The following is a 72089-nucleotide window of genomic DNA, read 5'->3' as shown; positions in this document are numbered from 1 at the left end:
ATGCAGTGGAGGAGCTCTCACAGAAAACTCAAGAAATCCAAAGCCAAATTTCCTACATATCTTTACAAACAAGCCACAACAAGACACATGAAGTAGTAAGGTATCCTTATTAAACCTAAGCATCCTAATTCTAAGAAATAATAACTATTTGGCTGCTGGAATGATGACATTGAAGATTGTACAGAAAAGTCATATTCAAAATAGAATTAAATTCTCTGAACTGAGCTGAATGTGATAGAGGCCATAAATAACATAATTATCTGACATAGTAGATAATTACTTTTGATGATACCTACATAGCTTTAAAAAAGAAAAAAGATCACAATATAGTGTAAGAAACCCCTTCAAGAATATTGTAAAGAAATGTAGCAGTGTTTACATAGGTTCATCTGTTTCTGCAGAGGGTTGAAATATCTCCTCAGGGAACAGTGATTCGGAGGCAGAAATACCAGTGTGAAATGCTCAGTGGGACTGAAGCCAGGACAAAAAATCATGACTTTTTTTCTGGATATATCTGAAGTAATCTGTGAACAGTTCAGGAATCTATATGTCTTCCCAGAAAGAGATTAATGACTGCCTGTTTTCCAGTCATTTGTTTGTAAAAGCCAGGCTGTGTGGAACAACTCTTATGTGTTACATCCTGAAAAGTTTGCTATTTGCAAAACATTTTACCATTTTCCATTTCAGAAGCATCTAAATTTAGTAATGGTGCATAGCTCTGTCTCCCCAGGGACCTGCAGTTCAAAAGTCCATCTCTGTTTTGAATGTAAGTTTGGAGCAAACAGCACAGCACAACATAGTGGCTGAAGAACAACCTGTGTCTGTTTCTTGGTGCAAAATCTTTAACCACTCATCCTGAGGGTGCAGGAACCTAGGTGGGATACTTGGGGGTGTGACAATTGAAAGCATTTTCCCCACAGACACATGGCATGTTCTGTTCTCCCTCTGGACAGCTGTGGCCCTATGCCTACTTGCAGCTCCCACCTCTCCTTGTCTTGCTGAGAAGCAATCGGTCATTGGAACAACAGCCCTTATGGTCTCATCGCCCACTCTTCCCCTGCAAAATCCTTCTTGCTGGGCTAGTAATGTATGGAGTCATTCTGTCCCCTCTCCTGCTTACAGCTGTGCTGTTCACTGTCCCACTGCTTCTGAAGCCTTCATGTCCTTGGAAGGAAACAGAAAGCAGATCTCGCCCTTCTTGAATTGCAAAAGCAGAATCTATTAACCACTGCAGCAAACAGCAATACACTGGAGACATGGACTTTTGTAAAGGGGGAGATACTTGTACGTATTTGTGCAAAGTCAAAAGTATGAGTCTTTGACTCTTTCATTTATTATTATATTTCTTGACCCAGATCTTCAGAGAAACCATTTTGGAATTTATAAAGGATTTTGGATTGCTTCCAGCCACTTTTTGTTCCTAGTTAGTCCCATGCTGGGTCATATCATATTGAATGTCTGCCATCATACTAATTTCTCTTTCTGCTCCTTTCAGCTCCTTTTCCTCTTCCAGGTTACTGTACAGATTCCATGGAAAAATTCTCCCTGGTCTTCCCTTCTTCCTGTCTGCCTTTGACCCAGCATAATCTCATCCACCTACACAAAATCAGGTGACATCGCTGTGGGTATCTTGGACTTCCATCTCTTTGCCAGAGCTTTCTGTCCAAATCTTAGCACCTCATTCTGTAGCAATTCCCGGACAATGTCAGGTAAAACTGGGTATGCCAGCAGAGTGCAGTGCCTATTGCCAGCTAGGCTGTTCCAAGCTAGCTCAGTGCTTTAGTGTTTCCTCTGTTTCAGTTTGTATTAACATAGTACAGAATCCCAAATGCTTTAGAAAACTTTTCTTTCGGTCTTCTCAGCAGCATTAGTAACACCAATAGAACAATTCCCCTAGGAAAAAAATTAAAGTTATGAACTCTGGATTTAAACAAGGAGCGTTTATATTAAGTAGAAAAGAGAAAGCCTTTGTTTGAGCACAACAATCAGGCCTAAAGAAAATACAGATATATGCGTGGCCAAAATTTTCAGCTTAATTTTCTGTCAATACGCTAGTGGTAAAAGAATTTTTCTTGCTGAGCTTAAAGCTTCTGCTGTATTATTTTAGATATGCTCCATTACCTAATGGCACAAAGGATTTGTTTTTCTCAGTATACAATAAAATCTACGCTTCTGTTGTGAATTCCTTTGAACATTATGAGGAGTGGCACAGGGAACTGTCTCGTTTGGAAAGAAAGAATGGTGGAAAACAGGAAATGCTGATTATGAAACTCCATGAGAGTAAGTCTGTCTAGCCATACTGCAGCACAAATTCAGTTCAATACTTATAATACTTATCAAAAAGCAATATATCTTCACAGTCCCACTATGCAGCCAACTTTAGATTACTTTTTGATAACTTTTCTAATGGATTCGACTGTGCATGATGAAAAGCTTGCACCTGAAACCAGATTCAAGTACTTTCACTGTTAAAAGATATGCTACTGTTAGATTTAGTTATGGTGGTTTTTTTGTTTCTGTAAAGGCAGAAGTACATTTGTCTGATCTTCTGAAGGGGAATCATATCTGTCTTCACCTCAAGGTCAAACCTTCATTTGTCAATTCTTGAAATATTTCCTGAAATATCTTCTTCATGTATTAAAGCCAAGAACCTTAAGTAACAACATAGGGGAGAAAATGATGAGGATGTGAACCCCTCACCACAAAATACTGTAGATGAGTAAAATTACGTGGGTTCCAGGCAACTTAATGAAAGATGAATCCATTGATGACTATTAAATGCAAAATCACCATGCCTGTTTCAGGAGTCCTCTGAACCACGAATTGCTGTGTGCTCAGTAGATATTCTGGGAACAACATGATGTACTTGCTCTGTTCCTAATTTTTTTCTAGGCATTTACTGCTGCTAGAGCCTGGGCTGTGCTGATGTTGCTTGAATTGTTGTTCCTGTTTCTATGTTTTGAAGTATTTCTACGGATTATTTCACATTTCTTCACAGGAAAGGTGGGAAGAAAAGAGGAATCAAATGATAACTCAGACAGGAAGATGAATTGAGGTCGCAAAACAGTAAGAGATGAAAGTTGTAAATATTGTCATGCTTTTCAACTCTCTTTCTACAACATAGTTATGATGTGGGGAGAGGCTAAACCACTTTTGGATACATTGTGTGTAGCCTGATGAATCTTAGGAGAGTGAAGAGCTTGTTGCAAGATCTGATCCTCTTCCAGTCCAAGCAGCCTGCCTCAGAGACAAAAGAAAACAATGTGGTCAACCTCTCTCGCTCTCTTCACATTCCCTAGGGCTGCTAAACGGGTGATTTAAAAAGGCACATGCAATTCTAGTCAGTCATGCTTTAGTTAATTCATTTAGGAATAGAGTACCTGTCCCTTGCTTTCCAACTTTCAAATAACTTTATTTTCTTGATAATTTTTGTGGTATCCCTGTGTGGTCATAAAAACGGAATATTTTGGTCCCTGTTAACTCAGACCTGTTGTTTCCACTCTTTGTGTGCTAAACCATCATTTTTCAATTCTATTTCATGAGTTATGAGTTCCTCACCCTGCTGTTCCCTCAATTGGTCAAAGTAAGGACAGAAACTCTAGCCTTGTTTTCACAGAGTAGCGTGGACTAAGACCTAAAGTTTGGGAAACATTCGAGTTAGTTGGCAGCTATTGACTACTTACTGACATGCAGGATAAATCATATTATTATTACAGAGGCATTTTGGATCTGACCAGGCTCAGTACTTTGGTTAGTGTTAGCAGTTTGGTCAGTTAGAGAGCTGTATATCTAAAGTAATTTTGTCACTGAAGAAGCTCAGCCAATTTTGTATATTCTGTACACTGAACTACTCAATCCACCAGAATGAAGCTTGCTCTGAACAGAGGCAACTTGGGTGTCCAAGCACCCCATGGCCCAATGTGGCTTTGCACAAAGCCAGCTTCAGTTTAGCAAGTCTGGCACTAAGTTTGAGGTACTAAGTCCAGCTGGAGCTGAGCTAACTCCTGCAGAGCCCTGAGTACTGCACTGTGCTTCTCAGCCAGCTCTGAGCATCCCTGCAATGTGGAACGTGGACAAAAGGCCCCAACTGTGTGGTCCTGAAGGAATCAACATGCTCCAGAAGGGCACATTAGCACTAATGTGGCACCAGCCATCCTGGCTGACTTCACAGCAAACCATTCAAATGCCTTGGCACCAAGTTGCTCTGTACCATATTGCCTGCAATTTTCATTAGCTAGGTTATTTCAGGCCTTTAGTCCTGTTCTTCTCTCCCGCAGCTCTGGATACTGGCAAGTTGGCTAGAGCATGAAAGCAATGATTTTGCCATAACTGTATGTATTATCAAACCCTGTAACTTTTATGGCTATTTAATGCAGTCTTTCAATTTTTGTCCACCCTTTTGGGCTAGACAGACTGCATTTCGGGATCCTAGCCATGGAGCACAATAAAATTACTGGTTAACTCATCCCTGTAATAAGCTGTACTTAGTCCTGTGTGTGGAATATGTGGAAGGGATGGGCTAGAGAGCTGGAAATAGGACTTCACTGCATACAGAGAACCACAACAATGAGCACAATGTTGCTGTTTAGACAGTTAAACTCTGTAGCATGCACACAAAATGAAAAACAGCAGTCACCAGTTTTGATAAAGATGGTTCCCACCAAAACATGCAGTGAATTATCTGTGGGCATTTTTTCCTAAAAGGAATATCAAGGCTAAACATGTGTTTTCAGATAAAACATGTAATTGTAAAATAATACATTAAAAGTAAAATCAGTGAAATGAGTAAAGATTACTTTAAAAATTTGTCTTCCTTTATGTACACTCAATCAGATTTGAAAAGTGTCCAGCACTGTGTTCTTCCTTTTAGATGGTACACTACCTTGGCAGCATTTCCTGAAGGCTTTTCATGACCTCCTACCATAATTGCTTTGAAACCTACAGCAATCTCTGCAGAGTCTTCTTAAAAGAATATTAGAAAAGTTAGTAATGCAACTATTTTTTCATAGATTTAAAGATGGAAGGATCACATTTTCTGATGTTTATGAAAGTAAGGTATCTGCTTTTTAGATCTACCATAATTTTCCTCTTTTGTCTTTCTTTTTAAATTCTTTCTTAAAAACATAATAGGTACACCAACTTGCACAACTATATCAATATTTCAAAAGCTTCCAAATCTTGCACATGCAAAAAAGGAAGCTTAACAATCTTTGCTAATCTCTAATGCAAGATGCATCCATTATTTATGAAGGCAGCAGACAAAGGGGAACTGCTCTTGAATGGAATCTGAAACGCTACACAAGAGAAGCCCACAGCAAAAGATTCCCTGTTATAAAGCTACTGACCAGTCTCTCTGGAGATTAACTCTGAAAGTTAGTCTCCAGAAAATTTTATACTAATTGTGTGTGAACTGGACTGATGTTTGCAAATGATGGAAAGAATGAATCCTACTATCTAAGCATCCTTTTGTACCAACACTGACTGAGCTACAGCAGGTCAGCACTTTCTTCCTCTCATCTCAGATTATCTTTTTTTTCTCCCACACTATGGTGAAGGCTCTTCCATGGCAGTTAGGGGAATTTCTGGATCCAGCAGCACCTATAATTTTTTTTCCTCTGGGTGGGTATTCACTTAAACTGGTGTATCTGGTACTAGCCTTAATGCCTATTAATGCTTACAAATGGTGCAATGAGGCCAAATTGCAATTTCCTGAAAGCTGAGCTTAACAGATCTTTGAATACTATGTGATTCTGCAGCGGCTGATGATTTTCCATTTTGATATTCTGTATCAAGTTAGAGAGGAAGGGTTTGACAAGGGTGGGATCTTTGTCTCATCCATACAGAATCCATTTTGGGGTATTACACACGAGAAAAGGCAGAATTAATGGCAGATTTTCATGAGATGAGAGACAAGAATGATCAATGCTCAAGAAATAATGAGGGCACAGACTCTGAGGAAAGGCAGGTTCTTTTCTGTGGAGAAATGAAGAGGGAGGAGTGACATGATGTCAGCCTTCAAGTGTGGCTTTTTTTCAGACACATTGAGGCCTGTCAAGAAGAGGACAGGAAATTGTCTGACCTCTATGTACATGTTGGATAAGACCAGAAGAAATGTGCTAAGGGGGATAGTGCACATGCATCACACAGTTTGGACATTAGTGAAGGTTTTTAATGGTAAGGATAGTGCAGTATTAGAGTATATGTCCTGAGAAGCAGATCTCTAAGAGGAATCTGGAGAGGCATCTGTGGGAGGTGGCACAGGTATGGTCTATCCTGCTGTAGGCAACAGGATGGAATAGAGGACCTCCCAAGCTCCCTTCCTGCCTGCTGTTTGTGAGTCTATTGCTATATATAAACATTTCCAGGATATTTCAGATGGAAACATATTAAAAAAAACTCTGGGACATAACTGAAACTACTCTTCTTAGCTTTTTGTGCTGAACTTTCTTCCATAATTCACACAACAGGTACAAAACACCTACAAAGCCCTGAAACACCTGAATGGGGGCCCAGTGTGAGGACAGCAAGAAGTATGATGCCACACCACTGAAAATAGTTTGGAAACATTTCAAAACTTTTTGAGAGGAGACTGGTGTCAGCCAACTCAAGAGCTCAGTTATGGATCTGAATTAGTTCTTCATTTCCTTCTTGCTGTATTACATTCAGTAAAAATAATATAAAATAAAAAGTACCAGGAAGAAAAGCACAAATGTAATAGAAAATGCTTTCATCTCCCTAAGGTTTTGAAATGTTCAAACTTTTTAAGAACTGGGGAATAGTTCTCCTCAGGGAAACTGTTTTCACCATTTCCCTCTTGTCTCATTTACTAAAAGATTCAGTGCTTTGAACTTAAAAGGAATCACATAGAAATGATGGGTTCATGAACACAACAAGGAGAACAGTGTCCAATGTGTTTTTTCCCTTAGAAGTATGTTCCGGTTTTCTCTTTGTGAATTTAGACATGCTAAATTCTCCATTTTTTGTTTTAACCACATACTAAAAACACTGCCTTTATAGCTTATATCAACATTAAATATAGCCTGATCGTTGTGCTCATAGCAGAATAATTCTCTATGTCACAGCCTTACAAGGAGTTTAAATTCAAGGGAACAAGTTCTTATAGGAAAACTACAAAGTACAGAGAGCTTTTGTGCCATGTAGTGAGCTAAAGGGGAAAGGTGGGATGTACACTGTATTCTGAGGGGCACTTAAGAAGCCATGGGATAATTCTGTAAGTATATTTTTCTCCTTTCCTCACCTTCTGCTCTTTTCTCCTCCTTCCCCACTATGCTTTCTCCCCATTTTGTGACCTCCCACAGTTGCCCTGTGCAAATGCTTCGTGGTTGGACTGGGATTCACCTTCAAACAATTCTTGAAAGCGAGTTTCAAATGGCCTTGAGCACTTTGGCTTGAAATTTAAAATCTCTTTTGAAAAAATATGAGTATATTAGTTTTATTGCTAAACCAACTAATGTTTTCAAATGCATTGGACTTCCCTTCAGTGTTGTTTTTGTTGCTGTTTCTAATTTGCATATCTTTGTCCTTACCTTTAGATTAGAAGACCAAAAGTGGCACAAAGACTTGGAATCATAAAATAACTGAACATGCTGTCTTGTATCCTCCCTTTTTTTCCCTATTTTTTTTCACCTTAGGTTGATAGCACTACATCGACTTAGTGTCTTACTTATTATTGCGTGAAAAATTCAAATTAAGGAAATCAGACAGCTGTAAATTGCTGGCATATGTAGTAGTAAATTAAAGAGCAGTCATCAACATAAATAAAAGCCTGAAATGAATTTGAGTTCTGAGGATGCACTGAGAAACTGAAGAAAGACATCAAAGCCAGCAGGAAAAAAAATTTAACAACTTAGCAAGGAAAACTGGCTTTTAAGAAAAGACATTGGATTCAGCAAAGTGGTGCATGGCCCAGAGAGGATAAAAATAATGAAGAACAACAGCAGGGACTGCAATAAAAATGGTTGGAAATGAATACACCCTGGAAAGTAGTTTGTACAGTCTTTGCCAATAAAACTCATAGTAATTAAGCAATTATAAATGCTCAGGATTTGTCTGAAGATGAGATGATTTGCTATTTAATATTGTTATCATGTTGCTTACACGTCAGGGAACAACTGGCCTTTTAAGCCAGTCAGATCACAAGATTCATGAACTAGCTTCAGAGAGAAATCACAAGGAATCCCCCAGCAGTTTTTAATAGTTGTATGACGGCCTAGAGAGTCAGAATAAAAAGAGTGTAAGGCATTAGTAAAATTATGTCAGGGATTTATCTTGTAACCCTTCCTTGTGCTTTTAATCTTATTGCCATTATGGGTTGCACATATTAACTGTGTGTTTGAGAGACTCTCAGACATCCTATGTTAAAGCAAAACCTGTTTCCCAGGCTGTAGATAATTTTGTTGTATACTCTTCCACGTGGATTTGGGCTCCTCTTCAATTCTGAGAACTGTTATTGCCACTCTGATGGTGAAGAATTAGATGAGGGTTAACTCCAAAATACGTGTATCACCAGCAGCACCTATAACACCTTTGCACGAGTTTGTGAGCCTAATTCTGATCCCACTTAGCTTAGTTTTATGCCAGGAACTTCTACAGAGTGACTCCTAGTTTGCTGCCATATAAGGGAGATTGGACCCAATATGACTCAGCCCATCACTTGCCAGTCTATTCTAAGCAAGACTATAATAAGAATTTCCACAAAGGAAGCTCAGTTTGCTAATATGCAAAACAGAAAAAAGAGTAGCAAAAGAGTGCCTTTATAGACATTTGTTCCACATTTTTTTTGCTTTTGAACTGGATATGTCTACACAGACTATAAATATTTGCTCAAGGCAGATATGGCATACTTATGAACTACCTGTGTTAATTTTAATACACTTCATGCAGTGGTAAAGATATGACAGCACAGGCTGGCAACTGGAGTACAAGTATCCTGGGCACACATAGCAGTCGCTTGTCCATGCCACCACTTTTTGCTTCACTTGCTAACTATGTTAACACTAGTCTGGAAGTTGTAAAATCACTTTGCCTGAAGAGGAATGAGGCATGTAGAAAACCTCCTGAAGGTAATGTTTTGGTAGGAGGGGTGCAATTGTCACTGAAATCCAGTTGTTTCCTAATGGACCCTTAATCAGGACAAAGAATGAATTTGCGCTTGAGGAAAGCACTCCCGGTGCAGGGCTAACCTCACACTATGCCTCTGAGAAACATTACCTTGTTACCTCAAACGGAGGCAAAAGCGTTTGTAGTACCTTATTAATGGAAAAGCTTATTAACTCCGTTGGAAAGACAGGTTCTGAAACAACTTCCAGGATGGCTGCAGCTGTGGGGCTATACCCAGCAAATGCAGCTTTACCCACACGGGGCTGGTTTGCTCAGGTGACTGTTGATACTGCATGCGTTCCACAGCAGCAGCCCTGTCACCTCTACAAGGTCATGCTATTTGCCTTGAATGCTGCTTTTAACACAAAACCACTTTGAATGTTAGAAGATGCTCAGCTACTCACGTAAGAAGTCATTCTGAAAGCAGTATGTTATCCCATAGAATATAAATCAAGTTATGTGCATGTGTATTTTGCTCATCTGAGAAGATTATTGTAGCTATTGCCTTAAGGAGTCACTAAGGTCACTGTTCCCTTTGCTCAAATTCCTTGTTGAAATGTACATCTTTTAGAAGGCCAATAAGAACCCAGATTATGCGTCATAGGCAAGTAAAAGCGATTTGGAGAATGCATAGAAGACCAGCAATTTACATAAATCAGAAGCTTATACTTCTCTTTTTTTTTTTTTTTTCTTCCCTTTTTTGAGCTGCTGGACCATGTGTAAAACACTGGCTTCGGTGAATAAAGGATTTTTTAAAAAATTAAAAAATATGGGCAGTTTTTACTGGATCTTTTTGATCAGCCATAGGAAAAATCGCAAATGCACCATGATAATTCGTTAAAACTTAGAGAAGAAGCAAAAAAAACTTCTAGCCTCAGGTTTCTTATCTGAGCCATGGGGCAGAAAAAGGGTAGTTTTTTGCCTTTAGAAGCCTTATTTTGTCTGTGCTACTGTGGCTTTTTAACACGCTCTGTGGACAAGCAAAACATTTCAGAATTATTTCCTTCTCATTCAGCAATTGCAGTCTCTGCTCTGTTTTTTGGTTAAGTTCTTCTTTTGGGCCTCTTACCATAGCATCCCAGAGTCAGATTCCTGGGATGAAGGTGTAAAAGTTTACTTCATTTGTAATTTCTCCTCCAGGACTTTCAGGTTTGCTCCTAGAAAAAATGTAGGACCGAGAGATTTTCCCCATCTCCCTACAGCCAGGGAGAGCTGTAGGATCCTCTGTGCGTGCTGGTAGGTGCCCCTCAGAGCAGCACTGGCAATAACTGTCCTCCTGTTGCTGTGATGCTTCCAACGGGGATGTGATGGATGGGAGGATATGTAGAAAGCTACCAAAGTGTGAGGAATTTGTGAGGAAGCAGTGACTCTGGAGGCTGGCAGTGAGTCTTTACTTGAGGTCACCTGCCCACGCTGATGGTGAAGCTCTTGGTGACCTTGAATATGATATATGGCATGATTAGCCAAGTTCATTGTTTACCATGTGTCGAATGGAGTAAGTGATAGCTCACCAACAGACTGCCCTGGCTCCTAGCACACCTTAGGGGGAAAGGCATTGCATTAATCTCTGTCTATTTCTGAGCTAAATAAAAATAGATTTGTGTCATATAACATCCTGGTATTTATATTTCAGGAGGCAGAACCTAATTTCTTAATTAATCTGAGTAAATAATTAAAATTGTCCCAAACACTTCAAAAGAAAAAGCATTTAAAATATCTTAGTGTATATTACATTAAAAAAAAAGCAGCTACTCATGCATTGCCATTTGTTGTTGTTGCTGCCTTGTCTCCCTTGTTAAGTGAAAAGAATATTTTCCCTTCTTCTAAGCCCATCTTGTTTTATGTTTATTACATCTTGTCACCTTGTGACACATCCAGCTAGATTTGCTAGAATTGGATGTTGATATTAATAATTACTTGTCTGAACTAAATGAAAGTGCTAATTAAGTCAAGGCCCCTCTGGGGGTAAGGTCTGGGCTTCCAGTGCTATGAAGGTGTAGCTGGATTTTTATGAAGAAAGCTTACATTATCTCCCCAAAAACACTTCTCTCAAGTGATAATACACCATATAATCACCCTTAGCAAATAGTAACAAGTGCTACAGAGCAGAAAGAGATTTTTGAATGCTGAGGAGGAAAAACAAAATTGCCGCAAACAACCCAAAGGCTATGGAGCTTAACTCAGCATGTGGCTGAACTGTAGGCAGTGCTATTTTAAATAATTGATAGTGTTGTAAATGTACATGATGTGGTACAGGAAGAGGTCAGTGCCTAACATGTAGAAAGCCCTTGCCCTGAAGGGTTTGTAGCCTGATAGTGGAAGTGCAGGAGAGCCCTGGTACCTCATCAGAGGAAGGGGCACGGCCTCTGGAACACAGATGCTGAAGGAGCGTGGGGGTGCCAGTTCAGAGATGAGCCCAGCAGCTACAAACGAGCAAGAGGACCAGGCAGTAGCTAGATACAAGCAAGGGGTGCCAGCACAAAGTCAGATGCAGCTTGGAGGAGGTAATCAGACAATTCAGAGCTGTGCCATTTTAAGCAGGCTGACTAAGACACGTTGGTGATTCAGCAGCAATGCTGGCATGCCAGCAGAGCTTTGGGAGCTTGTGTGAAATGAGATCAGATACTCTGAACCCAAGGTCTGGTGTGATGGGTGCAGATGGAGAGTCCTGCAGCTGAGACCTCCTCAGCTCAGATGTAGGGGGGCCAAGGCAGTGGGTGGAGGGCTCTGAAGATGGCACTCCTTATCTGAACTATTAGGATGTAGATTACACCACAGGAGTGAGAAAATGCGTTGATACTTCTCACCACATTACCCCAGACAAGGTATGGTTTGACCTGTGCTACTTAGTCCAGACATCCAGAAAGCTTTTAGAAAATAGTCTCAACCTTTTGGAGCTGTGAAAATGTGCCCTCCCTAGATCTCTCTTCTGCTGGCTCTCACAGTGTGGGACACCTACTGACTGTATGGAAGCCTCAGGGGGCAGGGACAGGGCTGCCAGTGAGACAGCTGGTTGCCATTACATTATTTACTCCTTACCCTGGAACATAAAAATAATAATGAAATAAATGTTACTTGAAAGAGGGAGAAAACAGCAAGCAAACAAGATTTTTTCTGGATCTGACAGGTTCAGCTCTAACACATTTGCATCTTAAACATCTGTCTATGTGTAAAGAATTTTCAAGCATTTGGATGCACAGAATCAAATCCACTTCAGTGCCATACTCAACAGCTGCTATAAGCATTTTCAGATACAAATAACTCATAGTAGTTAACTAATTTACCAATATTTTAAGAAGAGGTGCTTTTGATAAAAAAGCCCTTCTTCTTTTCCCCATTTAGCAGAGATTTTTTGAGGACAGTTTTGAACACCAGTTTTTAAACAGAATTCCCCATTGCTCTCCATAGAATCCCAGTTCTGAAGAGTGGCGTGGTACCACCATATGTCAGTTTCTCAAAAACGTTGTATTTAACCAAGCAACAAGAAGTCAATTTTGTGATACAGAACAAATGTAAAGACATATGGTGAGTAGACCTGCTGGGGGAATACCAAACTTTCTGATATACAGAACAAAAATGTCTCAGTATTTTTACTGTCTACTGCCTAGTCTGCTTCCAAGAGAGCCTGTAGAATCAAAAAGACATATGGGGCAGAATATATCTCACTCAACTTGAGTCATCTACAATACAAAGATCTATGTCTGAACTAGGCACCTTGGGCTACCTTTACAATCAACAAATAGTCAGGCACTTTAAAAGGGCTTGATGTATCTCTGTTTTAGATGTCTGTGTTAAGATAAAAATTTTTTTAGAAGAAAGTTTTAAAAATAATTTTTTTCTTCTCCCATTGGGATTGGCTATGCAGAAATCTTAGGTCACTAATTCAGATGAAAACATCCCCAAATTAGACATGAATGTTCAGAAGAATCCCACCTATCCATGAGATTTTTTGACCTAGAGATGCTGAAAGTGTTCAAAAGTGCAGATGCATGGTGTGATTTCCACAGAATATGGAAGAATCATTCTTGTGGGAAAAAACATGCCCTGATCATTGAAAATATTTTCTGAAAATGTTGACTGAAATATTTTATTCAATTTTTGTTTTATCAATATTCTTTCTCTTAAAAAAACCCCAACAACCAAGAAATAGGTGAAGCTTTACAACATTTGGTAGAATTTGGTGCTCTGATGAAATACAGATCCTTGTGTGTTTCTCTAACACTGTACTTTGCAATGTGAAGCCTCACTGTTCCACAAACATTCATATTACTCCTTGAACTTTGCAAGATATCCAATTGATAAGATGAAATAAATGTAGCATGAGCTGACTTTGGGAAAGCTTGGAAAACACATTTGCAAAGAATGTCTTTGTCAGTATAACATTTTATGACATGAACTCTGTCACTAAATTGGAAGGCCTCTTTATTCTGTTAAAATAGAGTAACAATTTCTTTCTTTGAGCTTCATTCTTCAGAGCACTCCCAGGCATGCACATTGCTTTGCTGCTGTTGTGCTGCTTGTGATGGTGACGGAAATTTAGCATTCTTGGTAAAGAGGACTTGTCTGGAGCCAAAAATAACTAATGAGGAAGCAAGGAGGAGGTTGATAATACCTTCCCCATGCATGGAACTAGTACAGGCACTACTGTGGCTGAAGCTGATATCCTTTGCTTAACTCTACCAGCTCCCCTCAGGCTGTCTTCTTTAAGGCCCACCAACTTAGATTTTACTTTTTCCAAACAGTGAGGGAACATTAGGAACTCTGTGCCTCCCTCCCCATGAACAGTCATGTGTCCTGCATTTCTGAAATTGTATTTCAGCAGATCAGGGAGGAAGAGGCCACAATATTGATTTGGAAAACTGCATTACATTAATGGCAGCTATTCTCTTTTTGGTTTAATTATCAAAAGCAGTCATGAATACAGATCTGTTTTTGTATCTGTGGAAAACTGAAACTTCACTGAAAGCAAAATTAAAGCTCTGATTGCTTAGGCAGGCAATGGAATATCCATTTACAACTACATTTCTTGTAGCAAGAGTAAGGAATCCTATAAATAAATGAAAATACAAAACGTTACACTTTCAAATAGAGAATGGATCAACAAATATTAATACAAAAGTCCCAAGGAGGCAAAAGCCTCTGCAGCTGGGAAAACAGAGGGGATGTGGGGAAGGCACAAAGATAAGGCTCACACCTGCCTTCTTTGCACAGGAATTTCCTGCTGCCCTGGCACGATTTTGGCATGAGGACTGTGGCTGAGGTGTGTAGATTGTGTGTTCCCTGAACTGCACTTTCTTATAGGTAACTTTGTATAAACGGATTATGCACTTTGGTTTTCTGCCTTCATGGGATCCCTGAGAGCATCAATAAACTCCAACATCAAGAGTCCAATCATCTTACTTGGAATCAGAGGTGTGAAAGCCTGTACTGTTCAAAATCAGTAGAAGAGCCCATTTACAGTAACTTTAACATCCCCTTTTCAAATTCTAGATGAAACATCAGAGTTTTGAAGTCAGAAAACCAATCCACAGTCTATCTACACATTGCATATACTACCACACATAAACTAAACCAACATCAGGAAATGACAAAGCAGCAGCTCTTCAACACATGGGTAGAATGATTAGCTAGGAGGTTATTTTTAAATATAAACACCCTTTATCTGTCCTTAAAGTTCCCAGTTGTTTAGAGGAACATTTTCTGATGCTGCTGACTTTCTTCTGAAGCTGTCTGTGCACACTTCTGGACCATTCATGTGACATTCAGAAATGTATACTCTTGCCTAATTAAGTTGTCTGCTGACTATTTCTGACACACACAATTCTTCAACATAGCAAATTCAGCAATAAAAATTTATCAAAGCACATATAAAAATCACAGAATGAACTCTTAACCCCAAATATGAATCATTCCGATTTAATTGGGAAAAGAACACATTTAATTTTTTCCCATAGGATCAACCACAAATAAAACACAAATGTAAATATTTGTTTGAAAATTGGTGCCTCTGCTAGCAGCTAAGTCAAGGTCCTGCTAAATGCAGGGCAAATGTTGATTTTAGTTTGTGTCAAAATTACTGCTGAAGTCAGAAGGAATACTGCAGGTGGTAAAAAGGGTCTTTCAATCTAGTAAACAAATGTTGTGTAAAGGCTGCACCCCACTGAAGCTGGAGGGTATGACGAGAACTTTAAAAATAAGAGCTTCTATAAAAAATCCAAGAGATCATAATCTATAAGAGAGGCCCAGATAAAGTCTCTGACAGCCTAATGGATAACACTTCTGGAAGTGAAATATGTTTTAGAGATGGAAGTAACGATGACCCTCTCCTGCCAACAGAGGGACTGAGATGGTGAGAACACAACTGAAAGGACAGTGCTTGAACAAGCTCTGAGAAGAGCCTAGCAAAAGATCTGTTCTTTGACTCACAGGCAGCAGAATGGTGACTTGTTTGGAAAACCCCTAAGCATAAACATCTGTCTTTTAAAGATGTTTGGAAGCAAAGAAAGACCTAGGACCTTCTCCAAGGCTTCTTATCAAATCAGCAAAGACATCCTACTTTGGGTAATGGCTCAGTTCAAGAAGTCATAAGCAGAATCAATCAGATTATTGCTTAATATTTCAGTGAAGGTCTCCTCAGACAACATGGGCCAGCAGTAATGCAATGCATCCTCAGAGCTCCTGTCATTCAGGTATCAAAATTACTTTCTTAGAAATGATACAAGCTTCCTCAGCAGATGAGCACTATAATTTAAAAGATGGACATGGCAATGTGCATATATGCTAAGAGAATTATCTAATTAAGCAGCCATTTAAAGACAGAACCAGGACATAGCCCAGCCTTCCTGACTCTCCTTTCAATACCATCTGGATAATTTTCTTCTTTATTCTTTGAAATAAATAATTCAGCTGTTTGCCAATATTGTATGGCAGTTGTTTCCAAAATTTGTGGATGAAATACTGTGCTGGATATCCAGGAAATATGATATAAATGCCATAGGCCTGGGGGCACTCATCTTTTTGTAAACCTTCAGTGGCATGTACTGGATTTTCAAAGGTACTGCAGCTTAAACACAACCAAGAGCTTTTCATCCCCTCACCAGCACCCTTCCCACCATTCTTCCAGGGCAGTATTGGCACAAGTGTCCATTTTTTACTGCTGTCTTCAGCTGTGCTTTACCCAAAGGAATATTTGCTGCTGCCAGTTTTGTGAATTTTTTTCCCCGTGTTGTCAACACTTCATAAAGGGACTGAAACATGGTGAAGGATCTTACCACCACCTACTTTTGACTCATGCATTTTCTCCTCTTGCATATTTGTAGGTTCTACATTATAGTCAATAGGTCAAAAAAACATGAAGTGACTAAGCCATTTTTAAATACTACCCTTTGAAATGTGTCCTGTGGTTGAAGCAATGCTAGTTAAATATAAGTACTTAGACACAGGATGATGAGGGTAGGCTTCCTTTTTGAGCCTTTGTAAGTACACTTCCCAGAGAGTTCAACCCACTAATGGTGAACTAATGGGACAGAGCTTGTGGCACCCAGCCTCCTGACCTACCACACTGCCCTTGCCTCCTGAAGGCCATGTCACCACAATACATATCAGGAAGTTTTTTCAAAAAGGAAGTATGGTACTTTAATCTACATAATATGATTTTTAGCAGAGGACAAACACACTGTTGATATAGGTGACTTATCACAAACACTCACATTGCATGTGATTGACCTAAGCAGCACAAATACAGATTCTGACTGAAATGTACAAAACTGCATGTTTCTGGTCCATCCTACAGTTTACAACTGCTAAAAATATCCCTGCACTGCACAGATGGTAGAGATCATTTAGTCCAAAAGAGTAATGAAGAAACAAGTTTTAACAGTAACATGGGATTTTTTTTTGCTTGTATGTTCCAATAGTCTTTTAAGGTGACTATAACAAAGAGAATGAAGAGAAAAAAAGTGCTGATAATCTTTGTGTGGATGGTAATGCTGTAGTCATTGTAGTCATGTAGGACAGCTGTCAATTTATTTTGATCAATCTATGCCTGAACTTTAAGAGAACTTTTTCAGAACAGCATCCTGCCAACACATCAGCAGCTCCTCGGAGCAAACACAGACCTTTTTGGTGTCAGGAAGAATACCTCTGTTTCTGCAAGAGGGGTGAAAATACTTAGTGAATGTGGTGTCCCTAGTGTGACACGGTAAGGTTGTCTCTTCCTTGCAACTCTAGTTCCCTCCTACTTGCACTTTCAATGATCTGGGCTATGCTTTGACCTGCACATCTGGCAAACACATGGATAATCAGACTAACAGGGTCAAATCCAGGCATCTATCTGGCCTGACTTCAGGGTTGTTTCTGGAGCTGGAAGAATGTGGAATAGTGATGACTGTGACACAAGTTTTCCCTTATAAAGGACAATAGAGATAATAATCAGAACAATTATGCAAAACTCACTAAAACTTTCAGGAATTTACAAGTAGGTACTGGTAAATATTCAAGTAGCAATTGGTAGGATTGCAAGTGCAAGTCCTTCTTTTTTAATCCAAACAAAGCAGAGAACAAACACCAAGGGACCATGCAAAAAGTGGTTAAACTGATACAAAAACAAGTGCAGCTGGAGCAAGAAATTTTTGTTGAATGTTAGAAAATCCAGTGTGGTAAGGAAGATCTATGAAAATAAGTACCAACAAGCAACAAAATGGGGAAATAAAATTCTCAAGTTGTAGTTAAATCTTTACAAATATCAGAAGGTACATCCAGTACCTTCTTATTGAATTGTAGGCAGAGAAAAAGCTGGTTTAGAAACATTGGAAGACACTGTGTTTATACTGCTTTTATGGAGTCCTTTTCCTCAGCAGTTATTTGTCCATCTGTTTCCATTTCAGTTTTACAGCTATTTTTGACTCACAGCAGGTCAAAAGTAAGAGGGGGCTTCTTAGCTGTTAACAGACAGTGTTTGTAATGCTCTGAGGGAGTGTCTCTGTCACCTTCTGTGCCTGGCTGGGGGTCAGGGAGAAGCACAGCTTCAGCTCACCCTACCTGCCACCTTCTTCAGGACTGAGGAGCCCATCTGTGTCTGTGACTGTACCAATACCCGTGGCCTCCTGACAGCTTTCCTAACACCTCCATGTCTCCGTGCTCTGTCTCATGCTGTCCCAAACACCCAAGAGAAGCTCTCCCTGGAACAGCTGCATAGCTGCCTCTTAGTGTCTCTTCAGTTCTCCTTTAAAACTCTTGTTTTTTCACATTAGCTCCATGAGTTTGCATGAGACTGACTAGACTGACAAATATTTGTTTTATCACTTCCTTAAACTGGCTCTTGTCTTCTTTTCTGCCCAACTACTGCATCTTTTCCTAGCATTAAACTGTAGGGTGATGAGAGACAGAACTGTTTTCTCATGTTCTACTTAAAGAAGATCTGGTACAAAGATTGTGGTTCCTGGCATGAACATCTTTTGTCTCTCTGGCATAACACAGATCAGATGTGGTAGTGGTCAATATATTAAATTAACTTACTTTTGGATTTAGCTCTCCCCATAGAAACATCGTTATGATCAGTATCAGGGTTTTAATATGGGCTACTGAGGTCCTCAGAGTTGAACCATGGATTGATGTACTTGTAACACCTGGATATGCAGGAGGCATGTCTGTCCTGCAGAGAATCCTCCCCATCACTTTCATACCTAGTTTCAGGATTAATGAATTTAGTGTCAAACCCATGTCATACATCCCTGTGGGCAGGCCATTATCTAAGAAGCATCTAAGGACTAGACCCTAAAGGACATTTAGGTTAGTAATGCCTATTTAAGTGACCAATATACCCCAATTCCAATAGGAAAGGAGGTTTCCAAATATGAGTAGTTTTTTAGAAACAAGTACTCTCTTGTCACTCAGACATTTTACAATCAGATAGTAAATTGAAGACTTGTAAAACGTTCATTTTCCTAAGAGATCACAACATTTTCTAGTTACATTACAGCCCTTGAGCTAAAAGAGCACACTTCCCCTTCTCCGGGGTGCGTTAGAAAATATCTGTGGAGGAATCCAAAACTGTGACTGCCATTGCCTCAGCAGTTCTTTTGCAATCCAGTTTTGCATTCAGAAATGCATTTGAGTCACAAAAATCAATTGTTACAGAAACTGTGGTGCCTTGTGGGAAGGACACAACAGTGAAACAGTATTGTGGGTGAGGGTGGGTGGGAGGTTAGAAGCAGAATATGATCAGTGGAAAATGGACTCTCTGGGTCCTCACTAAGCCCTGTGCAGGTTTTTGTGGATGGACCATGTTACTGTCAACACCATAGGCTCTAATCTTATTGTGCACCCTAGTTTATCAGATCCTGCATGCTAATGCAAGATAACTGTCCTTAGATCAAACAGACACAGATGAGCAGCTGTGCTAAAAAGAAAAAGGTCTGGCTGAAGCAGTTTCCTTCTGAATTATGGCAAAGTGGTGGCGAGGAGCTTCAAACATTTTTAATAAAGCAGATTTGTGAATCTCTTCCCTAGCTATCCATCTATGAACACGAACACAATGGGTCTGTGAAACTAGTCAATTAAAATCTATCAGCCATATTTATTGGCCTGCCCTATCAGATCTCAGATTCACTTGAGAGGCACAGCACACACTGCTACAGCTGTCAGCAGCACCTGCAGCCCAGCCCTGCTGAGGACGAACCTGGGGGGTCAGATTTCCCAGGTAAAAACAAAAACATTCTGGATGACCAGACTCCCTGCAGAGCTCATACACTTTCTTTTTATGTGCACAAATTCACCACGAAACCCAACCCTTGAAATGTTACTGTTTATTAGAACCCGAAGCGCTGGCTGCTAGGTAAATACAACTAAGACATACGAACCTGAGACTGTTTGACCCCTGCTAATATTTTTCTGGATTGGGTTAAACTTTGTGAGCATAATCAGCTGCTTTTTTTTTTTTTTTAGGATAAGCCTAAAAAAAGCCACCAGCACATCTGGAAAGGAAGGGATCTCCACCCCTACTGAAGTCACAGTGGAGCTGGAGTGAGAATGCCCAAGGGTGTGCTGATGGAAGAGGACAGTGCAGGAGATAACCTCTATTGTGCATCTGTGTGCCTACAAGGACTTCAGCAAGAAAGATTACAGAAATCCTGGAAAGACAGGAAAGGCATGAAGATCACAGGAAAAGCCCCAGATCCTTAAGGAGAGCAGAGTGAGCAAGGTTTCCTGACGGATAAGCATCGTGGGTGCACTAACAGCCCTACTGTTCCTGCCCTGCCTCTCCAGGGACCTCTGCCCATGGGCCCCATTTCAGCCCGTGATTATGGAATTCCATCTGAGCTGTGATGCTGCTCTGCAGCTTTGCCTGCTCATGAGCCCTCTTGACCTCATGGACCCTGGCTTTAGACTGGCTTAGACCTGCCTCTCCACCACAGAGGTGCCGGTGATCTGGATTCTTGGTGGAACCCAGCTGTCCCTGCTGCCCTGCTCCCTGCCTGGGCTGAAGTCCTGCCCTGCTGTCCCCCTGGTGACACCCTGCAGGCCCACGGAGGTGCTGGCCCAGCAGCACACTGGGGAAGCCCTGGCAGGAGTGTGGGAACACAACTCCCCAGCTTGATTGCAGCTGTGCTCAGGGAAGCACTGCTGGGTAGGATCTCTGTAAACAGAGACCTCTTGCATTTGGGAATGTCAGTAATGTCTCAGATAATGCACAGAATCCTGAATTTTATGTGATTCAGAGTAGAAAAAGCAGGTGGCTGTGGTGCCACTGTGGTGCTGTACATGCATGCTGACAAGAATGTGAGAGGTGCATGTTTCAATGGGAGTCCTTATTCTTTGTCTCACAATGTTCTTGCTTTGGTCTGTCCTCGCTGAAGAAATGTAGACCCCCTGTTCTTCAGCCTAACATGGCTAATAGCTGGTTAACAACTCCTTTTAAAGAAGTGGCACCTGTAAGTAAGGTCTTAAACCTTATGAAACACAGGCAGAGACCAATCTTTAGGCTGGTTCCTCACTGTTTTCTTTCACAGTTTGGTTAAATTAGCAAACTACCAGGCCTTACCTCCTTTTGTTCACATTTTTTCCTTCTGAAGTTCATGGTGCTTTGCAAAGCATTGGTAATTTTTTGCATTACATTGTAGAAAAAAGTGTTTTTGTTTTTTTTTTTTTTTTTGACAAATCAGCTCCTCTGTTTTTTCTAGTTGGAAGTGATCTTCAGATTTGCATGCTCATTACAAACTCCCACAGCACTGAGGGTCTTTGCAGAGGGATTTGATAGTGCTGATACTTACTTATTGGTGCAAACTGCATTGGTTTCTTAATGTCTTCTCCTTATTACTTTACATTTAGTAAATGAACGTTTTAAAAATCATGTTAGGAGTGTTTTCAAAAGCTGCTTGGAGCTGCGAAAAAAGAGTGGGTCAGCAGTAAGGAGCAGTGGTGGAAATGACAATGCTTGTGCCAGGCAATCCCCAGATGCAAGCAAGGTGGTAGCAGCAGTTCCCTGAATCCTTGGAGCCATACAAGCTGAGAGAAGGGGGGACAGACAGGCAGAAGGTGAAAGAGATGGTCAGAGCTGCTCAGTCAATTTATAACTGAAAAGCAAAATGAGGATGTTGCCACTTCACTGCTGGTGTCTAGAGCATTCCATGTCCCCTGACATGGTGGGTACAAGCTGCTGGAGTCCGAGCTGCTGCTGGGCAATTCTTGAAAATTCTTTAGTGTGCACTGTGTTGCTTTTAGCTGAATTAAGGCATTTAGACAAAGATGAGTAGGGTGCATTTTGTCAGAAGGCCTCTAAATAAAAGGGTTTAAATATGTGCATACTAGCTCTAGAGCAACTGGTTTCTACAATTTTTGTCGGGGTAAATGGCCATAATTCTAAGGGAGAACTTTGCTCGCTGCCTTAGACTGTGTTTTGAAAGGTATTTAGGTGCTGAAAGAAAGTTTTAAACTTCTACTAAGACTTTCAGGAATATTGGCTGCTTCATAAAATCTTACTTGGCACTCATCTGGTTTGTTTGGTACATAAATAGCTTTTAAATTTGGCAGTGTGCAGGTGATAAATGCAGACAAATAATGAGAGTTCAGATTTTAAAAATAGCAATTTTTTTACAGTATCAGGATTGGTACACTGTTCAACTGTTAATACAAATAAGTCAGGATCTCTTACAAGGTGCATGGAACTAAAAGATAAAAATAAAAATGGACACCTAAAAAAGATAATTAAGAGAATGGATGAAATGCAAAAAGTCTACTTTATAAAGACCCTATCATGCAGATTCAAATAATTTACTTTTGCGGGTTTTTTTTCAACCTTTTCTCTTTGGAATTATTAGATGAATGTAAATTGAGTATACAGATCTTTCTACATTTGCAGAATGAGAGATCTGAAATCCCATAACCAACATTCTTCAAACTGGTAAGGACAGTTACTTGTTCAAGATAGTTAAATATATTCTGTAATAATGAGCAAATCAAACTGAGGCATTCTAATAATGAGTAAAAGCCTTCAGTTTGGTTGGCTTTCCTTTCTTTTCTTTCAAGGGTAAGAAATAGAATGAATATGTAGATCAGTATAATTTAATTAGCTTTTATGACCAGGAATCCTCAGAGATAACCATAAAAGTCAATTAGACTGTATTAAAATGCAACCATTTTCCTGAAGGGCTGTGAAACAGCCCTACTTATTCAAGAAAATGATAAAAGTCTAGATATCTAAATATGATATAAAGAATAGCCACATAGAAAGACATGGCTGTTATTGTTTATCATGTAACAGACTCCTTTCTTCACTATCCCAGTGAAATGCATTGCAAGGTACATATCATACCTCGAGTTAATGCTGTCCTGGCCAGCCAGTGTTACAGTATGATCTCACAGTCTGTTTTAAATTGGATTTGAGGAAGATTTCAGCGAAGTGTAATGCCTCAGGGCAAAAGCCAGTTATCTGCAGGAATCGGGAAGGGACCATGTCCCAGCTGTACTCCCCCTCCCAGCTCCAGATGTTACACACACACAGCTGGCTGAGCACACAGGAAGATGTGCAAATACCTAACCACACAGTCAAATGATCACATCTCAGTTGATGCCTTCTTCCCTCACCCTTGCCCCTCTGTATTGTAATCAGATATTCTTTTATGCTGAGTTTAAAATCAGCACTCAGTGACCATCCAGCTTGGTCTGTGTCCACCCACCCTCCTACATGGCCACAGTTATTCTTTACATGATGGCTCTCTGCCTTGAGATGAGGTTGCCTCCTATGAGTTTCTAGTGGACCCAAATTTCAGGTTTTTGCTGAAGCAGAGGCTTTTGAGGGCAGGAATCACAATTACATTTTGGTGTCTCTAATGAACATTACAGACATATATGACTACATTACAGAATATTAAACATTTTGTTTTTCAGTTTGCACTTTTTCCTCTGAACAACATATTCTGGCCATTCCAAAGAGCATGATTCTACTTTTAATTTTCCTGATGAAGTACACACTCTCTTAAATATTAGTAGATCTATTAATGCCAGGAATAGCTTATATGATTCCTTCAGGTATGGTTTACCCAAAGCAGAGGTGGGGAGGGATCAGCAGCCTGGAGCTTGCCCACAGTATCTTGCCCACCAGAAGTTTTGTCTTTAGAGAAAGAATGGAAAAGCAGCTGGGCAGCTTCTCCATTGCTGCCACACACATCTGGCCCTGAATTCCAGCTCAGCCTTATTTATTTCAATTAGCTCATTAGACGTTTCAAGCCTCCATGCTTATCTCAAAAACAAATATTTGCAGTGCAGCACGTCACACTAGCCAGTGTTATGTTCCTTCATAAAGAAAGTCCTTGCAAAACACACCACAAATAGCTTGTTATAAATCTATTGTGCAAATCTTCATTTTGTCTTTGCTTGATTTTATAGGATTAAAGTCTCAGAATTGAGGCTGCATTAGTGTGGTGTTTCTGTGGAAATTATTTCATTTCATAATTATGTGTTCAAGTTCTAAAGGAGAAAGACAAGTGTGAAGTAAACAGAACTCTTACCAAATTTGCAGCACATAAGAACAAGCATTGTCTCAAAATCTCAAGTTCTTCTCTCCTTTTTTAAGACATAAGGAAAAACATTTGAGAGTTAGCAACCATGGCACTGAGTTGATGTTCCCTTGCATTGATGTAGTTAATCTATCAGCAATTCCATCAGCAAACCTATTTTTCAGACCTGTTAACTGTGGTCTGAAAATCAATTCCAGACTTAATCATGGACAAAGGGGTGCATTCCATGTTCTTCATGCCAGCGATACACATATATCACTTGGAAAATATATTCCAAGGTCTCAGACTATAAGAAATTTAATGCTTGCAATATTTATGACAGAATAGCACCATTGTGCTAAAGAGTGTGGAAAAGTAGACAGAATAGGTGATTCAAATGCAAAATAGTTTGAGCGTCTGTTTAAAATTCCTTGGCCTTCAGCCTTATTGTACAATCCAAGGCACGTAAAAATTGTGCTGGAATTTGCCTCTTGTCATATCTCATTGCTTAATTATTAAACGTGTTTGGTATGGTACAGTTGCTCTATAATAAAGTCTGTCATAACCTGAGCAAACAAAATTCCTTGTGCTATTGCCCTTGTAGGTAGTCAATACCTGATAAGGGCCAGGGCTGCAGCTCTGGGCTGAAGCAGAGCCATGCAGCTCTCCTGTGTGAAATGGTATCACTGGGGCAGTGCTGGCACTAACAGAGCAACCAGGCACTGCATTTTCAACTCCTTACTGTTTTCTTCATGAAGGAACAAATCCTACAGCTTTCTGTCCAGCTGGACATACCAGGGGAAGAGGACAGGACCGGCAATAGTAAATGCCAAAGCCTCTGGAGCAAGGGGCTGGAGATAAAACTGGCACTGATATCAGGTCAGACACCAAAATTACTGAGGTTTCTGTACTTCTCAGTACACTCAGGGAAGCAGACAGAAGAGCACAAATAGGGAAAGGACACCCTTCCTCCTCTACTCCTGCTTGCCCAAACCCATGGGATGGGTGGGGTGTGAAAAAAAATCTGTCTGAGGCACATACATGAAGCACTTCTGAACCTGTTTATTTTTAGGCTTTCCACTTGATTTTAACCAAGGACCCTCCAAACTAGGATTAGTGAAACAGACAATGACAAAGATTTTAATTTCTGTAAGCCCTAGGCTTAGCACCAGTGCAGCCCTTAGCAGACAGCCTCCTTCAGTTTTACCATCACCACTAGCTTTGTGTGTCCCTACTTTTTGTTTCTAAATTTGAGGTTGCTTGCCTGTTTTCCCAGATAGGGTTTGTGAGGCATCACTTTATCACTGATGCTTGTTGGAATAGTGCCAGCTCCTGGCCATGAGTATCAGTCACAGTCCAGCATCTCTTTGTAGGTACCCAAAAACTGAGACAAGATACATCCAAATTTATGGCTTTTCACTTCATTGGTTTTATCATTTTCTGTGCAAGTGCAAAACAGCCCCTTCAGTTAGAAAGGGAGTGCAAGAGGTGTGAGGCTCAAATACTGATGAGAGACACACTCTCATGTCCACCCCTTGGTCTCAGCCACAAGATGGGAACCCCCCCATGTGAATGTGCAGCCCAGCACAGGGCCAGGCAGGAACTCCAAAGCTGTACAATGAAGTGCCATGAATACTTAGTGACCTCAGGTCTCTGCAGCACATTTGCCAAGGTGCCTTTACCTGCAGGGATAACAGACGTGCAGCATCACCGAGTTCATTGTGAAATGCAGGGCTTTCCTAAACAGAAAATTGTATCTGGGGGCTGCCTGGGAATGTCTGTAGGGTGCTTAATTTTAGTTTTGCTCCTGGGTGAGCCTGGGGAACCAGGCAGGACGGCATCCTGGGAAGGAGAGAAAGGAGGGCTGGTGCTGTAGGTACTTCTGTGGATGTGATGCTGCTAATTTATCTTCATCTGTGGTTTGTGTTACACAGCAGCCAGAACTGGGGCAGCTGAGGTGCAGACCCTGTCAGCTATGAAAGCAGTTCCCTCCAGAGCAGAACTGATGCTGGCAGCTGGGAGTGGTGACTGTGCTGGTTGAGCAGCCAGTCCTGCCTTGCAATGGAGTCCTGCTCCTGGCTCAGCTCCCTTGAGGCTTCTCCCACTCCTCGCAGCCACTGTGGGCCCCTCAGGGCTGCTGTCAGCTGCAATCAGCACGGGGCGAGCTCCCTCCCTGCTGCCTCAGCTCCCAGCACTGCAGTGCAGGCATGGGCTCCTAACCACCTGCACCACAGAGGTGGCAAATTTTGGCAGAGGGCAAGGCAGAAAGCTGGAGGGAGCTTTTATGTTAGGGTCTTATTGATGGAGATACACTTTTTATAAGGCAGTCAAAAACCTTATACAGGAATTCTAGAATTCTATCTTGTCTCTAGTGCAAGCTGTGCACAGCAATGCCATAGCTTTACAACCATATAATCTAGCAGTATTTTCTAAAGAGACAGACTGGGAGTATTAAAAAAAAACCTTAGAAGTTAATTTCTTTTGAAGCCAACTAACTGAGCACTTGCAAACCTAACTTTATAAAAAGAGCTGTATGCTTAACCATGGGACATCCCACCCCACAAAGCTTTTAAATGAACTGGAAATTATTTCTCTTCAATGTCTTGACCTCAGGGCTCAAAGGGGGATCTGGCAGCAGCCGCATACAAAAACCCAGGTGGGAAACATTTAATTTCCCAAGATGTTTCTCCCATGGTCTTCATGAAGAGGAATTGCTTCAGATATTGCAAGTTGAGTTTTTGAATCGTGAAGCTTTGCCAGAGTAGGGGTGAAATACAAACAAATAAGTAAGTAAACGAATACATCTCTCTCTCCTTTATCATGCACTAGTTGGAGGGTATGGACAAAAATAAAGGTCCTGTAGAAAAAAGCTGATGTGAAAGCCTAGATGAGAATCTCTTGTCCAAACACTAAAGGTGTGTGTAAGGCCTGGCTGTGTTTGCTGTGTGCAGGAGCCCTCTGTTTGCAGGGGGAGGAGAGGGTCTAACCTGCATTGCCTGGAGTGGGAGCACACACACTGCTGCAGCCCACAGCCTGAGACCCTCCCCTGCCTCCTGTGCAAATACATCAGCTCTTGGGCTCATCTGTGAGCTCTTGGGCTCATCTGTGACCTCTTGAGATATTCTGTCTTTACCACTTACGCTTTGCCCATCCCTGTCCTACGAGGAAACCATGAGTTTTTCCCATTGTGAATTAAGTTAATGGAAAAATAATCTAGGGAAAATTGGCTGTTCTTCTGCTGATTACCTTTAGTTATCCTCCTAGCCATGTTGGGGTTCAGCACTACTGAAAGAATGAACAGTAATCTAATTAATATGCTTAGTGTACTAGACTAGAATCTAAAGACATATTCAGCTTGCCACAGCATGCACTTTTAAATTTTTTACTCAGCAGTAACATTAAAACAGCCAGACTTTCAGCCCTGCAAACTGGATAATGAATTTCTTTCATCCCAAACAATTTACTCCCTGGTGTATTAAAACACTTAACCAGATCAGTTGTATTTTTACCAATGCATGCTCTTACATGCAGAGCGATGGAAAAAATGAGCAGTGTGCAGTAATGATTATTTTCTTGGTAATTTTTTTTCCCTTAAAATTATAGGAATAAAGTCACATATTTCTCAGTCACAAGTGAACACTGTTTACACAATCTACATGAATAATGATAACAAGTATATTCCCTGCTGCCTTCACTCTCTTTGGATGCTATCCAGCATTGACTGAAGTCAGGGAGAGCTCTCTGTTGACTTCTCTGGAGCAAGATGGGATTTGCTGCCTGCAGTCGGCATTCCCCTCAAACAAGCAGAGCTCTCAAAATGCAGTGCAGATGGAAAAGTCCCATGCAGATGGCAGAGCTCATTGTACTTAGGGTTAGTAGGTTCACCCTCTGGGCCCCAAAACAGGGTCAAAGTCAGGCGGAAGGGAAAAAAACCCCAAGTTTTAAAATAAAAGTTTGCATGCTTTTTTCCCTGCCATTCCACTTTCTGAGGCATTTAGCTATATTTGGTTGTATTTTTAGGCTCTGTTCCAAGACCAGATTGAAGAACCAAAAACTTTGTGAAATGAAAGTTAGGATTTCCGCATGATCACTTCACTTCAAAAGCTTATGTTCAGAAAGAAATCCCCCACCCTGCCACACTTGTTAAAATACAAATGTTTTGTACAAATGCAATTTTAAGCTAGCCATATGAATCTGGTTTCAAGAATATAATTCTCTACTTCTAAAATTTGATACAACAGCACAGAAATGACATTGTAAGGAGCCTATCCTTTAATCATGAGTGTTTTGGGGTTGAGTTCCATGTTCTTTTGCAAACATGCATGGGATGAGGGTTCAGTTACAATGCACATACACGACTTTTCAAAGCAACTCCCAGAAATGCAGTTAATCATTCCAGCAAATTGGAATTTAGGGACAAGCCTTCTGCCCTTAAGAGAAATGAGGAGAAGCAGGGTTTGGCCTGTGGGGGTGGGATTCATCCTGGGTGAGGCGTGATGTGGACTTGAAACAGGCCCAGGTTGTCAGCCTTTGAATGTTGTGGTAGCCCTTAGCAAGTGAGAGCTCACATGAACTTTTCATTTGTGCATCCATAAGGGAAGAGATTCAGCTTTGGCTGCCGGCCTCTTCAGTCCTTCGGGCTCTCTGGGGTGGTTCCTCTTGATTTCAAAGTGTGTCAGCTGGGGCTTTTCATGCAGTTGTAAAAACAATGTGGGTTGATGAGAGTCACTCCCCACGAGGTGACCCCTGGAAAACCTGCTCAGTCAATGGCAAGAATTTTTATCCCATTTTGGCTGGAGAGAGATTAAATCGTTAGACTTTTTCCCATCATCAGCATCCTTGTTGTGGAAACAGAGCAGTCAATTTTTATTGTGGTTCGGCAGGGCTGTCCTCAGCACTGTGTATTTCCTGCTTGGCATCCACCTTCCTCGCTTTTAAAGTTCATTATTGGTAATCTGCTGTGAAAGAGAATATCGAGCCTGTATGTGTTGACCACCCAGGTCTATACATTCCTATTGTCAGATCTATATACTTCTGCTGTAATAAAAGCACTGCAGAGCAGAGCATATGATAAAGTGCTCCTGAGCACATCACTGAATCTTAATCTTTGCCTTACACCCTGTTTAGCACTATTTCTTCTGAAGCTGTGCAAATATCTGTGCAGTTGTATATTTTCAGCACATGCCACTGCAAAATAAATTATTCAGGATTGTTAGATTACCTATAAATGACACCAATCAATTAACACCACAGCCGGCAGTCTTCGGGGCTTTTGTCAGGCCAGGATGGTACAGCTCTCGACTCCATGTTTCCCAGTCTGCAGGATTATGGTAATGACAGCTTATTTTTATTGAATTTTTAATTGATGAGTAGTATGTCTGGACTCACTGTGCTAACATTAAGTCTAGGGAGAATTAATCTCTTGAAGGAGAACATGATACAAGCAGAGCTGCCCTTCTGCAAACAAAAAAACCTCATTTACACATGGCACGAAGCAACCAAGTGAGTTTGCTGCTGTCAGTTGTCACAGTCTTTCACAATCCTTTGCAATGAAGATTTGTGCCTTTTCCTTTCACAGGGCTTCATAAGCCTTTGAGGACATCATACACTGACATGCACTTCAGTGCTGCTCTGTAACAAGGTGAAGAAAGCAGGGTGGTTTCAGGTCATGTGAAACAAAGCAAGCAGCAGCCTCTATTGATCCCTGGGCTAAAGATGCCACGTTTCTTTTTGCAGACTGGAAAAGCCCCAGGTCTCCTTCTTCTGCATCACTGATGTTTCCAGTGTTTCTGCTGGTGCTACCAGCAAGGCCACTGGATAGCAAGGTCTGCAGCCCTCTGACACAGAAACAAACACTAATGCTGGCTACAAAGCCACAGAGCCATGAAATAAAATATTTGCTTCACTTTCTGGAACAAACAAACCTGGGATCCCTTCGTCCTTCCAAAATACCCAGCTCTTGGGCAGATTGTGCTGGTGTGTGCTCCTGGTGAAGGTAAAGGGTGACCCATGCAGAGAGCTGCACCTAAACACTGGCAAAGAATAACAGATGATTGGTGTTACCCATGTTGCTTTAAGGAGCAGTAAAGCTTCATGATGATGGATAAATACTATTATCATGCATTAAACATGTGTGGTTTAAGGACAGAGAGTAGTCCAATACCAGGTTTTTCAATACAGGTTGAATATGCCATTGAACTGTTTGTTTTATATTAAAATCTTCCTAGCCTCACAAACTAGAATCAAGCTATTCAGAGTCCAGCTGATTTAACTTAATAAAATCACTGAGAATAGTTAAAAAAATATACATTGTATGCTGACATGGATTGATTCATTAAGGGTGATGGTAGAGCCTGAATTGGAAGGTGCAGTGAAGACGATGATGAATTTTAATGTGGCCAGTGGCTACTGTTCAGCAGATATGAAATTGGAAATCAATGCTAGCTATTAAATACAAATGGATGCTTTACATCTGAAGCAGTCTTCCATTCTCAATCTTTCAGTGTGCCAGGGGGATGCTGGAATGAAGGAAGGAACCCCAGCCTTGCAAGGGTCTGCCAGTGCTGCTGCCTGTACCTTCTGTTCATAGCTGGGGTACATCTCATCCTCTGTGAAATGGATCCATAGCAAATGCTCCCAGCTGCTCCCATGCTGGATGTGGTGGCTCTACCAGGTCTAAATCTGTCTCTCTGTCTAGGACCTGAATGATTGCACCTGACCAGAAACTCATACATGTCTCTAGATCTCATAATCAGAAGGAAAATCTGTGAAGGGCAATGAAGGCATAATGGATGCAACGATGGCTGAGCCCACTGGCACCCAGAAGACTCGCCCAAGGCAAATTAGAGTGCAAACTCAAAAAGCCAAGAGTAACTGCACTGCTGCTGGAGGGTGTTGCTGGAGGAGTATGACATCTCAGGCCACCCTACCCTGGCCCAGGAAAATGATGTTGGATGTCCCCATGGGTGCTAGCATGGTGCCAGAAGTGGGTGGTAGGTAAGTCTCTGCTGCCAGAGTAGAAAACTCCCATCTGTGTAGCAGTGGAGACACTGCATGTCCTTGGAGGATCAGAGAAAGCCTCAGGGAGCTCTGTGTTATATTTTGCCTAGGACATCAATTTGCTATAATCCAACTGTGTTCCCATATAATGCAGAGACAAGATGTTTCAGCTTCCTGTTGCCTTGCTTTCTACCATCCCTCTTTTCAACACACACATGGACAATTGAAATAACTTGACTCTTTTGCTTCGTTATAAAATATTAAATGGAAAGACAGACCCTAAAGTGTCTTCTCCCCCTATAGCAAAGCAATGAAGAAATAAGCATGCCAATCTCATTTAAATATTTGCTGGCTCTGTTGATACTGGAACGTTGAGCTAATTAAATGAGAAAAAAACAAACACAGCTAGTAAACTATTGGTTTTCAAACAGTGTCTAACAAAATGAGCACCATATTTTAAATGTTCACCCTCTAGATCTCTCAGGCCTAATCAGTAATGTTTAACATGTCCTTTATGAAAATACTGTTTCTTTCTCCCATCCAGCAGCAGAAGAAGGGAGAAAAGCTGTTCCTAGGATGTGGATGATAGATTGCACCTGTGCACTGCAAACAGGCACAGATTCTCCTGTATGAGCATGGCAGTGGTATTGGTGTCATGAGTTCTTCTTGGGTAAGTTAACACAACAAATGGATTTAATTCCCAGTGAAGGGTCTGGGTGACATGCTCACCCAACACAGGAAAATCAGGGAGGTAAGAACAGGATTATAGGATATTTCAGCCTAGAGCCTGGCTTTTAGCATCAGCCAGAGTGGCCTTTTGCATAAAGTCCACAGACAAGCTCCAGTCAACAGAACTGGTTCAAGAGCTCAGACACCAGCTCTAGTAAGGAGGGACAGAAACGCACCAGCAAATGCACTACCTTATTTTTTTCTCTGTGTCAAAACTTGTCAGACTCCTGAGAAGCATCTCCCATTATGTACTATAATTTTACCTAGCATGTCATCCTTGACCTGTGCTGGCACAGCATATTTATCTCTCCTTGTGTATGGCTAATGTGTATAAATTTAGCTGGTAATGTTGAAGTATTAGTGATTTGCATTTTGGATGACATTTTTATACTATGAGAGGCAGATTTCAGTTTGATGTTCATTGGAGCTGGTGATCAAAAAGCAGGGAAGCACAGAAGTGTTGCTAAAGCATCTTCAGGAAGCATCCATTTTGTGAATATCTGAGATTTTTTTTTTGTTTTGTTTTGTTTTAATTGATATTTGACATTTCAGCCAAGCCTGGAACCTCCAGGATTTAATTGCAGTAAAATCAATGATACACCAGGAGTAATGAGGTGTACCTAAATTATCCTGAAATAAATATAATTGCTGTGTAACTCACCCAGCAGGTCCCAGTTTCCTCAGCCACAGTCAGTATCTTGTTGTTTTCCAAGTGAAAAGATGTCAGGAGCCAGTACAATAGAGCATAATCAGTCAGGGTGCTCTTGCTGTTTTGCTGTTGAATGTCATGTTGTGAACAGCATTTGCGAAGAGGAAAGGATGCTGGAATAAGATGATGGTTAGCTGGCACCCTGAGGGCGCTTCACACTTAAGTGGTGGGGAAGATGACTGTGGAAGTGTGATGCCAGAGTGGAGCAAGCACTGGTGCAGAGGACTTCATTCAGCTGAGAGGTCTGTGTAGATATGAATGTTCTCATTAGAATCGAGTTTTGACTTTCACTGCAGTATAGAAAAATCCTTGCTACAGGCCAAGATGAAATGCTTCATAAATTATCAGCTGTCACCTACTGGAGTCACAGCTCTGAGCCATGCAGTTCGTGGAGATGAGTGGCAATAAGGTACCTGGCCAGGAGAGCTATAAAAGCTATTGCAATTAGGGAGTCTGTTCTCCTAAGGGATGCTGTGGTACACATGTCTCTGCTCAGGAATTCTTGCAGCCAGATCTCTGCTTTGTTTCGTTCTCCTGAAGAGAAACATTCCTGAGATGTGGTGAGCCCGGGCCGGATGTCTTCTGCTGCCTGCGGATGCCTGACACATCCTTTGCTGGAGACCAGCAACACACCAGGTTTCAACTTCTTTTACTGCACTGCCTCTTCTACTGCAGAGGTTTCCTTACACACAGAATAACTCTGCCTTCATTAAGGACACTCAGCTGGGAAGGCAGGATATGCAGAATGAAGGTGTGATTTGGTGTGGGTCTTCCTACTGCTGCAGCCACTGAGCTACAGAGGCAGCCTCCATGGCTCCTGGAGTTGTGTTAGGTTCTCAGTGAAACTTACTTTTTTTTTGAAAGACAAATAATTTGATAATTTAAGCCTTTTAAAATTTTTTTTGAAAGCTCAGGGAGATGTAATGGGAATACACAGTCATCTGGACTTTTACAAAAAATAATACAAGATGAATTTACCTAATGAGTTCAGCTTGTGTATGTCTTAATAGCCTTCCCCTGGTAGTTTTATACTGGCTCCTATCATACTTCAATGCTTCTTTCAACACTTGTAAATAATACACAGGGCACAATTCAAGTTCCCACAGAAAGCAGCTTGCATTTAGTCACAAACAGAAATAAGTGCAGAAGCAATTACATAGATGCATTCAGGCAATAGGTCAAAAACTGGGCCAAATTCTGCACCTTTTGCTCACAAAAATAATCCCTGCTGATTTTCTAATGTTGCTGTGATAAACTGGGCTAGATTTTATGAAAGAATTAATGTTGCAATGTATTTCATATTAGGTCCCAATGCCAAAGGCATTTTTAAAACCTTCTATATGTCTAGCTAAAGCATAGTGGATGGATTTCTTACACTAATAGAGAACATAACCAATCAACTAGCATAAAGACTCTCTCTCCATCATCACCTTAGTCAAACGTCATCTAACTGAAGTGCTACAATTGCAAGACTTTTAAAATAGTCTATTATTTGTCAACAAGGTGGAGATTTTAATGCAAGTACACTATATCCATCAGTGTGCCTTAGATGAGCAGTTTGGATAAATATTTGAGGCGTAAATTTAAGTATGCTAGATGCCTCTGCATGGTGTGCTGGGCCCACTCTTTGAACTGGCCATTCCTATGCTGCTCAAAGAAGCAGAGAAAAGTGTGTCCCACTAGGCCATGTGCAATGTCCACTTCTTGCAGAGGCCATCTTAATTCACAAAGTGTCACTGGGCACTACCACATAACAGCCTCCACAACACAACTTACTGCTAATTTAAACCTGAGCTTATACTGTGGTCATGTTTGCAAAATGCGCTTGCAAAAATGTGTGAAGTAAATAATTTTCAGGTAGACCTTCTTGAGTACCAAGGTGGTATGCCCAAGGTGGCGAGGGTAGCAATAACAGCATAAGTCTTTGTTTCTGCCTTGAGAGCTAAGTGATTAGGCTGTGATACATTTTCATTTTCTTTCACTCTGTTTTCTGTTTCTGTGATCATGCCCCACTTCCTTGTCAGGGAATCAGGAATGAACTTGTAGGAGTAATGTGTGAGGGATGGATATTTTTTGTCTGATCCTTTATAACAGCATGACTTCTTCCAAAGTATTTTTATCTGGACAAAGCAGTATACACAGTTTACTAGCAGAAAGGGGCTTTCAGTATGAAAGTGTGAAGCAGAAGTAGTGTATGATTATCTCCTTCACCTTGGTTTTAATCTGTGTCTTCAAGGCATGATACTGTGTACATGAAGATCGTGCTGTTGACTTCAGTGGGATCAAGTACTAGAAACATGCAGAGGGAATGATACAAGAAAGTGCATTACAGCCAGTCTGCATGGAAGGAATTAGAAATACCAGGTGCAAGTTCAGAGAGAAGAAAGATGCAGATGTTGCGTTTTCTCCATTTAGAAAGAGGCATCCAAAAATCAATATTCTTTATACATAGTCCTGAAATATGCTGCCTAAGGTGACTTGGACACTACAGTGATGTGTGTCCTCAAAATCAGATCAATACAAACATCTGCTCCAAAGGTCTACCTTAGTCATAACAAGTACAACTACTGACTCCTCAGGACATGGGCAGCTCCTGCAGAAAGTAAGCACAGACATGGTCTCCAAACAAGTGTGTTTTTTGAAGATAATACTTCAGGTACAGTTTGCCTGCTAATTTACTCATTGTAGGAATTCCAGCAGAGATCAGACATGCTTTGGAGATGTTCTGTAAGAAGTAGAAAATATATACTCAGTGCAGCAAATTTTGATGATAAATATATGCTGTATTGTTTCATTCAAATGCATATACTTGTTCTTTTTCTCCTCAAAATCTAAATTCACTGTGCAGGCATATGTAAAAGATATACAGAATTAGCAAGGTACCTTTCCTAGTACCTCTTGTTTTTTAACATGACCTTACAAAATTTTCAAATTGAAAAACGGTGGGAAGCAGTGAGGCAGAATTTTCAGATCAACTGTTATAAGGGCAATGGAAAATTTCTCAGACATTCCCAAATATATTTCCATATTCAAAGGAATTCCTTCTGTCTTAAAGTGAATATTGTTCCAGAACATTTGCCATTTTATGACACTCTTATTCATGTTCTTCCAATCACCAGCTTTCCTAGGAAACCCGTGCTTAACACGTAAGGCTAGATTTGCATACCTGTAGAAATCATGGAGACTGAACCTGCAGGAGGACACACACCCCTAAAACCTTTCTGGCCTCTTGTATTTCGGGTGAGGTGAACTAATACAGATATTCTCATCTTTCTATGCCAATGAAAGAAAATTTTGCCAGAAATTCACACACTTGACACAATAATCAGAGAGAAATAGAAGAGGAATTTCATAACTCATCCCCAGTCCCAACTGGGAGCACACAGACCCCAGTTATTTCTATAGTACTGCACTGATAGTCCCACACCAGCAAACTCCAGGCCTCAGTGGGGAATGTCTGCTTAAAGGAGACCATTTTGTTATAAAATATATTTTTAATTTTTTTTTTGAGGCAGTAAAATGGCATGTCTAAAAGCACCATTCAAATGTGTCATGATGCCACCTAGTACTTTTATATAATACATCAGCAAGATGGTATAGTTTGAATGGAGTATCTGTTACTTTAAAGTAATTTTGCTCTCAGGAACTAAGGCAAATTGCATTTGTTTTTCTAAAATGGTTACCCTTACTGAGCCTGCAAGGATTCTATTTCTGAGAGGGGCATATTTCAGTGCAGTACTATTATTCCTAAGAAATTAGTCATATTGCATCACCAACACAAAACAATGAAACTAAAGAGCCAGGGCCATAATTTGCTCTCACGCATACTGGTGTAACTCCACTGATTTTTGGGCACACCCGAGCTGAGCAGGGATGTGTCAGAAAAGCCAGTCATAGCCCGAAGGCTGCTCTGCTCTCCTGAGGAGTGAGTGTCCCACTGGACTGGATGACAGATGGGATGGGAGCACCATAGGCTTGGCCATCTCCTCCCCACCTTTCCTCCTCTGAGGCACCAAGGGTACGTGGCAGCTTGTGCTGGACGAGAGCTCCCCACAGAGAGGGCAGTCAGGTCAGGAGACTGGCTGCTTCCCACCTTCCTTTGTCCTATGGGGCCGATGCAAAGCATTCAAATACTGAATTAGACAGAGTCACTCCCCTTTCCTGGCATAGAACAATTGCAGAAGCCCATCGTTTCTTATGCCTGTTGAAAAGTAAGAAAAAAAATCACTATATTGTGGTAGACTTCGGAGACAGATGCATTTCTTCTCTATTCAAATACTACAGTGGTCTGTGTCCTGATTGACCTTTGCAGTATTAACATTTTTAAAGCATATTTTTAAATTAAAATGGGCTGATACAAATTTCCATTCTTGGTCCTGGATTGAGCACTTTGATTCACATTGTACTCTCAGTGAGGTTTCCAACAAAACATTTGTCAAAGTGTGGAGCTACTTCAGATTTCCATGCAGAGAATTAAGATCAAGATCTACCCTTGACATCTGAGCCTTCCTCTAGTATAGATCAGGAGTTTTGACACTAATCCATGTTTAAGACTAAAATCTCATTCTATTTTTACTATCAAAAACCCCTCTCCTGTGCTCTTTTTAGTAACTCTGCAACTTTATGCTTGTGAATATACTGTAGAGAGAAAAATTGAAACTAGCAACTAAAATAGCAGGAACATGATCTACTAAGCATCATCGTCTGAGCAGTTCTTTCCCCTTCCCCCACATGCCAGCCTGTTCTCAAGTATGCAATCACATTGTGAAGGCTGCCCTACAAAGGAGCACCTGAGGAAAGCAGCTGTGGTACACCAGGGCTGCTTACATCCCTATGTGTGTACTCGTAACCGTGATGGATGAGGGTGAGAAAGCTACGTGGGCAGGGAAGTAATTGGAAGTAATCACAAAACAGACTTGCATAAGTGAAATGATGCATACAAGTAGTCTTTGGAGATTAAAGATATTTGGGTTGGGAGAGGAGCTTTAATTGGAACTGACCTTGTAAAACATGCTGCCTTATGTTCAGGCTTATAATCATGGGTGGGCCATCTGATCTATTTAAAAATGCCTGGTTCACATTAACCACCCAGGTTTTAGAGACAGTTTTTAGATGCTTGGTGGTATCACAGAGAACAAATTACTGTGTTTGAATACTGATCCAGCGCACTCGCAGTTAATGGAAATGAGTACAGATGTTCAGTGTAGCACCTTAAACAGCACTATCATGCAATGTTTTGACCTAAGAAAACACTTTCCTTCAGGAATATAAAATATTAATGATCCTACTGCTTCTTCTAGGACAGCAGATTGCCAGTTGCTGATCTCTAGATAGGTTTTTATCTGTAACAGACAAAAAGATCTAATAAACCCAGCAACTGTCCTAGGAAGATTTGGTCGAAATTAGTTCCTTTGATTGTAACACAGATCCAAATGTAATAGGACCAACACTAACAAACATGCCATTTTGCTCAGGAAAGCTGAGCAAAAAAGAAATGCTGTATCTTTGTGCACTCTGGGTTGGGGCATGTGAAGGGTGGGGTTGGAAAGGGGAAAAGCAGATTTTTATGAGGAAGTCCAGGGCTGCACTTTCCAGGGTCTGGATGCAACAAGTGCCTCCCCCTTTCTTTTGATCTCAAAAATAGCACACACCCATTGTCTGTGCAACAGCCGAAATTCCCACCCCTCTTTAGAAAGGAAGCGTGTGAATACTGGATGTTTAAATTTGTGGAGTTTTGATTGTGCATCGCTGATATGAACTGGCAATGCATTTTTAGTTTTAGTTTTTAATTTAATTTTATTTATTTGGCAAAGAGTGAGTCCCAGTAATTCACTCTGCCAAGTTTCAAGGTCTGCTCCCTGGGATGTTTCCTGCATCAGTTGTGCCTGTCAATGCCTTGGGACCAGGGAAGCCGGGTGTCTCACAAAGGGTGGGTACTTCTAACAGGGTGAGACCAAGCTCTGCTCCACAGACAGGGGAATAGGATGGTGAAACATCTCTGCTTGACCTGAAAGCCTGCTAGAAGCAAAGCAAGTGCAAGCTCCTTGTGCAAGCTCCTGCCCTGTGCAAGCTTCAAGGTTCAGGGTTTCTAAGTATCCGTGACAAATCTATTGCTAAATGGCATATAATTGACAACTGCATGTAAATTGTAGTCCTTCTCAGGCAAGGGACTTGCAGTGTGAGAATACACAAAATGCCTCAGAAATATTTGAGAATTGATGACTGAAGCCTGTACTAATGAAAACTCAGGTTTTAGCAAAATGAAGTTTTTTCTCAGAAATAATTTGCTTTCCTCTATGTTATATATAAAAGAGTATTCCCCCCCTTTCCTACCTCATTGGCCAAAATTGAGAACTCACTTACTTACTTACAGTGAAGTTTTCTGCCAAAAAATCAAGTTTCCTGTAAGGAACTCTTTCTTTCTTACCCCAGCAGTTTCTGACTGGCTTCATGTGCGTAACCTCTGTGACTGTAATGTCTGGGTGTAGCATCACACTTCCAGGAAACCAAACCAAATTCACATTTGACACAAATGACTCAGGAACTTAGAATAATATATTAAAGTATGCTGTCTGTGTAAGAAATGGGAATTGTTAAACCTATTTTTAAAGGAATAGTCTCTGATCTTTTTTCTTCCTGCAACCCAGCCTCAGACTTCCTTAAAATCTTTTGACATGCCTCAATTTTTTTTCAGTCTTCTGTTGCTAACCTCTGTGCAGGCTTTCAAGTGGATGCTGTCCAGAAATCCTATTACAATAAATTTACTGTATTAAAAAAATCTGAGGAGGAAATAAGATATGGTCATATTATTAAGTCTGACTGTTCACCACTGCCAGCTTTTCATCCAGCCCTTTGTTTATTGTCATCTTATCCTGCACTTAATCTCATTTAAAGCATAGGTGCTTTAGTACAAGGACCTTCCATTTTCTTTATTTTGAGTGCCTTCTGCATATATGATACCCCATTCAAAGCAGATATTCTCTCTCTCTAAAGTGCTTTCTACATTTATAGTGCCATAGCAATAAATTGTTACAAAAGCTTAATCAAGACTTGCAAACCTAACTGAAATGTATTTCTGTGGCTCTTAGTCTCCTTTCTCATAAATAGCAAGGCCAGCTTTCCTGTATTTTAGGAGAGATCAATTACCATATTTATCTAGAAATGCTGCTTAAAGGAATGGATTAGATACCAGCAAATCTGAGTAAGAAATCAGTAGTATACTAGAGTGTATACCCCTAAAGAAATCTTGAGGATCACTTGTTTTAACTTGAATTATCTTGGGATCTCTGATACCTATTTGGAGAACCATAATGTGGAGCCTTCCAGGTTGACAGTCTGCTCAGAGGACAGCATGAGAGCAGCTCTCCCCAGAGCTGCAGTGCCATGTGGATGCAGGGTCAGTGCTGACCTGGGGGCAAAGTGCTGCTGAGATATTTCACTTTGAACCCTGGGGCCCAAACACAAACTTGCACTGAGTGAGTTGTGTGGCCACAGCCAAAGGGAATGGGACCACAATGGCAGCCAGTTAACCTTATTTTTATGATGTGGTCCTAGCTGTCCACATCACTGCAGATCCAAGTGGGGAAAACAAAACAAAACAAAACAAAGAAAAACAAAAACAAAAACAAACAAACAAACAAAAAAAAAACAAAAAGAAAAAAATTACAAAAAAAAGAGGAAGTGTGCTTTAAATACTTCAAATGCTGCAGAAAAAGAAAAAAACTCTTACTTATTCGCAATGGATTTTCAATTTGTTTGGGGGGAGGAGGCAACACCGAGGCTCTGTTCCAAACACGTCCTCCTTCCCCCATTGTTCAGAAGACATTGCGAACGAAGCGGGCTCTGCAGAGGTGTCCTGTGCCGATGTTCCCGGAGCGGTGGCAGTCCTTTGGATGGATGGCAGCTGCCCAGCACAGCGCCGAGCGCTCAGCAGCGCTGGCGACGCTTTCTGCTGCATCGGGTTCCTGCCACCTAGCGGTGACAGGCCCACCCTGCCCAGTCCCTTCGGCCACGCAGACAGCGCTTCCCGCATTTTTTCATGAAAACAAACAAGCAAAAAACACCACAGTGTACTTTCTAAAGCACAACGTCCTAGGTTATTAATCAGTGCACTGGATCCTCCGGTAAGTTTTGTCTTTCATCTCCAAATCACACATCAGCCCTTAGAAGACTGCAGATGATATCCCTGACTTGGGTGAAAGAAAATGCCAGAGGCATGTGTTAACATCTTAAACTTGCCTGCCCGCTCCAGCTGGCTCTGCCTGGGTCTTGAAGCCAGAGGCGATGCAGTAATAAAACAGCAGAATAGAGGAGCACTTCACTTGAGCAGTTCTCACTCATCGCCATTCCTTCATCTGCCCAGGTCATCATACAGTTGTCAACAGTCCATGCATTGCCTAGAAGCCCTGGAAGGTGTATCTGAAAAAATAAATGGTTCTAAGTAGCTTTATTTAAGTGATCTTGTCTTTCACTTTGATTTGTGATTGTTTTCCTAGCCTGGAATAGACAGATGTAACAATCATTTGTCAGCAAACCTGCAGTAAATTTTAAATTAAAATTCTTCAATTTGTCCTTGTTCAATGACATTTTCAGCCTTGCTTAAGCAAACTACTTATGAAGGTTTCTCATCTTTTTGGTAAGACAATTTAATTCAGGGAAAACAAAAAAATACAGCATCTATCCACATTTCAGCGTTAGAGTTGTACCAGGAATGAATCTGGAGCAGCAGATTTATTGACCAAAACACAACAGAAGAAATTCTTGACTTCAATCTTTCTGCACTGATTGAGCCACAGAACAGACTGCAGTGGAAATTTTCTAGTATTGTGCATTCATGTATGGTTTAATGGATTCAGACCAATACTGAAAAGAAAGTCAGCACACAAATCTTTAGAGAAACTGTCACGCCACAAAATCTGCATTCTTCCCACTCAGAGACCAAAGATTTGACTTGCCCTGGTGAAGAGGTAGGAAGAAATCTGAAAGCCTAAATTGCTTTACTTCCCAGGAGCATGGGAAAATGTGGTGCTTCTGCCACTCTTTTCTGGAAACTGTTAGATTAGCTTTAAAATAATTGCAGGATCATCTATGGGTTGTTCTGATAAGAAATGTCTATAAAACCTCTTGCTAATATGTAATCTTTAATCTGGAACCTCAGTAGATGGTCCTGTTATCTGTGTGATGTGTGGGCTCTGGTCTTGTTTTCAGCCACACATCCTTCTTCCAATAAGCCTTTCTGCCATTGGGATTACCCAAAGTATCCAGGAAGAAAACCTGTAATTGTAGCAGAAATGATAGCATGCCAATAAAGGCTTTTTAGGGATTTAATCGGTGCTCCTTAAATAATCCAATTCAAAACACAATGAGAACTATGTTTGAGAGATGATCCGTGCATCTTAAAGAATGTAAGAAATGGATTAGAAAAGCATCATTTGTTGAAGATTAAATATTTTATAGACAGAAAAAAAGTGATAAATATGGCTTCTTTAAGCTTTCTTAATACAATGCTTTCAGTGTTCAGTGAGCACCGGGGGTGAAGAAAATGCAGATGTAAATTAGGAGGAAAATCACCTGGAAGAGCTTCTACATTAGAATTATGTTTTAAAGTTGTAGTCAGGATAGATGCGGCATGTTATGACAGAAACCAATGTAACATCTTCTTTAACAGCAAATTGTTTATTTGAGGATCACTGTGTCTGGGAGGGAGCAGAAGGAAAAAAATTAAACATTAAATCTCAAATATTTTTTCTAAGTTTGAAAAGGCAACAACATCACAGACGCTGCCACCATGACCCACATTCAAAAGAGAGACTGAAAAATGCAGAAAACCCCCAAAAATACCATTCTATAACCTAAGAATAATGTATCAGCTGTGATAATGCAGTCAAGATGGATTGACTTCTTGGATCCTGTTGGTAGTGTTCAATTAACATGCCAAAAGATTCTCTGACATCTTCCTGTATTATTTTTACAAGTTTAATTTCCAATAAGACCAGAGCAGACTGAAACTGTCCTGTTTTTGGTTTTGTTTTTTTTCAACAAAAATGTAAAATATTTGGAAAATCTGATAATTTCAATTGGAAAATTTAGGTTTGTTTGTCATATGGAATATTTAATGTACAGATATTTTCCACCAGAGAAAATACTCTGTGAGAAGTTAATGCCACACTGGAGGCATGCCTTAGACCCTTTTCTCCAAATACAAGGTGGGATATAGTTTTCTGCTTGCATTAGTGGCCCCAGAAGTCCTGCAAATGGGTGTTAATTAGTCACAAACAGCCTGTCTTTCCCATACTGCTACACTGGACACTGTGTAGTCAGAGAAATATTTACCCATTAAAAGAAAAACAAAACCACTGGGATATTCTGAAAATATTAGGTCTAATTTTTTGTATATGAAAATCCAAACCTACATGGAAACTTGCAGCATAAGTCAGCCAAAAGAAACAGGTTTTTCCTACACATTTCTATTTTAAGATGGATATTTGCAAACCTACCTACTACCTACCTAATACTGGCTTCTCTCCTGCAACTTTGCATCCTGGTACAGATGAAAGACTGCTTTGTTTGCTGAGAGAATTTCAACCTGGCTATGATAGTAGAAGTGGTGGAACACCTGCCTGAAGAAACCTTTAAAAACAATTAAGTACCATGACTGTTGGTTTTAATTCACTGTGAAATTGCTCTTTAGATTAATGCTTTCACCATCCTTCAGAACAAGATTATCTTTTTCCTTCTCTCGAGGTCATCAGGAACGTTGGTCCTTACATCAACAGAACTTTTAGGATATGACAGTTTCAGCTTTATCTGTTCACCTGATACTCTCATTGAGGGTTAGATTCTGACAGCCCATTGTAACTGATGATGGTGACACCCAGCACATCTGCAGGTGGAGATTTTGATCACAAAACCTTTTGCTGCCATTCCAGATTAAAAAACAACAAAGTTTATTCAGATTTTGCAAAAACTGACAACTGATGGTTCTCATGAATGACAGCAAACCACTGCTCACATGGCCAGGTTCAAGCCACTGACTAGAAAAGAAAAGATTTTAAGACATACTCCTTTTTAGATCTCTTAGCAGAGATGATTAGCCAATGGCCCTATATTTAGATTTGGTCTGTGGCAAGGAAAGGGATACCTTCAGCAGACTGTACCTCTGAGTTTGCTCCACTGATTTCAGTGGGAGCCACTTAGGAGAAGAAATTTCAGTATTTCATTCCCAGGTACTGTCACAGAAAGAAAAACTCTAATGAAATTATCTTTGGAAGCGTACCATTGCAAGTCAGGTATTTTGAAATGAATTCAAAGTATCATATTTAATTGCAGATATTTTCTGAAAGCTGTTAAGTACACAAAGTTCTGGTTTATCTGAAGTTGAAAAGACATCCAAGACTAAATTGATTGAAACTTTAATTTTGGGTACTGAGACTGAGCAGCTGCGATAAGGACCAGATTGCTGGTTGGGTGGCATTTTCCTGTTCAAGTGGTATTGGAAACTTTAGATTTAGACACAGGTGCAAAGAAAATACTAGAAACCATCTATAACCATATATATTATTTGTGCAGACCAGCTGTAAAAACAGCACCCATTTTATAAAGGTCCTGAAGCAGGCTCCCATCACCAGGAGGTGTGGCTGCCAGGGATTGGGAATGATGCAGAGTGAGTGCAGCCAAGGCAGAGGTCCCCAGGCAGTGCCACGGGGAGGCTACAGCTGGGACCTGTCCTGGGGGAGCTGCTGCCAGAGGAGTCTTTGCCCGAGAGACAGTGCTGCTGCCTGGCCTCAGCCCATCCCCAGGTGGTGGTTTTCCTCTAGCTGGGAATGTGTGGAGTCAGGATCAACTGCACAGGTCTTGCCTTCAGCAAATCTCATTAACAAGTCCCCAGAGAGCAGCACGGACCACTGGGCCTCTCCCTGGGAGCAGCAGGGGTAGGGCCAGGCTCAGCCTGTAACTCCACACCTGTGTCCTCTGCAGACAACACAAAGACATTCTGTCTTCAGCCAGAGATGAGTAAGGCCCTCCAGGAACACCCTCAGCTTGCTCAGTTTCCCTGGTGAATATTACCTGGAGGAAATAATTTTTTTAAGAAACTCAAGATATGTGTGTCACAGTGATGCCATATCTGCTGTAGAAAGAACTTTAGGATTTTTGCCAACTGCTGTTTACACAAGACATTATTCAAGTGGTGTCCCTGGGGGGCTGCAGATGGAGAAGGAGGTAGAAAACAGCTGTGGTAGTAAATATTAGATTTCTTTGTGCTTATATGTGTGTTAGATAGCAGTGAAGCTCAGACAATTAAGGAATTTCAGCTTTAGTAAGGACATGCTGACAAGATCATTAAGATTTGACTTGTGTGGCACTGGATCACCTACCAAGCAGGAGCACATGATGGCACTTCTGGTGAATTATCCAGAGTACAGAGTTTGTTATTTGTACTGGCTTTATATTGTCGGGGGGGAACTGGTATGGTATGGATAGAATATACCCAAAACCAATAACAACTGGAACTCTTTTTTATCACATTCAAATCACGTGCCTGTAGCACTTTGCACCATGAGGCTGCAGTGTTTTGATGCAGTATTCAGTGCCCTAAAATATTGCTGAACATAATTCCAACTGTAAAGCTGATCTGCAGTAATCAAAGGCTTATACACAATGTTCAGAAGCTCGTGTCCTTGCGAACAGCCACAACCATGTGTCAGAAACAGGTACACAGTCAAACAGATTTCTTGCAATACCTAAGTACAGGTAAGAAATGTGTACACCAGTTGATGTGTGTGTGCCTAGGGCAGACAAAAGTCAGGAGAACAAGATTTTCATTCTGTCCTACAGGGCTGTTGAAATAGACTTCTGTTTGTCCACCTTCTGAAGGATGCTGCCAAGAGCAGCAGGGAAAAGGATAGCTGCTCACATCCCGATTCCAAAAAATAAAGAACAGTGTCATTTGGACAGCGTGGCTAATTTGCACTCCCTTAATGAGTCTTCCCTTCTAAATGGCTATGAGTCAGCATCATGGAAATGTGATTTCTTACTGATGTATGCATATAGCACCAATAGTGTGATAACAGTTTATTGTTACAAATGGCATGCAGAGCATAGTAAGAAATGAAAAATGACAAAAATTTCACTTAAAGTTTAGTGTGTCTCTTACAAAAGGTTTTCTCAACACAACATAGGGTATTCTTCTGTCTAACAGATGGTCCTCTGCAGTGACTATTAGCTTCTTTGCCTTCCCTTTTGAGGTTGAGCTGCATTACCTTGCCAACCCAGCTGAGCCTGCCCACCAAAGCCATGGTACTTGAGACCCATCTCATGCTTCCATTGTTACAGTGCAGTTACCAGTGCATCAGATCATCCCGGGATAATACTCACACATCCTGTCTACAGGAGTTACTCCCTGAGGGGTTGTCAGAACAGATTATTTATGCCAGCATTGCACAATTTTGCTACTGCAGTGCACAAATTTATGCACCTTTAAAAACAGAGATTATTTCTATAGTATGAACAGTCATGTCGACTGGTAATGACTGAGTGCATAGAGCTGCACACATATCATAAATTAATGCCCTGTGCTCCCTACAGAAACAGAGATTGCTGTTTATACCTATAAAGTGGGTGCAAGCTCCTTTGCTGAAGAATGAGCAGCTGTGGCTTCTCTGTGCTCTTCAGGCAAACATTAGATCAAAATGACACATGCTCTCCTAGATTCTTTTTTCTTCTAATGTAAAAAATGAAGTTGGCCATGGTTGCCCTTGCATCATCTACACACATTTGAGATACTCTGTTCTGCTTCTGAACTGGAATTCTACACTTTTTAAAAACGACCTTGTACTTTTATTAAAAAAACAACCCTCCTGATTAGCAGATATCAAACCATAGTTAGAAATGTCATTCTCACTTTAAAGAGGGAGGAATCATGGACTAAGGATGCTGATTTCCAAAATGGTCTGATCTAAGACATTTTAAAGATCCAAGACCACTTTGGGTTGCCATGGAGGTTGGCAGCCCTTGGTTATGGAAAGCCCTGCTGTATGTGTCTGGCCCTGAGGGTTAAAGACGAAGTTCTCAAAAGCAGCCATCACTTTTGTAGTGTTTTGTCCTAAGAACACACAATGCACAAATAAGTAGATGGTAGGTGGCGAGTTGGATCTATCTATCTATCTATCCATATTTCATGTTTAGGACCTCTTTAACAGCTATAAAGAAGAACTATATAAGCTTTTTTTGCTTTTCAGAATGAAATTGTACCAGAGAGGCAGACTACATTAAGATGATAAGAGCTAATGCTTTTGCCAAGATCAGAGACCTGAAGCCAAGATATCTTCAAATCCAGACCCCTGTAAGCAAGAAAACGCTGCCCTTTAATGACTGCTGGATCAACTCTGTCACTTGAAAAAGGGATTGAAATTAGTTCTAAAATTAAACTAGTTTAAACACTGCAGCTTCTAAATGGGTTGTAAAATAAGCTGGGACAAGTTTGCACAAGAAACATTTGCTCTTATGAGTAAAAACCATGGGACCTAAGCCAGGCCAGCTGTGCTAGCACTCCTCCTTTGCTCCTACACTAGTGAGTGCCAGAGGCTACAGACTCTGGAGGTAGAGAACAGTTTCATTGCTCTTGTTTGATTTCCTTTAGGCTGACACATGGAGTGGAGTTGTCAGGCTTCACAGCAAGCTGCGTCTAGCCTTTTCTGGCTGGAGGTAGGGCTGCTGATACATCATACTCTGACTTTTGGCAAGAGACACCACCAGTATTAAAACAAAAGAAAGAGACTTCAGGTTACCAGCTCCCTAAGGGAGCCTGCGGTATCCGAGTTTACAAGCAGGGAGAGAAACAGGTTATGGGAAGGTCTTTATGTAGTTAGATGTAATAATTAGCTGTTCACAGGCTGAAGTTCAAGAAAAAGTCGCCCAAGTCTTGAAATCAAGACTTAAGAGTATGGGTGTCAAGAGACAGAAAAGGCCAAAGATTAGGTCTGGATGTGTAGCAAGATGTGGAGATTCTAATGGGAAAACATACCGTGAAAAGAAAAAATGACGGGTCACAAATTACTCATTTGAAATTATAAGAAACCAAATTAAATTTTGTACATGGTTTATCAAAAGAGATTGCATCTTTTGATTAATTTGAAGAACAGCAACAAGACAATCTAGATCTGGAGTAAGAATCAGCAAGGCAAATTAAAATACTTGTATTTGCTTTGTAGGAAATAAAGGAATAAGATGGCAAACCTCTCAACTGTTACAGAAATTTGAAGTAACTTGAACTCAAAACTATTTAGACATCTAATGTAGCAACACAAGCTTTAAATGCTTATTTCTTTAAACAATATGATCCAATAAATTATACAGACCAGTTACTGACAGATACACACTTACATCACTCTCTGCAAGTTTATGTTCCAGAAAACTGAAAGCAATCCTTCCCTACTTTTCCAGACTGTGAGTCTGTGAATGCAGTGCAACCTTTTCTACACACAGATCTATGCTTATGATTTCATTATTAATTTATTTATTCAACCCTCATATGGAAATAATGGTACTGGCCTAAGCATCTTAGCATTCTTACATAATATTGCCTTGAATACCTCTATCTTCAGTAATGTGTATACATTGAACCTGAAGTGGCTGGTATACATTAGCAGTGATAAAAAATATGAGGTAAAGACAGTAGTAGCTCAATGGTTGACATATTTATTAAAGTGCTTCCCCTATCTCATAGCTATAAGGAGAGATCTAAAATGCAAGTTAAATCAATCAGTGCCTAAAGAGGAATGTGAATTCCAGTGTTTCAGGATATTTATTGTGTTTTATCTTAAAAAAATAAAGAGACACGATGAAATAAAAATCTGCATATCAGGTTGGTGTGGTGTCCTACTGTGTTTGTGCACTAAAGTACATCTCCAAATTCAGACAGCCCCAAGCCATCTGTAAAAGCATTGTTGTAGTTTGATAAATGAAAAACACCCTAAAAACATACGGAAATTATGTTTGGCCTGGTTTCCATACATATCAAAGAGGAAAGATTCCTGGCAAACCTGGAATATGTATTTTGAACATTGCATTTTTGCCAGCTGGCTTTTCACATTCTGTAGAAAGTTTGCACGTTACTTTAGAAAATGTACTGAACTAGACCTGATTGAACAGTACGAAATAAATCACTATAATAACAAAACAAAAAACTTTATACGGTGGACCTAGTAATTTCAAGTGTAATCGGCAAGTAAATGATACCAAAATTGTTGTCTTGATCTTGAAATTCATGAATAAGGATGTGTGAAACTTGAAAACACTATAAATGCAGCATCTTTCTTCTGTCCTCCCCGCTGCTGTTCGCATCGCAGAAAAACATTTTACTTTGCTCGCAATCTTTTCATTACAGATTGGTGCTCTCCCCTGCTCACATCGACAGAAAGAATTGTTGCTCACCAGTCATACAGGTGATCCAGACTCTGCTCGAGTGAGTGGTCCGGCACTGACATTGCTCCCGTGGCTGGCAGGGCGCTGTGCCGAGGCAGAGGGGACACAGCCCCGGCTGGAGCAGCTTTCCCCAGAACTGGTGACAGGGAACACGGGCAGGGTCGCAGCCACGGGCAACAGGCAATGTAAACACACCGGGCTGTCCTGGGCAGGCACGGCCATCCGTGCACTTGTACAAACCCTCTCCCTTCTCTTTAATGTGACACAGTCAAAAACAGTCAGCATGGAGATTAGCAGGGGGAAGGCAGTCAGAAAAGCGACCCCCGAGGGAAAATCTGAGCAAGAAGGTGGATTAGGATCTCCTGACCGGATGGCGAGGACGGGGGAGGTGGCGAAGGCGGACCGGCAGCTGCCACGCCATCGCAGATGCTCCAGAAGGGTAGGAAACTTGGTTTTTTCCTTTCTCGAAACGCTGATTTTGTAGCAACATAAATCAGCATGCGTGGACACGTGACTTTTTTTGTAACCAGGCGCCCAAGCTCCCGCAGGCCGTGCGATGCATAAGCACCGGGTGCCTCCCTCTTGTGCTTCCCCAGACACACAGCACCGTTACCGGGGAGCAATCTGTTAAATCGGACACCACGGCGACAACAGCCCGCGGCACGCCCGCTTCGAGCGGGGCGGGCTCGCCCATGGCCGCAGGGCAGGGCCGGCAGGGGCAGCAGCCCGGCCCGGCCCGGCCCGGCCCCGCACTCCCCGCCCGCCCTGGGCGGCCGCCGCGCAGGCGCCCGGCGAGCCGAGGGGAGGCGGCCCCGGCCCGGCCGTGCGGCCGCCGCGGCTCCGCCATGCCCGTGCGGTTCAGGGTGAGCCCAACGGGAGCGGGGCCCGGCGGGCAGGGCACGGCCGCGGGCCCGGGGGGCGGCAGGAGCGCGGCTGCGGCCCGTCCTGGGGTAGCGGGAGAGGGAAGGCCCCTGCGCCACGGCACCGGCCAGTAAAGACAGAAGCAGTTCGGTCGTGCGGGTGACAGTGGGTCCAGGCTGTGTTTGCTCCTGAAACCATTCATTTGAAGACATACGATGCTTTTTTTTTTTTTTTTTTAAATTTAATATTGTTTTTTTGTGCATGGAATGCTTCCACGTTTTCTCAGCACTACTTTTTGTTCTCCGACGCGGGTGGGTTCGGAAGATGAGCCACCTGCCAGCTTAGCTCACCCTGCAGCAGCGTGTCGGTGTTTTTCCCCGCTTCGCAGATGCGCTACTGCAGGAGCAGTGAAGCAGGAGATGCACCGGTGGCTTGACAGACTCCTCTCTGTTTGCTGTAGGGGCTGAGTGAATACAAGAGAAACTTCAAATGGAGAAGCCCTGAGTTGTGTAGCCCGTCCCAAGAGCAGAAATCCTTGTGGGCAGGACTTCGGTCGGATCAGTTTGGTAAGTGCCCCCTTGGTTACAGCCAAGGCCTGGAAAGTTTCGCTGTGATGGGCGCATGGCCACAGTGAACTGTTACAGTTTGTGCACTTTGTAACTAAATTAAAAGTATAGTCTTGGTCATCATGCAGATAGAGTGTGTTTTTGAACTCCATATCCTTTATGTCTACACTGAAACTTTCCTTTCAATTAGTCCTATTTATATAAACCTTGGGAAAAAAAGTAGTTTCTGACAAGCAGCATAAGCTAAGACCCAAGCATGAAACACAGGTGCAGTGTTAACCCATATAGGGTGTGTCGAGGGTGGGATTGGGTTGTCTGTGATATATGGAAATAGTAAATAAAATTCAGTTTTTAAGGGGAGACTAACTTGGGGCAAAGTTTGATAAATAAAATTGTTATGAACCTAACAGGTACAGCTAACTGAAAGAGACGGTCAGCCACTACAGCAAAAACCTTTTGGTACTGTAGTGTAGGATTTAAGGATTGTAGACATTATCATGAGAGGGAAATGTAGGGCTAGAAAGCAAGAGGAAAAGGAAATAGTAGTGGGATTGAAAGGCCTGTAGGGAGCTGAGAAAGGAGGAGTAAACTGAAGAATGATGACAACTGCAGTGCTTTGAAAAGGAGTAGTAAAAATAGTGATTATTGTAGTGGTGCACGGCAGAGTAAAAAAAATTTGTGCAGTTCACTGCAACTGCACTATGCAATCTGTGTAATTAGAGTACAATGCATTCATTCCTACAAAAAGTGTTGTAAATTATGGCCTTGTAATTAAGAACTGACTGCTGGCAATAGGAGTTTTTTTTAGCCAAGGTGCTAGACAAATAAAAAATTTAATCTTGCTAAAGGTTATCATTTAGATATATTACTGCTTTCTTCCATTACTGCAAACTACATCTTTCTTTAACCTTGCTTTCCCTAGCACATGGGTCTGTGTATGGGTACCTGTTATTGAGAGCTACAATTGTCACGAATTCTGAAACGCTTAAATATCTAAGTGTGTTAACTTCTTTGTAAAATGGCAACCTATGCTTATTTTCCAGTCAAACTAAACTGAAAATTTTACAAGCCTTGCAATAAATTCATGACTTAGCCATACAGCAGTTTCTCCTTTTTCTCATATTGATGGTATTTTTGTGCATGCTTGCTGTAGTTTTTCTACGTATTTGTGTTAATTTTCACTCCCACCTCTTTTCTGGATATTTAAACACCCACATCTTTAAATGTCATTCTTGGTACCTCATAGGATTTGCAGATTTTTATTGATCATTTACTTATGATTCTTCCTGTTGAATGACATAACTAGCAATTTTAGGAATCACTTGGAACATTACAGCAAAAAGTTGACAGCTGCAGATGCTTGGAGTGTCCTTCCTACTCTTCCAGTGTTTTCCCACTGGAATGATTTTCCTATCCTGTATGTGTAGTCAGACATATGCACATTCTATATACCTTTCACCATAGGTTGTTCTCTCTTTCTACATTGCTTCTTCATGGGATGCAAGTGTGTCTCTCTTGTGGAAGGTGTTTCTTTCAGCCAGTTAGGGGCTTTCACTAATTCTTCCATCGCAGTTGAGCTCTTTGAAGTGAATTGCTATTTCCCTCGTGTGATTTTCCTCTTCGACTGTTCAGTACTCTTCTTAAAATGATGGGGAAATTTTATTTTCACTTGCATGTGTAAAACTCAGCAATTCTTTAAATAACTTGATACTCGGCTTTGTTACAAAATATTTTTCTATTTTTGGAAACGTTTTTGTACATACTATGAAAGTCAGTTATCTGAGACGGTCTTAAATTGCAAGTGGATAGAGATGTGTCACAATCGGAGGGAACCTGTTGAGCAAGGTGTGTTGTGCATGTGTAATGAGAAGTGCTTGTAGCATACTTTCTCCCCACAGGTTGGTTACTCTGTCCCTGTGCTAACCACATTCTTTTCACTGGATATGTGAGTTTTGTTGTTGCTCAGTTCGCAGAATCAATTTGGGCAGGATTGTCCTGTGGACATTTTTGCTTTATAGGGTTTAATCCAATATGGTTCTGGGACACCATATTCCTGTCTGTTTAGTGGAAAGGAAAGTCATTTGGAGATGGGAAAGAACACAGAATTTCTCAGCCATGCCTGTAATTCATAGTCTGTCAATGCTCCAAGCTTTCTAGTAATCAGTTGTGTGATAAACTTTCAGTTTATTCTTGTTATAGAGTGATACTTTGTCGTCAGTGAATGTTTCTGTTAAATCTAATATGGCTTTTTCTCAGGAATCACAAGAGAACCAAAATTCATTTCCAAGAGAAGGGTACCTTACCGTAATCCACAGATTTCAAAATCCCTTGAATGGACAGCAGATTGTGATTTGAATGACCCTCTGGAAACTGAAGCTGCAGAATTGCACGCTGACCACAACAACAATAATGTGAATCAGGAAAAGCTTGAAACACCAGAAGGACTCAGACTCCCCCCAAAAGTTCAGTCACATGTGGCAGATTCTGGTGGTGAAATAGCTCTTGCCCTTGCGGAGAACAACATGAAGAAATCACCCTCAGAAGCTCCACCAAATCAAAATGAAGCACTTTCATCTCCAAAAAAGGAATCAGAAAAAATTGGTAATGGGGTAAGGGAATAGTTTTTTTTTTTTTAATTGACCAGTCTGAAAATTACTAACAGTAATTTCACAGACATGCTCAGACTGTCTTGCTGAAGTCTTTCTTGGTTTTGTATTTTGATGCTCTCTTGTAGCTTCTTTGTTGGAAGAACAGTATGTTTGAGATCAGATTTTGGTACTTCTTAATTCAATAGAATTTGCTCCTCATTTGCATCTTCAGAATGTGTCATCACCACTGATTTCAATCAAACAAGGATTTAGCCAATAATATATAGATTTTTGGGGGTAGTTGACTATAATGAGAAAATGTACTTAGCATTCATTTTGTTCTTGAAAGCAAAATTAAACCATTGTTTCAAAAGTGTGTGTTGAAAGATGTCTAAGTTGCAAAATATTGTAGGAAAGGGAACAATCATTGTTATATTTTTCTTTTTTTTTTTTTTTTTTTTTCACTGTCAGTTTCACAGAGCCCTTCAGAGGAAAACAAGCATAAATATCCCCAGAAATTCTGAATATCAAAGCCAGTTCATCTGGAAGAGTCCTCATGAAAAGTCACCAATACTTGCAGCTGAACAGGTAACATTATAGAATCCAAAAAGCAAATAATACTTTCTTTTACATATCAGCAAAGTTTTCCTTTCAAAAAGATTTCCTTTATTTGTTCTTATGGTGGGGGAACAACAAACTTTAATGTTGTTTCCGTTTTTTTTCTCTCACTGTACAAAAGTGTAGCACAATTGGATTTGTTTCCTTGTGATTCTTTATTATGGTCAGGCCTAAGTATTTGTTCTCCTTAGGCCTTGTATTTTGTTCCTTCTAACAGGGTCCTGTTCTTCTGTTTGCATTAATTTATCTGTGTTGCCCTAGTTTCTTATTCTCAGTTTCCATCTTTGTGCACGTACACTTCTAAGCCCTAAGGTGTGTCTCTCTAGTGTTTTATTTTTTCATGATGACAGCGTATATTTAAAAGTGGAGTTTTCTGATTTTAAGATACTCTTGTAATGTTTTAATACATCTCATGAACTTTTGGGCTTTGTAGGGTTGAAAATACTGCTTTTTCTGGTGAGACCACAAAGAGTAACTGAGTGTGAGACTGCTTTATGTTTTCAATTAACTGTTACTGGGATCAGGACCTAGGAGACTCAGTCTTTTGGTCATTCTGAAGAGTGAAACAGACACTTCTGCATTTGTCATCTTTTTCTTCACTAGAAGCATACACATTAGTGGGATTACTAGAGATGATGTGCTTTTTTTATCCTCAGGTGGTGGATTTGTTCAGTAACATCTTTCAGAGGCAATAAATGTTGATAACTAAAATAATCACTATCCTGTCCTTTTCTGTTGGAGTATCAAGCAGGTGGATTTACTGCAGGATATGTTTCCCAGCTGCCCCTTATGCAATGAAAATTCACTGAAATACAAGACAGTAGTATAGAGAAGCCAAAGGATCTTTTGAGGAAGAGGCAGTTTCCAGAAAGTCACCTCATGGAAAAAATCAAAGAGAATTCCATTTGATTCTGTGTGCAATCAGTTTGATAATTTCATTATTAATGCTTGTGAGCATTGTGCTTTTGTCACAGCTTATATAGAAGAAGAAGCAGTGAGAATAAGTCTATAGGCACTATACATCCATGGATAAGTAGAACTTAGGGAAAATTTAATTATAAAAATGGTACATATTAACAAATTATTATTCTTCACTGTTGATATGACTAAGAATATGCCTCAATACTGATAATCCCTTGCCTTGAAGAGATTCTGTGAAAATATCAAAGTTATCCAAGTTAGATTATAAGTCAGACCTAAATTCTCATGGGAAATCTATGGAAAATGCATGCTTCTCACAGATGGCATGGTTTTGAAATTTGGAACCCCATGAGGAGATAATACATGACCACATATTAGAGAAATTCTCTACCTTTATTTATAATACTGTGTTAGTTGAAAAGGAGTGGATTTTAATTTGCTCAAGCTCTAAGCATCCAGCTCTAAAACTTAGAGCAATTTTCTGTTGCTTATGGACAGGACATGTACTGAGGACTCATATGGAAGTTTTATGGCATGCCTTTAAAAAACCATGATCCTACATACAGCTCTGAAGGTGAACAAAAAATAAAGTAAACAAATAAACAAAACCTCAGATAGTAGACTTCAGTAAGTGTTTGATCACAGGTTTAACCGTGTCTGATTTGGTAATTTTTAAATGTATTTAAATTTCTCTTGAATTTCTCCTAGTTGTTCATTAGTCCACACATGCTGTATTTGTAGAGATGACTGTCTCTCTGCTCATATGTGGGTGTATTTGTGTGAATAAGTTAACAGATTTTGAAAATTTAGCCTTAAGGTAAACAAATCACACTTTTTTTCTTTATTTTGTTTTCTTTTCTTCCTCCCATGCAGCTGATTTGCAACACAAAACAATCCATACCTCCGGTTAAACCTCCTGCTATTACTTCTGAAACTGCATTTGAGAGAAATTCCAAAGGGTCTGCTCCTGTTAAGAGTCCACAAGAGAGAGGTGGTTCAGAAGAGAAGGAATTTCTGGTGTGTTAACAAGCAAATACTTCCCAGAAAGAAAAGCTTTAGTTGTACTTATGCAGTTTTGATCTATTCTATATGGGGGTGGGTTTAGGTTGAAATTATTTAGTATTGCTAGTCATGATGGACTCAATAGTGATTTTGCTATAAAGACCAAAAAGAACTCTGTACAGCTCTGCTCTTTGGGGGTTCTGTAATGGGTCCTCTGTAAAGCAATTTTTTCAGTTTAAAGTTTTAAGTTTCTGAGTTTTGAAGTGATTTCTTTTTATTGTTTTTGTTCCCAGTTACTTTGTTTTTAGTAATTAGGATAGTTTCTGCAATCTAAATCTTTGATCTATATTCTGATTGGAAGAATTGTTGCATCTTGGTGTGCAGTAGGGCTAGATGGGAGGTCTGGAACTTTTTGAATGTTGTAAACCAGAGATAGTGAATTTTCTCCCCACAGTGGCAAGCAGTATCTCTGTATTCTTTCCATGTCACCTGACTTTGTTTCCACTGGGCATACATCTTCCTTTTTTGTCTTTCTGAGTCAGCTCCCTTAGGAACTGTTCCAAAAAGCTGTCATTCTGTTTTTTTAGGAATCTTCTGGCCTGGGTTGTACTAGCTGTGTGATGCTCCCAGTTAATCTGAGTCTCTTCACTACCATCTCTGTTGCTGGTAGAACAGAAAGGGTTGTTGTCAGACAAAATGTTCATAAGGACCACTGCTGAGCAAAAGGTGCAGTGCCTTGGCTTAAACTGAGCCATTGGTACTTCTGAGGGGATTATTGGCTTGGAGGTTTTATCATTTAAACTCAGACCTGCCCAGTTCTTTAAATCCCATCTGGGGATGAGAAATTTTATGTCCCCTTTTGCCTCTTTAAGTAGATATGAAGAAATCTTGAAAAGCCTGAGGCTTTCAGGAAGCATTTTTCTGGTTTTGATATTGGCATTTCAGTTTGTGTTTTGAGAACAGGTAATAAATGAAGTAAGAGGAGTCATGAGTAGGGAATTTTTGTGAAAGTGCCTAAACACTGGTTGTTTATACCAATACTTCGTCTCTGATGAATATCTTGAAAAAGTTTTGGGGGATTTTGGTGGGCTTTTAAATTTTTTTAAAATTGAACAATATCCATGAAGATCTCTAGCAGAATCAGAAGTCATGCATTGGATTTCGGAAAGAATGAAATAATGAGGAAAAAATACCTTTGGTGTAAAACCCAAACAAATAAATCTAAACATTTCTAAAACAAATATTTTAAAATTTGCCTTATGGATTCAGGTTAGAATGTGCTGATATCGTATTATTTTATTTCTGTGTTTCGTGTTGAATTAATTCTGTCAAGTGGTCAAAATGGATCATCTAACTAGCAGAATGTTGCACTCAATCCTAACTATGGCATTTTGCTAGTTTGTTTTCGTGTTAGTAAAAGAATGTGATGTTTGTATCAAAACAACTAACACTAAAATTAACTATTTGCAAGTACTTGATGTCAAAAGAAATATGAGGGTTTTCAGATTGTTAGCTAATGTGGTATTTTTAAAATTATCTTTGCCTTAGAGTAAGAGGGAAGAACCGTTTCAAAAACCAGCAGAAGATGCAGCAAAACAAGGGAAATCAGAACAGAAACATCCTAAACAAAATAATAAGCAACATATCAGTCCAAAGCCCCTCACTTTACATACAAGTCGTGGGTATGTATAAAATAGGAAAACCTAGACTAGTGAGTAGGTGTACAGCAGCCCAGTATTTAGAATGATGGACTGTGGGCCTTTAACCACACCATGCTGCAGTTGCAGGGGAAAATGCCCCTTGCAGTGCTGAGATTGAGCTTCTCGTGGGTACATCTAAACCTGATATTAATTTCCATCCTCTTCTCTGGGCAGTGGAAGTGGAAGCTTTGTAACCACTCCTGTTCAGTTGAACCTTGTGATGCAATAATAATGGTGTTAATGAATACAACATGAATGAAGTAGAATCAGGCAGTGCTGCTGCTAAACTTTCAACAGGTGCTCCTTTCAAACTGCTTCATCTACTGTGCCCACTCCATACCTTAAAACTGTGGTGCTTGTACTTGATGTCTGCTTATTCTATGAGGCCTTGTGTGCTTGAGTAACAAAAGCAAACACACGAAGTAAAGGAAGGAAGTCTGTCCTGTTTAGAGTAATCTGGCAAGCATGGAAATTAAGTGAAATTGTATGTTATTGAGTGCTGTCAAAGTATCTTTTTATTTCTGCCACATGACTACATTGCAGGAATTGAACTTGTATTTCCATTTCATACATATCTATGTCAAGAGCAATAAAAGCCAAGAAGTAGGCTTTAAAATGCATAGATTAATCCATGTCTCCTGCATTTGTGTTTAATGTTATGCCCCAGCAATTGTTTTCATTCTTCGTGGCAGTGTTAGGGCATTAGAGAGAAGATGGGAGAGGAGACTTACCTGTCTGAATGCTGTTGGATATTGGGAGTTGATTACAAAATTGTCACCCCAAATTCTATGAAATAAAATTGGTTTATGGAAAAGTGAGTGGATATAGTATAGCTAAAACTTTGAACTATTTGGTTTTCGGACTCTTTGCAGTAGATTGTAGTCAGTTTTGCTCTCAGTAATGTGCAAAATTCTTGATCATTTGCTGGGGCTCATTTCATCTAAGGGCAAATTTCTACCTCTTATGACTTCAGTGTAGTAGCACAGGATAAAATTCTCTTAAAACATCACTGGGCCAATAGCTGTCAAAACGTGCAAATTCTCAGTGTGCAGACAGGATTGTTACTTGAATGCAAGCTGTGTTGCAATGCATGGGCTGCTTTTGCAGCATAGTGACCGGGATCAAGGCACAGCAGTGTTGTGTTTTTTGTGCTAATCCATTGGTTTTGCAACCACAAGTGAAGGATTTCTGTCAGCTTTAAAGAAAGGGACATACAGAGAGAAATTTTGAATATCAAGGGTTTTTTGACCTTCATATTTTTCTTTTTGCAAGGTTTATTTTATTCCCTGACTTCAGGCTTTTATGACCTATTTCTGAAGAAGGATTGAAAAAGAGAGTTTTTCCACCCTGTGCTGAATATATTAAAATTAAGTTGGTAATGTTCTGAAGCATGATTAAATCCAAAAATATCTTCAGATTTAAGATGATGCATCCACAGTTCAGTGCTTAAGGACTCAAAGTACTACTTACCGCCTACTATAGGTTACATTATGTTAATTTTTCTGTGTTTGTATGTGTGTGGCAGAAGGGAAAAATGAACCCATCTTTTCAAGTACTGAGGCCTTTTGAAGATCAAAGCCACTAGGATGTAGATGAATTATACTGACCAGTGTTCTGGCAGTCAGATGTTTCTAGTCCCAGCAGCTCACCCCACCCATATGCAGAGTGTCTTTAAAGTGGAGTTCATGGAAGGAAATGTCTCAGACACATTAATGCCAAACCAGGCATTTTTACTTAAATGTACCTTCATCAGTGACTTAAATCAAGGTCCCGTGCTTTGCATTGAAGTAATTGAGGTTGATGTGTGTATCATGTTCTGCTTATTGGCTGTCAGGGCAAAAGCTTTGGGTGGAAGTGTTGAAAGGAAAAAACAATAGGAGTAACTACTTGAAGGACCACCAACTGTGAATGAGTATTTTTCACAACTTTCTTAGTTGTGTTGGTTTGAATTGTTGTTTGCACATGGTTTTTTTGCATCTCACTGGCATTTAGGTACAAGTATATTTATGCTTGTTGAGTAACTTTAAAAGTGCTCTTAAAGAGTGTTCTGGATATCAAACTTTACTTTTTTTTCTCTCCTCATTCTTGATTTCTTAGGAAGATGAACACTGAATATAGGTCAAAATTTTTGTCTCCAGCCCAGTATTTCTACAAAGATGGAGTTTGGTCTCGTATTAAGAGTAAAGCTCACAACCAGGTGAGTATTCTTAGAAAATTTGAAGCCTGAGTATGCTTTGTGTTTGATTTTTAGATGAAAAAACTTTGAACTGTGGTATTTATAAAATACAGCTTTGAGATTGTAATTCTAATGACTCAAACTCCCAAAGGTGAGTATACAAAGGCAATTAATTCTGACAAGTCATTATAATACATAGGGAAAAAAGATTATGAGACTTAAAAAAAATATTAATGTGGCCTACAAAGTGAGGGAGAAGTTTTGTTTCCTGTACAATCAGGATCATTCATAACAGAGTCTCTTGTGACAGGTAATATTATTCTTGATGTTCAGCCCAGTTGTAACAAGCAGAAGTGTTCAAAATACGGAGCTGAATGATAGGAGATTCCATGGGAATGAAAATGAAAAGGACAATATATATATCAGCCTAGGTTGGCTTGATAGGCTCAGTTCATTAGCTTACCATGCATGAATCCATTCAAAGCAGTCAACTGAATTCTGTCATATACAACATAAAACTGAGAATTTTTCTTGCAAGTTTCAGTCAGTGTATTTCCTTGTAGTTTATTCAGAAACTGCAATCCATATTATACTATATGAAGTCATTTGACAGAACTGTGAAAATGCTGAGTAGTTTCAAGACCACAGCATTTCCTAGCATTATTAAGTGTGATTCCTGTGTTAATCAAGGAAATCAAAACCATTAATAGTGTGCTAAGAAACTGCTAGAGCTAGTTCTGCAGCACTCTGATTTCACTGAATTGGCATAGTCTTCTCCCAGCTGATAGAGGGAGCCTTTGTGAGACACTGTGCTGCTACCTGTGTGGCAGATACTTGGGAATGTGAGTTTCCTCATCAGTTTGGTCTGCAGTGATGTGGAAGGTAGAACTGGAGGAAATGGTTCTAGGGTGCTGGGCTTTGAGAATATAGGTTCTCTTTGAAAATAAGGTTCTCTGAGAATTGCAGGAGTAGTCTGGTAGCTTTCAGTTCTGTGTTTTCTTGCTAGACTTAATCTAGCAAGTAATTTTCATGTTAGCAAAAAGAAATAATTACAGAATACATACAAAACATGCAATGAGAAATAGGTCTCAATATTTAAACTATATTAAAGTATGAGATAGAGTTTGTGTACACATGCATGACATAATCTATTCTGTGTAAACAGACTCAAGGAGATGTTAGAAGACAGAAAAGAAGCAATATTTTAGTTTTTATATACATTGATATATGCATTAGACTTACTGTAACTAAGGTTGCAAGATGTTGTGAACTACTGCATGCCGCCCAAGTAGTTTACTGAATGTTTCTGTAAAATATGATGTAATTTTTCTGGCATATAGTACTTTAATTTGTTGATGTTGCATCATGAAACATTCAAACCAATAAGGAGCAATGCTCATCTTCAAGAGCAATTGACTGATAGGCAACTAAAGGCTGGGCCTTAGGATATAGTATGTTTATGGCACAGTCATCTGGGAGGAGTCACTGCAGTACAGTTCAGGGAAAGAATAAGGAGACTGCAAGTGGAGGATAGATATTCAACTTTACCTGTGGCATTTAGTTAGAAAATCAAAGATTTCCCACACTGTCAAGATATGTTTTGAGTGCGTCAGACCTTTCCACAGAGATTTTCTTGCTGTAAAAAGGGAATTGCAGGAAACTGGAAAGAAGTTACTTGGCACGTGAGTGACTTTCTGTCCAAAGCAGGCTTTCTGAAATTCTGAGTCCAAACAGGCAAATGCCATAATAGAATCCTGGTGTGACCTTAGCCATAGTGATTACTTGTAGGTTGCTTCTCTGCAATTTATTATTAAGGGTATTTTTCTGTAGTTGAACAATAAAAAAAAGTCTTTTCCAATTATGCTTCTGAAAAATTAATGTGGGCAATTCATAATGGCAGTAGGACTCTCTAGGGCCTGTGTCCTGCTGAGTTAATGCTGCCTGCTGAGTTGCTGAAGGAGAAGGTTGTCCTTTGTACTTCTTCACAATTCACTGGAGACTTAGTATTCTTCCTCCTCCTGTGGTACCCTGTTGCTCTGGATTTACGTTCCTTCTGTTCTGGCTATCATAATTAATCTTTTATTCTTCTAGTTAAAGTGAGTAATCCAGTAAATCACTTGTACATCAAACTTTAAATTCTCCTCTGAAAATGACAAGCATATATTTTTAATGGGCTATTCTTTGGAAGTTTAGTGGGTTAGACTGTGGGATGTTAGCTGGATAGCCATCTGCTGCATCCAGTTACTTTTAGTGGGATTAGCTGAGTTTAGCCCACTAACTCTGTTCCTTACAGTAGGAATGATGTGAAATCTATCATGAAGGAAGGATAAAAAAGAAAAGCTATGAAAATGTGGTAGAGGAAATGTCTGTATTACTTTCCTGCTCTTTGACAAAATACTTACTTCCTGTGGACCATTTTTTAGTAAGTCAGAATTCATAGGATACCACAAAGTTATTTTTAATAATTTAAACATAAACTTCTTCGTTTTGCTTTTTCTCCCTGCATTCTAATTGTGTTTGGGTGAAGGACACAAGACAGCAAGTGTTTAAATGGTCTTAACTGTAAAAATCATGGTGCATAATGTTAAAAGAGAGGGGTTATCACTTTTATTGTTCTGGAGTAAAACTTGACACAGTTTTGTATCTCATTCTTGAAGTTGCTGGTAGCCTAGAAGGAATAATTTTGATACTATGTCTTGCATACAATAGCACCCAGAGTTCTTGTATTAATCTTAACTTTTCACTAATATTTAGCTAGAGACTGTTGCAGTGTTTGCAGCATACAAACTCAGTATTACACATATACATAGATCTATTGATTTGAATTTATCATGAATTAGTGTAGAATATATTTATAGAATTTATAGAATGTATTTTTGAGTGTTGTTTAGAAATCTGAATTAATTTCCTCAGGCTTGGCAAAAGGCTGTTGGAATGCCAGTGCTGACTGTACTTGTTTGAGAGCTTTTTATTGAATCTCAGGGAGGCAGCATAGAGCTGCATTGACACGTTTTTAGTATTTAGTTTCTTACCTAGACTGAAGTAAAGTTACAAAGGTAATAATAACAATACCACTCTTGAGTATTGAGAGGAAAATAAGAAATTTTAAATAACTCTGTATTCTTCTCTTTAGGCATCTCAAAACACCCTAAATTCCATGTGGTATATGGAGGTTGGTTGCATCCAAGTTCCTCTTTCAGTGTTTAGAGCACTGTGTCTGAGCGCTGATGGAAAAAACTAGAATCCAGCACTAAACTTAATCATTGTTACTGCATACATTTTTGTGCTCATGGAATGAATAATTGATGATTCTGCTTTGGCTTCTTGGCTCAAACATGCTTACTGAATATATTATTTTTGCTTTCTTCTTACATTTGCTGTGGCATGCGATGTTTGTACTGTGGCTGGCCCTGTATTATGAGTAACTTGCATTTCTCTTCTAGCTGCCAGTAGCTAATGCAAATATTTATAGTAGCCTGTTAGTGAAGTTTAAACAACTGTGAAACTTATGAAACCTTGATGTGTAGGTGAGAGAGCTTCGAGAAAGAGCGAAGGCTTACAGGCAAAGAGTAGAGGGAACACACTTCTCCAGATACCATTTCAATCAGATCCTCTCTGATAATAACAGTCTTTGGGATGTGTCCTCAACTTCCAGTTCAGAAGAAGGAATCAGCAACAACATCAGAGCACTAGATCTTGCCGGGTAAGATTGTCATTCCTGCCTATTATTCTGCAGCTTTGAAACTGGGAAAAATGCTGAATATAGGCTTGTATGGAAATAGTTGCTTTTTGAGCACTTATCATAATCTAATTTGCTGTTTAAATTGAAAATGCAGCCCTATTTTACATTGCACTTTTGGAAATGGTAATATAGAAAGAATCTTCATAAAATCTAGTTTGAAAACGGGATGTACTTCATCAGATGAAACTGCAGTGACAGCTTAACCATTCAACATGTCAGCTGTACTACTTTTTTAATATCTGAGCTATACGTTTTGAAAAGAACTGAATTGGATGAATATATTCTATATAGACACATGTATATTGTGCAAATCACTGATACAAAATGCTGTGTTCTTTCTTACCTAGTGTTTCTGAAAAAGAGGCTGCACCAAGCCCTGAAGTGCTACAGCAACCTAACTCCAGAGAACAACCACATCAGGACAGCACAAAGAAAGACACGTCAGATGCTTTAACTGTTCCTGTCAAAAGACGTTTAGTTTGGGATGAACAAGAAGGTACTGAAGAAAGAAAAAATCAACAATCAACAGAAGAGAAAGAGGAAGAAGAGCCAGATGAACAGACTGCAGTCATGGCCCAGCAGTTAGAAGAAAACAATAAGGATGCTAAAGATGATAAGAAAACTGAAGGGTAAAACTGAACATTTTTTTAACATATATATACGTATGCGTGTGTGTGTATTTTCTCTGTCGGGTCAGAAATTTGTGTATTAAATAGTTTTTATATTTAAGAGAGTGTAAATTGGTGTGGTAGTACTTCTGTTTTGAATAGTATGATAAGGAATGAGTTTTAAGACACTGACCTGGTTTACAGAAGTGGACCTATCATTAAAAATACCACATTTCTAACCTGCAAGACAGAAGTTTATTACATTAACATTACATTACATTATTATTTATTACATTGAATAGACTCTTCATTACACAGCAGCCAAGTTTAGTGAAGGTTAAAACTCATGATTTGGTTCAAGTTGACAGCATAGAATAGGATAGAATAGGATACGTGTTGTACTTAAGCATCTGTTTTTCTTATAAGATAGAGGACAAAAATAAAGGACTTAGGAGAAAAAAAAATCCAATAATCACCAGTGATTATTTTACTAAACATGGGTGAGAAAAACATGGAGGAGTATATGCAAATAATGGGAGATCAGCTCAGTATGTGCACAGTAGTGTATTTGACATTTGAGAGACCTAAATTGTATCTAGTTTCAGAAGTGTCTGGCTTTTTACTGTGCAAGTTTTGCGTGCCTTTTTTGTAGAACAATACTTTAGTTTGATAGACATTTAATTCTGAAGAGCTTTGACCCTTGTAACCATGTCAGCTACACATTTTATATTCCTCATTGCGTTTTATCTTTGGTGTTGCAGCACTGATCAAAGGTAAGAATCTGTAATAGTCTCCATTTGGGATAATACCATGTATTCAAACCAGGCAAAAAAAATTGAGATGTTAGACTCCAACAGAAATTAAATACAGGCTTTCAAAACCATCATCTAGTAACTTCTTAAAGTTTCTGTTTAATTCTAGAGATAGTCTAGTTCATAGACTTCTCTGATTGACATTGTCAATTTTCTGTCATCTTGCAGTGGGGTTCTGTGTGTTCTGGGATGTGTGCTGGACTCAGCCATGCAGAGAAGCTTAATGCTTGCATGTTACACCTTCTTGAGAGCTAGAAATGAGGAATTCTTTGCCTAGATGTGCCTATCATGTACTGATAGAATCAGATTTCTCCACATTGTGGTATACTGCCACGTCCTTTTGAAATGCACCTGGAGGCAGAAGACAGAAGTGGTAGTGTTGATGTAGATTATATATACATATATAATGTATGATCTATCTATCTATATATCTTTATTTATAAATATATTTATTTATATCTTTATTTATTATATATTTATATTAGGACGTATCTTTAATAACGTAGGGGCTGTAGCAGTTAAATAAATTTGAGATCTTTGACTTCAGTTCCACCACATTGACTGAAGAATGTCAAACCCACACTCCCAGCTCTAAGGCAGCAGCTATGTTCAGAGTTTTTTTGGGTTCAAAGTTTTCCAGCCCTCCTGTTCAGCTTCTGTATTGTGCAGCAATATGCTCAGGGCTTTCAGGACAGAGGGAGCCTGGATTTATAGCTTGAGACTGTTTAAAATACAGAAATTGGGGTTTAAGGGCTGGAATTCAGGACTCCCCTTGGCAAGCAAATGTTTTAGCTACAGGCTGCTGGGTGTTAAGGCCTTAACTGTTTGTCTTAGGCTTCATTGTAGGAATGGATTGGAAACAGAAAACTTGAGTGCAAGACTCCTGAGTCCTTCCTTAGCTAATAATTTAATCATCACTCAATTTTTTTTCAGTGAGAATGCCTTAATATTGAACACTTCTGCAGCTGTATCAGATTCTTCTGAATCCTCAAGGAGAGGCAGCAGGACCCCAAGGACTCATCATGATCACACTACTCCAGCTGTTGGTAAAAAGACTTGTAAATGCAAAGCAGTATTTCAAGAACTAAAGAAAAGAAAAACGTAACTGAATGAATTTATTAGGTTATTTAATGTAATAAGGCATTTTTCATCTTTTCCAATACAATAGGAGGTACTGTTCTGGTGTCTGCTCCTAAATTCAAGTCATCTTCACCTCAGAGAAAGCGAAACTTAGCAACAAACCCTACAAAAAAAAAGTCCTTCCAGGTGAGCTAGAAAGCAGACTTACCATTATGAATTTTAGGAATGCACTTTTTAAGTAATAATGAATAATTTATTTAAGAAATAGCTTTCTTGAGTTGTTATTTGGTGTCTTAAAATTGTCAGCATCTGTGACTAAAAAAAGCACGTCTGAATACGTAGTATTTTTGTGGTGTCAGACAAAGGAGTTGAGACTATTGGAGTGAGATTAGATGTGCTTCACTTTGACTTCTTTGACTAAATTCACGGGATCCATTTACAGAAAAATGAAAAGGTTGCCAGTAGGATTTCCCCTTAGTTATTAGTTATTGTAGCTATTGACATAAGGCACAGCTCCAGATAGCTTGAGATCACTTGCTCTCTCCAAGAGGGAGCCATAAGAGCTTCACCTTTCCTTTCCTTTACTTTTATGTTGCTTTTACTTTGCAGCTTGAGTAGTTACTAAAGGAAAAATAGAAACATTTAGGAGTTTGTTATCCTCAAAATTCTGATAGTTTTTCGTCAAGTTGTGCTTGCACTGTGTTCTACAAAGAGAGCTATCATTTAATTGCATACATCCTCTGTAGTAAGTTCTGAAATATAAGCAGACATAATTGCATGAGAAGTTGATTATGCTGTTGTGAAATCTAAAAAATCACAGTTTTAGAAAATAAGCTCTTGGTTTGACCTCAGTAGATTACTTTCAGTCCATGTTAAACACTTTTTCTTAGGAACATATTTTCTTTACACTCACAGGCTTGGAATACTTTTTCTTTTAGCACTTGCATGAGAGGTGTAATAACTTACAGTGAACTTTTGCTGCATTTTTGAGGGTTTATACTTGGAGACTGTATATGAGATGTTGAGGTTTTGTGCTTTTTTTGATCCTTCCTTTTTTTTTATTATGTTGTAGCCTGATGTGAAAATGGAAGCCACTTCACTCTTTAACTGTGCACCTGCTGGACTGGGAACTGTGGATCCTCTGCCACTTAGGCAGGATCAGTTGCCTCCTAACAGGGTTGTTGATCAGCAAGTTCCTCTTGCTTCAGCCCACCAAGAGCAGTCAAAGTCAGCAAAACGGTGCTCTGTGCCTTGCTGGAGTCCCTCTCATCGTATTCAAGGGACTCTTAAGGATCCAGAATTCCAGCATAATGGTGGGTTTTGTTTATTAAGTCTGTGTTAGAGTGATGCAGGATGTAAATGACTATTGTGCAGTGCTCAGGCCAAGAGGTGCTGAGCTTGCAGCCTTACAGTATCTATAAAGAATATGCTCTTTATAAACAAAAGTTTTTTAACTATGTTGTTGGTTAGTCTTGCTGAGGAAATGTGCTGGATATCCACCCTAGTTTTAGATTCCACTAATATCACTGTATTACAGTGATCAGTTTGTTGTCTGATTTTGCATTATTAATTTCAGTAAATACTGCTCATGAGAATAATTTGGTTTAGCATGAACAGCTCTAAATTTTAATATTTGGAAGGTGTGACACCTTTCCAGCTGCAATTGCTAACTGCAGTGTGTAAATGGGACCTTTGTGATGTAGTATTATTTGAAAGAGTTGTGGATTTATGAGAGGTAAGCTCCCTAAAATTATTTCTGCAGGATAAGGAAACTAGAAAGCTTTCTCTAGATATTGGATATTGAGAAAAACCTTTTCTTGGCTGAGGAGGAATTTGTACTGAAGCATTTCAAAAGTTTTAAACAATATTTAAGGGTACTGGGGATGTACATTTGATAAAGAAAAGATTCCTTGTCCATTTAGTCTCCATTCCAGAAAGACTTTCCTTAGCTGCTTAAGGTCCCACAGTTCTTGGTCCTTTGATTACAGAGTTTAGCTAAAAAGTAGTATTTCCATTCTAGAACAGAGCAAATAGTTATCAGGTTAAGTGGGAAGGTGAAATGCAGAGAATTTCCTCAGAAATACTAGAATGGGTGCTGGTTTCTAGTTCTGCACCTTGGGTGCAGTTCATTAAGTGGCTTGTAGCATGTACCAAAGAACGGTGTCTTGAGAAGAATACAGTGGAGCAAGATTATTTTACCTCATCTTAGGGTAAAGGAGTCTGGTAGAATTTTTATGTGTGCTATTTAGAAGACTCTTATTTTGGAGAAAATGTTACAACATTTTTAGATGTTCTAAAATGAAGTATTATCTTAGTCTCTTTTTAAATGACTCAAAACTGTGCCTTTTGACTTTGTGTCGTAGGGAATCTTGGCAATCCAAAAGTGAGAACTTTACAGTTGCCTCTTCGGGAAAGAAACCGTAATGATGAAGGTATTTCTTGTCCCAAAGTATTATTGTAACCTAAATAAATTTTAACTTTTGCATGAATGTGAGATGTTTCTGAATGCAGTAAATAATACTGGTTTATGTGTTTGCCTGAATAACTACAGCGTATTTTCATCAGAATAATTTGAACATGTTCAACCTAGTAATCTGAAGTATGAATATGAAGGTATAGGGTAATAGGAATAAACCATTAAATGTGGCTGAAAATTAATAGACCATTGTGGCTCTTGATATGGTTACTATAGCCTGCTTAGTTCCATACCTAAAATTGTTTCCTGCCCACACATTTTTAAGCCTTTGTGTTGATAGCAACTAAAGGAAACTGCAACACAGCCCAAATTGCAGCTGGAGTAACTTTGGTTGCAACTTTAAAGATACCACAAACTTTAAGATAAAGGTTTTGCATGTGAGACTTTAGCCCCAGATGTGCAACATAAAACGATCCCTCTGACTTTAATTTTCCCACCTGTCTTTTGCTCAGTCTGTTAGGGGTGCTTATGGCATGCTACTATTCTGATTGCTGTTTTGGCCTTTTTAAAAAAAAATGTTCATTTTAAAGTTAATCTGTGAGAGCAGCCATTGCACAGCTGCATCATCTTGGCCTTTTTGTGGGCAGACACAAATAAACTCTTTCAGTAGCATGAGTCAACCAAAGGCAGTGTATCTGCCATACACTTTTTCTTAGTGCCGTGTCTGAGGTTGAGCCTGGAGTGGTGCTGTGCTAGTTGCCATCACCTGTTTTTGGTTCAGCTCAGAGTATGGGCAGAGCAGGTTTATATCTGATTACAGTTTATTTATAGTAATACCCCAGAACAACCAAAAGCTTGTTTCTGTACCCTTTGGTGCTTCTTTGCTCCTTGGGTTTCAACCAAGGTTCAGGCTGATTCTCTGTTTTACTCATTGCAGTTGGATGAAAAATATGTGGGTGGTGCAGATGGCTCAGCCAAGCTTCTGTGCAACTGCATAAAACATGCATCCTGTAGTATTCTGCAGCTTGCTGCACACAGATTGCTGCACACAGATTAACTGCTGTAGCTGCTGTTTCTTTTTTATTTTTCCCTGTGAGCTGAATGATAATGTATGAACTTGCAGAAACAGGTGAAATGTGCCAACTCACAGATATTTTGTATGCCCATATTTATTCATATTTGTTCAGGTACAAACCTGGGAGTTATTCCAATGACATGTCAGTTTGCAGAAGTGCAGTTTGCAGTTTTCTCACACATGGGAATATAGTTGTTACACATAGTGTGTGATCCTGTTACAGGCTATTAGGATCACTGTATTTTAAGAATTTAGAAACTCTGCTGAAAGTTAATTCAAACACTGACAGAATACTGGTGCTGTTTGGATTGACTTGAATTTTTTCTTGGATTTGTTTTTTGTTGGTAAGGGGTCTGGAAGCTAGTGATAAAGTTCTTTCTAATCCATTGCAGGAGAATGGGTGTAATTAAGGTCATTTTTCATAGAGAGCATCTTGACAGACCTGTAGCAACATTTTAATAATGCTGTTAAAGAATTATAATGTGCTTTATTAGGCATGCAATAGCAAGACTGATCAGTTTTAGGAGCTTTACTGTGTGTGAATTGGACCCTGTATTCAAAAGGAAGACCCTTCAAAAGTATATTTCTAAAGCCTGCTTCTTCTTGTCTTTTTGGTAAACTATTTTCTTCAGAAGACATGTTCCTTTTAGCAGCTTTTGGCACACTAGCTGGATTTGGCACAGAAAGATTCTTTTTGGCAGCATGGGTTCTGATCTTTTAGTCATATTATTCTAAGGTTGTCTGCTTTGCTTGAAGCAGTGGGTTGCTTTCAAGAATACGTCAGTCATTACTAGACTCTAGTCTGTATGGATTTCAATGGCAGAGGAAGAATTCCTGAGGTCTTCTGATTTGGAGAGTAAAGATCAAGATGATTTGGAGAATAGAGCAATTCCAGGTGAACACAGGGGTCTCATTCTGGAGTTTCTCAAGAGATGGGCATGTAACTCTCTTAAACTTACCTAACATACTAGAGACTTCCTTACGAGGTTCTTTTCTAGCATGTCAGTTGTCAAGTAATTGAATTGAAGTGTATTATGGTACTGTTTTAGCATCCATTGTGAAAGAGGACATAAAAAATATCCAAAAAATGTCTGCTGTGTTTGGATATGTATGTTTAATCTTCCTATTTACTTTTTTCCTTCTTGCTTTCCCCACAGATGACAGGTTGTCTGAGATTTCTGCTCGCTCGGCAGCATCTAGTTCTCTTGCATCTCAGATACTGGAACGAGCTCAGAAGAGGAAGGATTTCTGGGGCAAGGCATAGCTTCTCCTTCCTGTTGTATAGAAACTACTCTGTGAAATGATGTATTTTGTATAGCTTGAAATGTACATTTTAAGAAATTGTGATTGTAGGTTTCACACAGCATCCTTTCACTTACCATTGATATGGCCCAAGTTTTAGGACTTACCATCCCAATTGAAAATTGAATATTTAAACTGATGATGTTGAAAATTGATGTTCTTTATATCTGAGAGTTTGGTCTTAATTCACTATGTTACAACAGTCTTGTGAGACTTTACTTTTTTTACAGTGGAAACTTTTGAACCTATTTTTTTATGGAACCTGTGTGTGACTTTTCAAGATATTCTGCTGTAGTTGTGCAGTATGACATGGAACAGTATTCAGGGGCAATACCATCGTTCACCAAATACCTCAGTTGCTTTATTTTATCAAGGGCAGCTGTGGTGTATGTGTTTATGTTACTGGATGAATTGTCAGCATAACACAGCACTGTAACAAAGAGTTCCTTTTACTACTTACTGCTTTTAACTTTTTACCACAAAATTCTAATTTCTTAATGACACTAACGTAGAGTGTCATTAACTGTAGAACAAACAAGGGTTTAAGAAAAGCAAAGCATTTTGGTTTGTTCATTGTCCACAGGTTTTTGGCCAGGATGACTGTCAGAGTTCAGAGTGTACAGTACTGCAATTTGTCAGCTATACTGATAGGAATGCTTACCTTGTAGACTAAGACCCATGTCTGGTGTTAATTTCAGCTTCTCTAGAAAAAGCAAATTCAGCCACCTTAGCCAGTGGTGTTCCTCAGTTCCACTTCAAACTAGGGTATTTAGGACTAGTGAGCTCTTTAAGTAAACTTAAAAAAAATGTTTGTTTTCTTTCCTTGACTTTAATATTTTTAATTACCTCTTATTTTAGTTTCCTGTTTCAGGGAGACTGATGGCATTATGATTGTCATAGTGAGAAGTGTTTGTGATTTATGCTGACAGCTCATTTTAACCTTCCAAGTGATGCAGACAAGTTAAAATGAAATAGAGGAAATAGGTGGCTAGCAAGCAATTTAGTTGTGTGTGGCTTCAGGTTTTAATACTACTTAATTTGAAAATTTTATACAAGAACAATTTGAAATTTCTACACACTTTATTGCATTTTGATTTTGTATGTAATTATGTATGCATATTACTGAAAATAAAAATGGTTGTTTGCTTTGTTTCTATTTAAGTTATGCTGGAGAATTTGGCAGAGCCTATTACATTGGCACTTCTCTGTTTAGTTCTCTGTTTCACCTTTCAGCTGGAATATCTGTAGACTTAAGAAAGACAAGATGTTACCTCAGAGCTGATCTTCAGAAGAGTAATTTATTGAAGCTAGATATGTTGACACTAGAAATCGTAATTGACTACAGATATTTTAAATGGTGACTCGAAGTGGGTGGGTGCTGCAATGCCCAAAGGGTCAGTCCCCAACAAATGATTTAAAGAGTGCTGTCTAGTACTGACAATATTAAAAAAGGTTGTTCCCTTCTTCCAGAAATTGTATGTTACAGTAGCTTCCTACCAGTGGAATTGTTTGAAAGAACTTTTGTTTTATCTCAGGGGCTTCTGGGATTATTCTGTGGTGTGCACTTAACATGTAAGTTATAATTGGTCATAAAATTGCTGCAAGGGAAAATGTGCAACAGCATTTATGAAAATTTCCACTTTTCTTTTA

General features: G+C 39.8%; 1 protein-coding gene and 1 long non-coding RNA gene across 6 annotated transcripts; one reads left to right on the top strand and one right to left on the bottom strand.

Moving 5' to 3' along the window:
* Positions 1-27146: 27146 nt before the first annotated feature.
* On the bottom strand, positions 27147-49182 carry LOC148223570 (uncharacterized). Of its 2 annotated transcripts, none has more exons than XR_015803779.1 (5): positions 48982-49182; positions 42121-42245; positions 40280-40968; positions 32503-36751; positions 27147-30145 (listed from the first exon to the last, which is right to left on the bottom strand). It is a non-coding gene; the product is annotated as an uncharacterized LOC148223570 (long non-coding RNA). The 2 variants fall into 2 exon arrangements; XR_015803778.1 differs by having other exon boundaries at positions 27148-30145; positions 40789-40968.
* Positions 49183-49204: 22 nt separating this feature from the next.
* Positions 49205-71600, top strand: SAXO6 (stabilizer of axonemal microtubules 6). 4 transcript variants are annotated; one of them, XM_088164929.1, is made up of 15 exons: positions 49205-49411; positions 50294-50399; positions 52656-53008; positions 53459-53575; positions 55400-55543; positions 57077-57210; positions 59326-59425; positions 62538-62576; positions 62932-63107; positions 63494-63775; positions 65500-65612; positions 65735-65832; positions 66719-66959; positions 68010-68078; positions 70295-71600. In XM_088164929.1, the coding sequence occupies exons 1-15, from the start codon at positions 49256-49258 to the stop codon at positions 70399-70401; spliced, it is 2235 nt and encodes a 744-aa protein (XP_088021055.1). In that variant the 5' UTR covers positions 49205-49255; the 3' UTR covers positions 70402-71600. The 4 variants fall into 4 exon arrangements, with proteins under 4 accessions (XP_088021055.1, XP_088021056.1, XP_088021057.1 ...); XM_088164931.1 differs by lacking the exon at positions 49205-49411 and adding an exon at positions 49750-49835; XM_088164930.1 differs by lacking the exon at positions 62538-62576.
* The last annotated feature ends 489 nt before the right edge of the window (positions 71601-72089 follow it).

Source organism: Sturnus vulgaris, chromosome 5 (assembly GCF_052056855.1).
Source record: "Sturnus vulgaris isolate bStuVul1 chromosome 5, bStuVul1.hap1, whole genome shotgun sequence".
Classification (NCBI taxonomy): domain Eukaryota; kingdom Metazoa; phylum Chordata; class Aves; order Passeriformes; family Sturnidae; genus Sturnus; species Sturnus vulgaris.
The sequence above is the reverse complement of the archived record's forward strand: the minus strand, read 5'-3'. Positions and strand labels throughout refer to the sequence as shown.

Coding starts and splice junctions, on each gene's coding strand:
- SAXO6 (XM_088164929.1), top strand. CDS start 49,256: ATGGAGATTAGCAGGGGGAAGGCAGTCAGAAAAGCGACCCCCGAGGGA. Junction 53,009..53,458: donor CAGAAAAAATTGGTAATGGG/GTAAGGGAATAG, acceptor TTTCACTGTCAG/TTTCACAGAGCCCTTCAGAG. Junction 55,544..57,076: donor CAGAAGAGAAGGAATTTCTG/GTGTGTTAACAA, acceptor TCTTTGCCTTAG/AGTAAGAGGGAAGAACCGTT.